Consider the following 71,268-nt stretch of genomic DNA (forward strand, 5'->3'; position numbering starts at 1 on the left):
CAAAGGGCGTGTATTTACTGTACTGTACTGTCAGTGTGTGTTGCTGTAGTCAGTCGTTGTGCCTTCTTTCCCATGGTGTGTGTGTGGGTGTGGGTGTGTGTGTGTCCAATATGTGTTTCATTTTGTGTCTTGGTACATTCAATTCACAAGTGTCTGTATTTTTGAGTTTCTGGGTCTCTCTTGTTTATGTCAGTTTGCCTTATTGGCAGGTGTCTACTTCCTTTATTGTCTGCTTGCTATTCTTCCCCTCCACATCCACTTCTCATAATGTTTTTAAATTGCTTTCTGTTTTCTGTCTCTAGCTGACTGACAAGGATATTTCTCCTCTTGTCTGGGTCTCCCTCCTCTCCTCTTTGTCCTCCTGGCTTCATTTGTTTTGTCCTCAGTCCGTCTCGTTCTCTCCTCCCTCTCTCTCTCTCTCTCTCTCTCTCTCTCTCTCTCTCTCTCTCTCTCTCTCTCTCTTTGTCACACGGGCCCAGCTGTGCATCATCTGCCTCTCTCTTCCCTCTCTTCCTGTCCCCCTCGTGCTGTTTCTCTTTGTTTGTGTTGGCTTTCCACTTCCCCTCTCTCTTTCACTCCCCATGCTCCCTCTCTTGCTCGTCCTGGCTCCCTCTCTTTCTCTTGCATTCTGTGTTCCCTCTGTCTCCCCTGCCTATCCTAGAATCTTTTATCTTCCTACTCTCGCTCTCCCACTGTCTCTACTAGTCCGGCCGCCTTTCTCTCTATTTATCTGTCTCTCCCTTCATCTCTCTCTCTCTCTCTCTCTCTCTCTCTCTCTCTCTCTCATTACTGCAGGGCTGGAGCCACTGAGAGACATACGGGCAGTAAAGCTGCAGGTGTGCGCTCTCGTTCTCTTTTTCGCTCCCGCGCCCTGCCTCCCTCTCTCTCCCGCTCTCTCTCCAAGCCCTGGGGATGACATGCTCTTTCTACTTGTTTTCTCTGTCTCTCATCATCTCCTCCGTCTGCCTTCTCGTCCAGTTTATATGTGGTAACTGGTTATTCCCTGCTGTTGCAAGTAGGCGAACTGAGAAATGTGACCATGTTCCACTTGATGAGAGGGAACGTTGATTAGGCCAACTAAGTTAGTACAGAAAACCTATTTCAAAAAGCAGCCATTGTACCTGCACGCGCACACACATTTTGTGTGTGTGTGTGTGTGTGTGTGTGTGTGTGTGTGTGTGTGTGTGTGTGTTCACCAGCCATGGCCACATACATAGTGTGTGTGGGAGATGGTGTGTGTGTGTTTATACGCTGTGTAGACTGCCAAGAAGTGGGAGCACAGAGAGAGAAACCGTCTGTTTACCTCATGAGGGGCCCTGTGCTCTAACTGTGTACTGACTGTACTGTCTCCCTCATCAAGACACAGAACACACTCCCTCTGGATGTAACACACACACACACACAGTCGCACACACACTCCTGTCAGAGAGACTCTGGGTACCGTAAAGACCGGCGTAATAAATATCTGCTCTTTATTTGGGACCGGCAACCAGGACACACACACACACTCTGTCAGTGCCTCTGCTTTTGCGTATTGATCAAGATTTTCACCAAAGTTTGTGTATGTCTGGTGACCCTAGACGACTTCCCAAGATGGACGACCTGTGAGCTCCGTAACGTCACAATTGAATGGAGTCGCGGCGGAGTGTCAATGGTTCACGGCGGTGTATCTGAGTTCTCTTACCGCCACTGGCCTCACACACACACACACACACACACACACACACACACACACACACAGAAAGCTGACTCACTCACACCAAAATCCCCTCCCTTGGCCTGACTTAAACTCTCCACATCACTGCAGGTCTCCGGAGTGTGTCCACACGCATGACCCATTGCCAGGGTATTGTTATTATAGAGGGTGTGATCGGTGTACTGACTGGACTCATGCTTCATCCCCTGTCGTGTGTGTGTGTGCGTGTGTGTGTGTGTGTGTGTGTGTGTGAAGCCAGTGGCTGTAAGAGAACCCAGATAGACCACAGTGGGCGAGCGTGGGCGACAGTATCTCGTGCCAGTAGTGTGTGTGTGTGTGACTGTATCTCTGTTCAAATCGTTATCTTGGAGCAGGAAACTCCGGCAGACTGTTTTCCATCGTGAGCTCATGACATTCTAATGCAATCTGACCATGTTCTCTCCTTCTCTTCAGTTCCCTCTCTTCTCTCTCTCCTCCGCTGGTCTTATTGAATTAGCCTCTGTTAGCGTATAGCTAATGGCACCACGATCTATTGAATTAGCCTCTGTTAGCGTATAGCTAATGGCACCACTATCTATTGAATTAGCCTCTGTTAGTGTATAGCTAATGGCACCACGATCTATTGAATTAGCCTCTGTTAGCGTATAGCTAATGGCACCACTATCTATTGAATTAGCCTCTGTTAGCGTATAGCTAATGGCACCACGATCTATTGAATTAGCCTCTGTTAGCGTATAGCTAATGGCACCACTATCTATTGAATTAGCCTCTGCTAGCGTATAGCTAATGGCACCACTATCTATTGAATTAGCCTCTGCTAGCGTATAGCTAATGGCACCACTATCTATTGAATTAGCCTCTGTTAGCGTATAGCTAATGGCACCACTATCTATTGAATTAGCCTCTGTTAGCATATAGCTAATGGCACCACTATCTATTGAATTAGCCAGCCATTATCTCTATGCACTTATCGGTACTTACTGCGTTGGGGATTCCAACCAGACGGCTATGTATTACACATTGGTGCAGTTGTGTGAAAGTCCTAGTGGGTCTAGGAGCAGCTGGACAACTTGCCGTGTTGACAGTGATATAGGCCTAATTCAATTGCCATTTAATTGGAGCTCTGGTGGTGCAGACACTGATCTAAGGTCAGTTTTGTGTTTTCCCCGCTAATGGTCAAGGCCAGGATTTGGACCTAGCTGATCCTAGATCTGTGGCGAAGGGCCACTTTTACCCGCAGTAGCCTCACACACTGACACTTCCTCTTATCGGGGATACTATCTTTTCTGTTCATCTTCAACCCCCACACTCTCTATCAAATCATACTTTATTTGTCGCATGCACCGAATACAACAAGTGTAGACCTTACCGTGAAATTACTTACAAGCCCTTAACCAACAGTGTGAGTTAAGAAAATATTTACCAAATAATCAACCTTGGCCTTCCTGAGCGAAGGGCCAGCTCAGCTAACCTGGGTACCGGACTCTTTCTACATTCAACAACACTAGTTGCATCACTGCCTTGCCAGTTGCCACACTGATATGGCTAGACAACAACAAGCTAAAGCAGAAACAGACTGTCAGCACGGCTCCAGTTCAGACATCCTGTGTACCAGACTCTTTCTGCGTTCAACAACATCGCCTTGCCAGCACACAAGGCGACACCAAGCTCCTGAAGCAGAAACAGACGGGTTCAGTTCAGGCGTCCTCTAGGCCTATGATGTGGTAGAAGTAGAACACAACAAAGCAGCACAGTCAGGCTCAAACCCCCAGTCAACTCAACACCCACGGCCTTCTACACTACAGTACAGTGTATCCCTAACCAGGCTAACAGTACAGTGCAGGGAGTGCACCAGCCAGTCTGCAGAGCGAGAGTTTCTCTTGCCTCCTCCATGCTTTACAGACACAGCAGCAAACTTTGTCATCTTTAATTCAGGTCGCGGCGGGCCTGAAGACCTTGCAAGCCTCCCACCCACTCAGTCTGGGCCTGGAGCACCTCCCCAGGGTCCTAGAGTCGCGCTAACTGCTAGCATTAGCCTCTCCTATCATATTAGATGGATGTTGGGACTAGCTAGCCATTAGCCCCATGGTTCTGGAGTGAGTTCACTAGGAACCACAGGCAGGGAGTGCTAAAGGCTAACTTTATGTTAGCCGCTCCTATCATATCAGATGGATGTTGGCGCTAGCTAGACGTTAGCCTCTTCCTGTAATACCAGTTGGATGAGGCGCTAGCTAAACATTGGTCTCTTCCTGTCATATGATCTGAATGAGGCGCTTGCTAACCGTTAACCTCTATTTCTCCTCCTTTCCTGTAATGTGAGCTGACAGCCTGGGCAAGGATGCTCTCTACTCTGCTCTGTTTCTCCTCCCTCTTGTTAAAGAGTAGCGGTTAGCTTTTAGTGGCCACGGCACTCAGCCCTGTGCACATTATGAGCTCAGAGGAAGTCAAAGGTCAAAATGGCTCATCCTCCCATACTTATTTGACTGGCCCCATTCCAGTAGTTTTGAAGTGTGTCCTTCCATCCTTCCTTGAGGTAATCACTAATCAGGGCTGTAACACGTTTTGATTGGTGAAAGCAAAGGGTTCACAGCTTCCCCACTCTCAGCCATGTCTACTAGTAGCTAGGTTTCTATCCAAATTGAAACATTTTTTTAATGAGAATATTGTAAAATCTGCATAAAGAAAATATTTTTCCCACCAGTTGTGTTTCCAGCAAACTGACATGTGGCAGATACTAATCAGTGCGTGATGAAGTAGTGCACACGCAATTTACTTTTTCGCTTAAGTTTTCGTGTCCCGGATAAATATTGAATTATCAAATCAAACTGTAGTTGTGACATGCACCAAATGCAACAGGTACAGATAGACCTTACAGTGAAATGCTTACTTTATAAGCCCTTAACCAACAAAGCAGTTTTAAGAAAAATACCTAAAATAAATAAGAAATAAAGTCACAAATAATTAAAGAACAGCAGTAAAATAATAATAGCGAGGCTATATACAGGGGGTACCGGTACAGAGTCAATGTGCGGGGGCACCGGTTAGTCGAGGTAATTGAGGTTATGTATACATGTGGGTAGAGTTATTAAAGTGGTTTATGCATAGATAATAACAGAGAGTAGCAGCAGCGTAAGGGGGGGGGGGCAATGCAAGTAGTCTGGGTAGCCATTTGATTAGATGTTCAGTAGTCTTATGGCTGGGGGATTGAAGCAGTTTAGAAGCCTCTCCACAATCATCTCCTTTGTCGAGCAGTTGTCATACCAGGCAGTGATGCAACCAGTCAGGTTGCCTGGTATGACAACTGCTCGGCCTCCGACCGCAAGGCACTACAGAGGGTAGTGTAACGGCCCAGTACATCACTGGGGCCAAGCTTCCTGCCATCCAGGACCTCTATACCAGGCGGTGTCAGAGGAAGGCCCAAAAAATTGTCAAAGACTTCAGCCACCCTAGTCATAGACTGTTCTCTCTGCTACCGCACGGCAAGCGGTACCAGAGCGCCACGTCTCGGATGCTCTCTATGGTGCAGCTGTAGAACCTTTTGAGGATCTGAGGACCCATGCCACATCTTTTCAGTCTCCTGAGGGGAATAGGCTTTGTCGTGCCCTCTTCACGACTGTCTTGGTGTGTTTGGACCATGTTAGTTTGTTGGTGATGTGGACGCCAAGGAACTTGAAGCGCTCAACCTGCTCCATTACAGCCCCGCCGATGAGAATGGGGGCGTGCTCGGTCCTCCTTTTCCAGGAGTCCACAATCATCTCGTCTTGATCATGTTGAGGGAGAGGTTGTTGTCCTGGCACCACACGGCCAGGTCTCTGACCTCCTCCCTATAGGCTGTCTCGGCGTTGTCGGTGATCAGGCCTACCACTGTTGTGTCATGGGCAAACTTAATGATGGTGTTGGAGTCGTGCCTGGCCGTGCAGTCAGTGTGTTTGCATTGCATTTTCAACTGTAGTTTTGCTGTTGCGTTAAATAGAGAACGTGCCTACTCTGGTCTTGGTACGTGTGATCTAGCCAACAGCTGGCAGATACCGTGCAGTAGGCTACACAATGAGATTAATGGATAAGCGCAATAATGTTTTTATTTGTCAAAACGGCAGTCAAACATCGATCATCACCAGAATAAGACCCTCTGCATTTATTGGAAAGGAGCATCAAGCTCGTACCGTGCACTTTCACCCCCCTGTGGAGTTCACAACATATTTCATCTGTAGCCTAATTTAAACTGCATGGTTTCTCGAGTCGTAGTGGGAGGACCACACAACATGTGTGACTCCAAGTTCACTTCGATATGATGGTTATTTGTCAGTATAAAGGCTTTTCCACCACCATTCCTCGCATAATACATTTTACCGACACAAAACGACCCCACCATGTCGAACGGACAGATTATCCGTCGGCCTTTATAAAATTGTACCGACACTTCCTGTTTCCATCACAGCTGTCAGGGTTTATTTTTTATATTTTTTATACGCTATTACTTTACTCACAGAAAAGCAGTGGATGGAAACGTGGTTAGTCATTTACTTCAAAGACAGGAGGGAAGGATGCTTTTTTAGTATGTTTGGAACGCGGCCCCCTCTCGTTCTCTCCCTGATAGCAGAGCGACACAGGCAGGAAACAGGAAGGGCCTGAGCTGGTGTGGGACAGATATCCTGTCCCCCTCTAACGTTACTCCTCTACAACCCCAACTATCTTTTCCTTTCTGTTTCTCTAGTCCAACTCAATGAGCCTCGGTGTGGTTTTAGCCAGCGGTGTTGTCAGAGGTTCTCTGTCGCTGTGGTCTGGCGGTTGTAATTTAAAGGTGAAAGGGGACTATGTGTTGGCATGGCGATGGGCTGTTTGAGGACGACGACAGCCAGGAGGTGATGTGCTGTTTTTTGTATTGTTTACGGTTTTGGGGGGGGGGGCTGCGATTTCCTATAGCAGTGATTCATTCAGTCTCCCGCTGGTCCCCTGACAGTCAAGCTCCAATTTAGAGCTCAGAACATTGGCAATTTCAGGGGGGACTGTGGACCGGAGAGATGTGACGTCTTGAACGTTGTCGCTAGCTATCGTCCTCCTGAAATATGTATTTAGCCTGCATTTGAGTTTTCTACAAACACATGCTAACATTTGTTCTATCCTCTCTTTCCCTCTTCCTTCCTCTCCCTCCTTCTGTCTTCTGTTGCTCCCTTTCCTCTCTCTCCCTTCCCCCCCTGTTTCACCCCTCATCCTTCCCCCTCTTCCCCCTGTCCAGAGTGACCCAGGTGGGCTGTCCGTCTTAGAGCAGCTGGGTCTGGACCAGAGCTCGGACTTCTCAGACACCGCGGTGCAGCATCGTCTTGATGAGCAGAGGGAGAGGATCCGCAGGGAGATCAGGAAGGAGCTGAAGATCAAGGAGGGGGCTGACAACCTCCGCAGGGCCACCACCGATAAGAGGAATGCCTCCCAGGTAGGCTAGGTTTCCTCCCCTTACACTCGTACTATAAGTCTCCCCCTTCTTACAATGTAATTGAATCGTTTTATAATAGTTTCATTGTGTTTATTGGGTCTCATCAAATAAAGCGTAGGGCGTTACATGTAAGTTAACATAGTGACACAGCACAACGCGAGGCATTACACATTCACTGACACGCATTGATGTAATGGGCTACGAGCATTGGAAAGTTGCAATGTAAATGTCATTTGTTGTTGTGTGTTATTCACTAGGTGGATTCCCAACTACGCAGCTCCAACCGCAAGCTGGAAGACCTGCATGCTCAGCTGCAGGAGCTGGACGCTCACATCATGGTCAAGGGAGGAGACGACAACAAGGGTATGTTTTTAAACGATTCCATTCATACTTTTATGTGTCGCCCCCTTGCGTAGTCATAGCCGTGCAAGTATGAAAAGGGAGATTTTTTTGGCTGTCGTGATAGATTGAACCTCAAGGTATTGCGTTGGTATTGCGATGACAACATGTATCTGACCTATGACACCCCCCCAGATGACCCACCCCAGTCCCCGGGGCGGAGAGCCGCTCGTCAGCAAGCCAGGACCGCATTGCCGCCCTGGAGAGACAGCTCAACATCGAGCTCAAGGTCAAACAGGGAGCCGAGAACATGATTCCAATCTACGCCAACGGATCCACCAAGGTACTGTCCTCTCTAACCAGCCATCTGCTGATTCATCCCCTCTGTACTTGCGACACCTCTTTCCTCCCTCCCCCATCTGCTGATTGTCCTTGTCTCCTGTCACCTCAGGTCTTTTTTCTATGTCCTCCCCGCTTAAATGCATGCTTCTCCTTAATCTACAGCGATCTGAAAACACAGGAACCGGGAAAAGCAACATGGTGGATTCATACCAGGATTTAGCATATATATACCACATCAGTGCAGATGCAGAAAAGAAAAGAAAGCAGTTGAGACTTGAGGTGATTCATCACATCTTCTACTTCCTGACATGTGACCCGGGTCTTCCTGTGTCTTTCTCCTCCTCCTCCAATCAGGACAAGAAGATGCTGCAGACGGCACAGCAGATGCTGCAGGACAGCAAGACCAAGATCGACATCATCCGCATGCAGATCCGCAAGAACGTGCAGGCCACAGAGCACACCGAGGACACACAGGGTAGGACAGTGTATACTTACCTGTCTGTGTGTCCGTCTGTCTGGGCGGCCCTCTCTCTGTGTGTCCGTCTGTCTGGGCGGCCCTCTCTCTGTGTCTCCGTCTGTCTGGGCGGCCCTCTCTCTGTGTGTCCGTCCATTTATTTGTCTGATTTGCAGGTCAATACTTTGCCAGTGTCCAACTGTCTGCCTGCAAAATGTAACTGTCTATTTTGGACTGTGGCGATATAATCTGTCTCGGAGGTACAGGTTTTGTCTGTGAGGCTGGAAGGTTGCCAGCACATTTCACCTTACCTCAATCCGTCAAATAGCAGCTCAGTCAAAAGGCCATCAATACTGCCCAGCTCTAACCTCTCCCCATGTACAGTATAGTCATCTACCTCCCCCTGAGAGTCCGTCCAGACTGAGACGAGGCTAACAGTAAACAGATCAATACTCTACAGCCTCAGGGACTGTCTGGATGCTTCTCTCCTGGAGTGAGGAGGGCAGCCAGACTCATTGACATCCCGCGTGTGTGTCTGTCTCTCGCCCTCTCAAAGCTGTGGGCCCAGTAGAAACTCGAGAGGACACGCATACAAACACTGACTCTCAAAGTACATGCACACGCACGCACACATGCGCACGCACACACACATGCACTCATCGTGCGTTACGAGTTAGCAGGCGATCGATGAATCTCAATTGCAGAAGGGCACGTGAATGGGCCTTTATGTGCCCTCCATCCTCAGGAAACAGCTAATGGGGTCATCTGGAGAAGAGAGGGATTGATGGAGGTCAAGAGAGGTAGATTGAGGGAAAGGAGTAAGGAGGGGAGAGGAACTGAAAGCTATTTGGAGGGACTTTAAGGATCATGTGTTCCTATGGGCAGGCGTTTTCTGGTGTACCCATCTGTACCCAACAGAACTCTGGCTAGTGAGGATAGTGTATTCCCTATGGAATATGTCTTCCAGGCTTTTTCCTCGTCGCTGGTCAGAAGCACTTCTTCAACTTTCAAATGTAGACATATGTGACGAGGGATCCTTGTTAAAATGTAGCAGGGTGAATGTGGGGTCGAGGATGGGATTTTCACCCTAAGTGGCTTTAGTGGTTACTTAGCCAACAACTTCCACTTCCACACACGCACTTGCAGAAACAGACCCCCATCACACACTCACCTAAAGGTAAACACATACTCACGTAAAGGTAAATACACACTCCCTCTGTATTTACACAAATGCGCACGCGCGCGCACACACACACATACACACACACACCCCTTTACGGTCAGACAGAAGGGTCTCTGGCACCCAGCCGAAGACCGTATTAGGAGATAAAGGAATTCAACCACATACCCACCCACCTTTCTCTTCTGTGTCTGTCTGTCTCTCTCTTTCTTCTCTCTCTCTCTCTCTCTCTCTCTCTCTCACACTTTCTCTCTCTCTCACACTTTCTCTCACACTTTCTCTCTCTCTCTCTCACTTTCTCTCTCTCTCTCACACTTTCTCTCTCTCTCTCACACTTTCTCTCTCTCTCTCACACTTTCTCTCTCTCTCTCTCTCTCTCTCTCTCTCTCTCTCATTCAACCACACACCCACTTCTCTCTTGTCTGCCCCTCTCTACATGATTCTCTCTTTTCCTTTCCCCTCTCTCACCCCATCCACCTCTGTCACTCTCTCCTTCACTCTCTACCTCTGTCCTTCCACTCTCGCTCTCTCGGTTTCTCTCTCTTCCTTCCCCCCTCTCTCTCTTCCCACCCACCTCTCACGCTCTCCTTCGCTCTCTATCTCCATCGCACCCTTCTCTCTCTCTCTCTCTCTGTCTGTCTCTTTCTCTCTGTTTCTCTCTCCCCCTCTCCTCCCTCTCACATAAGCACAGTGTACACTCTAAACCTATCCAGAACACCAAAAAAGGTTTTGTCCTCGACAATATTCCAACACACATTGATGAAATGTCTCAACCCCTCTGCTATTCCGCAGTCTGAATAAAAAGGAAGTGTCATCTTGAGTTTATGTCCCAGCACTCCTGGAGAGGAGACATATTTTCCCTGTCTCTTTTAACACATCACCAGTGACGGGTGAAAGCAGAATGGTAGAAGGACCACTCCAGTCTAGTCCATTCACCTGTCAAGTCCGGTCAGATTTGGGGTTGTGACAGAAAGCATAAAGGAGAGTGCCCTAAACTACACTGACCATCTTCCTCTCAGAGATAGAGTTTTCCTGATAAATACAACATTCCAGATCATTTCTAGACTATTATTGAAGTTAACCTATGTTAACATTATGCATTAAACGCATACGTCTAGGTCTACTCACTCCTTATATGCGCTTTTCACTCATCCCTTCTCTCTCGCTCTCTCTCTCTCTCTCTCTCTCCCCCCTCCTCCAGGTAACCAGGACGTGTGTGGTGTGGAGCTGCGTATTGAGGAGCTGAGGCACCACTACAGGGTAGAACACGCTGTGGCAGAGGGAGCTAAGAATGTCCTCCGACTACTGGGGGCCAGCAAGGTCCAGGATAAGAAGACCCTGTCAGAGGTACACACCACATGCATGTGTAGACACACACAGAACATGAACACACACCACATGCATGTGTAGACACACACAGAACACAAATACACACCACAGAACTCATTGCGTGCAAACTCACTCTACATGGATGCATATGAATCCATATGTAACCGATGTGAAATGGCTAGGTAGTTAGCGGTGGTGCGCGCTAATAGCGTTTCAATCGGGTGACGTCACTCACTCTGAGACCTTGAAGTAGTTGTTCCCCTTGCCCTGCAAGGGCCGCGGCTTTTGTGGAGTGATGGGTAATGATGCTTCGTGGGAGGCAGTTGTTGATGTGTGCAGAGGGTCCCTGGTTTGCGCCCGGGTATGGGCGAGGGGACAGACGAAAGTTATACTGTTACATTGATGCTGTTGACCCGGATCACTGGTTTCTGCAGAAAAGGAGGAGGTCAAAAGGGGGGTGAGTGTAACTGATGTGAAATGGCTAGCTAGTTAGCGGTGGTGCGCACTAATAGCGTTTCAATCGGGTGATGTCACTCGCTCTGAGACCTTGAAGTAGTTGTTGGCTTTTGTGGAGCGATGGGTAACGATGCTTCCTGAGTGGCAGTTGTTGATGTGTGCAGAGGGTCCCTGGTTCGAGCCCAGGTAGGGGTGAGGAGAGGAATGGAAGCTATACTGTTACACATGCATGCAGTACATAATTAGTGTCTGAACACTGAACACACTTGCAACCCCATTCTTAGGAAGACCACCAAAAATTCTGAAATGTTCATCCCTAACTACAACATTTTCAGACAAGATAGAACGGCAAAAGGGGGCGGTGTTGCAATCTACTGCAAAGATAGCCTGCAGAGTTCTGTCCTACTACTATCCAGGTCTGTACCCAAACAATTTGAACTTCTACTTTTAGAAGTGTCTAAAAACAAGTCTCTCACCGTTGCTGCCTGCTATAGACCACCCTCTGCTCCCAGCTGTTCCCTGGGCACCATATGTGAACTGATTGCCCCCCATCTATCTTCAGAGCTTGTGCTGCTAGGTGACCTAAACTGGAACATGCTTAACACCCCAGCCATCCTACAATCTAAGCTTGATGCCCTCAATCTCACACAAATGATCAATGAACCTACCAGGTACAACCCCAAAGCCGTAAACACTGGCACCCTCATAGATATCATCCTAACCAACTTGCCCTCTAAATACACCTTTGCTGTTTTCAACCAAGAGCTCAGCGATCACTGCCTCATTGCCTGCATCCGTAATGGGTCAGCGGTCAAACGACCTCCACTCATCACTGTCAAACGCTCCTTGAAATACTTCAGCAAGCAGGCCTTTCTAATCAACCTGGCCGAGGTATCCTGGAAGGATATTGATCTCATCCCGTCAGTAGAGGATACCTGGATTCTTTTTTTTAAATGCCTTCCTCGCCATCTTAATTAAGCATGCCCCATTCAAGAAATTTAGAACCAGGAACAGATATAGCCCTTGGTTCTCTCCAGACCTGACCGCCCTTAACCAACACAAAAACATCCTATGGCGTTCTGCATTAGCATCGAACAGCCCCCATGATATGCAGCTGTTCAGGTAAGCTAGAAACCAATATACACAGGCAGTTAGAAAAGCCAAGGCTAGCTTTTTCAAGCAGAAATTTGCTTCCTGCAACACAAACTCAAAAAAGTTCTGGGACACTGTAAAGTCCTTGGAGAATAAGAACACCTCCTCCCAGCTGCCCACTGCACTGAAGATAGGAAACACTGTCACCACCGATAAATCCACTATAATTGAGAATTTCAATAAGCATTTTTCTACGGCTGGCCATGCTTTCCACCTGGCTACCCCTACCCCGGTCAACAGCACTGCACCTCCCACAGCAACTCGCCCAAGCCTTCCCCATTTCTCCTTCTCCCAAATCCAGTCAGCTGATGTTCTGAAAGAGCGGCAAAATCTGTACCCCTACAAATCAGCCGGGCTAGATAATCTGGACCCTTTCTTTCTGAAGTTATGTGCCGAAATTGTTGCCACCCCTATTACTAGCCTGTTCAACCTCTCTTTCGTGTCGTCTGAGATTCCCAAAGATCAAATCAAATCAAATTTTATTTGTCACATACACATGGTTAGCAGATGTTAATGCGAAAAATGCTTGTGGTAGGTAGTTGGAAAGCAGCTGCGGTCATCCCCCTCTTCAAAGGGGGAGACTCTTGACCCAAACTGCTACAGACCTATATCTATCCTACCCTGCCTTTCTAAGGTCTTTGAAAGCCAAGTCAACAAACAGATTACCGACCATTTCGAATCACACCATACCTTCTCCGCTATGCAATCTGGTTTGAGAGCTGGTCATGGGTGCACCTCAGCCACGCTCAAGGTCCTAAACGATATCTTAACCGCCATCGATAAGAAACAATACTGTGCAGCCGTATTCATTGACCTGGCCAAGGCTTTCGACACTGTCAATCACAGGATTCAATTATTGGACCGACTCTCTTCTCTGTATACATCAATGATGTTGCTCTTGCTGCTGGTGAGTCTGATCCACCTCTACGCAGACGACACCATTCTGTATACTTCTGGCCCTTCTTTGGACACTGTGTCAACAACCCTCCCGGCGAGCTTCAATGCCATACAACTCTCCTTCCGTGGCCTCCAATTGCTCTTAAATGCTAGTAAAACTAAATGCATGCTCTTCAACAGATCGCTGCCTCCACCTGCCCGCCTGTCCAACATCACTACTCTGGACGGCTCTGACTTAGAATATGTGGACAACTACAAATACCTAGGTGTCTGGTTAGACTGTAAACTCTCCTTCCAGACTCAATTCAAACATATCCAATCCAAAGTTAAATCTAGAATTGGCTTCCTATTTCGCAACAAAGCATCCTTCACTCATGCTGCCAAACATACCCTTGTAAAACTGATTATCCTACCAATCCTCGACTTCGGCGATGTCATTTACAAAATAGCCTCCAATACCCTATTCAATAAATTGGATGCAGTCTATCACAGTGCCATCCATTTTGTCACCAAAGCCCCATATACTACCCACCACTGCGACCTGTACGCTGTCGTTGGCTGGCCCTCGCTTAATACTCGTCGCCAAACCCACTGGCTCCATGTCATCTACAAGACCCTGCTAGGTAAAGTCCCCTCTTATCTCAGCTCTCTGGTCACCATAGCAGCACCCATCTGTAGCACGCGCTCCAGCAGGTATATCTCTCTGGTCACCCCCAAAACCAATTCTTCCTTTGGCCGCCTCTCCTTCCAATTCTCTGCTGCCAATGACTGGAACGAACTACAAAAATCTCTGAAACTGGAAACACTTATCTCCCTCACTAGCTTTAAGCACCAACTGTCAGAGCAGCTCACAGATTACTGCACCTGTACAGAGCCCATCTATAATTTAGCCCAAACAACTACCTCTTTCCCTACTTTATTTATTTTGCTCCTTTGCACCCCATTATTTATATCTCTACTTTGCACATTCTTCTACTGCAAATCAACCAGTCCAGTGTTTTACTTGCTATATTGTATTTACTTTGCCACCATGGCCTTTTTTTGCCTTTACCTCCCTTATCTCACCTCACTTGCTCACATTGTATATAGACTTATTTTTCTACTGTATTATTGACTGTATGTTTGTTTTACTCCATGTGTAACTCTGTGTCGTTGTATGTGTCGAACTGCTTTGCTTTATCTTGGCCAGGTCGCAATTGTAAATGTGAACTTGTTCTCAACTTGCCTACCTGGTTAAATAAAGGTGAAATAAAATAAATGAATAAATTATCCAGGGTTGTGTTCATTGGGTACAAACAGGTGGAAATGTGTCTGTACAAAATCTGAAAATACACTTTCTTTTGAAGTTTGAAACGTTTTCATGCCGACCGAGCTCGACCCTGGTTTGGTCTTTAGGGTCTCAGCCCTATCCTTCCAAATCCCTGAATCTCTCTACCTTATTTGTAAACCCACACTTCTATACAGTACACACACTTCCTGGTCTCTCATCTCCTCCAGGCCCAGTGTCGTCTGAGCGAGGCGTCCCAGCGGTTGGACCTCCTGAGGGACTCTCTGGACCAGCGTCTGGCCGACCTGCCGGAGGACCACCCCAAGGCCTGCCTCATCAGGGAGGAACTAGTCCTGGCCTCCTCCCCGGCCTTCAGCTCCCGCCACAGTGCCCCATACCTTCACAACCAGTACAGCACCCTCAGCAAGCCCTCCCCGCTCACTGGTGAGAGACACTGGTCTAAACGTGTCAATAGGATAGGACTGCACACAACACTCTGTAGTATACGTCACATTCAACCGTCTATGAATATAATATACCATTTAGCAGACGCTTTTGTCCAAAGTGACTTACAGTCATGCGTGCATGCATTTGACATACTGTACATTCAAACTCGTTCTATTTCGCTGGCATCATGCCCTGGCTTATGGATTCTTCTTGATGGTGGACTATTGACAGTGGTTTCATAGCGGTTAGCTTCACCATGCCATTTCAAACTAAACATGGACAGGGGCATCTTTACGTCACGCGGTGAAGCACTTGCTTTAGGTCCAGATAGTGGCGTCTCGGGAGCATGCTTACTCTCTTTCTCTGCCCCCCGGTGTCTTCAGGTACTCTCCAGGTGCAGCTGCTGGGCTGTGTGGGGGTGTTGGAGGTGGTCCCGGGGCGCAGTAAGGGCACGGCGGTCATGCTGCCCTGCTACAGCCCCGGGGAGGGACGCTCCTTCATGAACCGCAGCAGCAAGAGCAACCTGTACGGACGCAGCGGGAGCGTCAGCGGCAAGACTCCCAGCAAGACCGACGAACTCTCCTGTGAGTGGCTCGGGTAGAGTGTGTGTGTGTGTGTGTCAAATGAACCATACCGTTACCATGAATTGGGCTGTTAAATGGATATTTGTGTAAAGGTGTGTTTGTGTAGTGTGTGTAATAAATGTGTGTGTGTTTGTAGCGGAGGTGAGTGCGGTGCTGAAGATGGATAACTCAGTGGTGGGTCAGACAGCCTGGAAGAGTGTAGGGGAGCAGGCCTGGGATCAGACCTTCACTGTGGAGCTGGAGAGGGTGAGTGGTCTCACACACACACATACACACACGTACACACACACACAGACAATATTATGCATTCAAATATGCTTACACAAGTACAAATGTCCTCTCTCTCTCACACACACACACACGCACGCACGTACTCACTCATACACTCACAAAAGAAACAAGTCTTCACACACTCTCTCTCTCACACACACACACACACAAAGGGACCAAACCTCTTCACACAGTCTTGCTCCTACACTAGTCAGCTCTTTGAAGAGGTATCATGTGTCTGTGTGTATCTTAGTTGGAACTTGTTACGTGTGTGTGTGTTCCAGTCCAGGGAGATGGAGATAGCAGTGTACTGGAGGGACTACCGCTCACTGTGCGCTCTCAAGTACCTGAAGCTTGAGGACTTCCTGGACAACCAGAAACACAGAGTTCAGCTGGAGCTGGAGCCTCAGGGGCTGCTTCTGGCTGAGGTAGGTTTCAACACACACACACACGCTGTAAACTTGACACCATTAAAGAAGTGTCAAAACTGTGTTTGGTAAATGAGTTGATCGATCCATTATATAGAGGGCAGTTGTGACGTGTGTGATTTGTTCAGGTGATATTCTTCAACCCGGTGATTGAGAGAGTCCCACGCCTTCAGAGACAGAAGAAGGTCTTCTCCAAACAGCACGGTGAGAGAGGGCAGGGAGAAATCCAGAACCTACTGGTACAGTGGATATCTTACGACAGTATTTCCCACAGAGCTAGAATGAGATTGTATTTCTATGGCGTTTTTATTATGATGATGACGGAAGGGTTGACCTCACCACAGCACCTCCTTGTCGTCATAACAGATTGAACCGCATGGTGTCTTTTGAAAATGGGTGCGTTTGCTGCTGTGTCCAGCTGGATTTATATATTGTGTGTGTGTGTGTGTGTGTGTGTGTGTGTGTGTGTGTGTGTGTGTGTGTGTGTGTGTGTGTGTGTGTGTGTGTGTGTGTGTGTGTGTGTGTGTGTGTGTGTGTGTGTGTGTGTGTGTGTTTGAACTGTTCCGGTGTGTGTTTGCAGGCAAGGCTTTCCTGAGAGCTCGTCAGATGAATGTTGACATCGGGACCTGGGTCCGACTCTTGAGGAACGCTATCCCCACCGTCAACAACACCGGAACCTACAGCCCCAATGCACACAACCTCAACTCTGGGTATTACACACACACACACACACACACACACACACACGACTTGGTGCGTGGCCCACGCAAGCAACTTATACCCAAGTATCTACTCCTCAAATTCATCCCTGTAAGTTGTTGAATGAACTCCACGTAGCATGCTGTGCACTCTGGACCCTGTCGCTAACCACCCTTGTCTGTATGTGTGTGTGTTTGCGTATACATGTGTGTGTGTGTGTTTGCACGTGTTTACAGGGAGATCTCAGTGGAGAAACTAAATCTGGACAGTGACTCTCCAGTCAGACATGATTACAGGAGAGACTCTGATAATAACACCCCGGTGAGAGAGGGACAGGAAGACACCAAACCCAATAAGAGAATAGCAAAATACAACATGAGAGGAACCTCACACACTCACCCACTTCATTTACCTCTCTCTCTCACTCCTGGCTTTGCTTCCTCCCTCCATCTCTCTGTCCTCTTCCTCCCCCTGTGTCTCTGTCCTCTTCCTCCCCCCCGTCTCTCTGTCCTCTTCCTCCCTCCGTCGCTCTGTCCTCTTCCTCCCTCCGTCGCTCTGTCCTCTTCCTCCCTCCGTCGCTCTGTCCTCTTCTTCTCCCTCTGCTCTCTTTTTCTCAGGAGCGGTTGCCAGTGATTGAGCCCTTCTCTCCCCCAGACCTCACCCCTGATCGCCCTGCCCAAACCCCCCCTCTGAGCAGGTGTGCACCCACACTCGTTCCCGCGGACGCGGTCACTATGCGGACACACGAATGGTCATATACGTACACCTACGCACACGAGGGTTTCACACACACAACAATGTAATATTGGCGGCCACCAGTGACCAAGTGCTTCCAGGAACCTCCGTTAACGTATGAACTGTTGAAATGCAGTACACACCTCTGGCCATGCTGGACCAGTCACTGTGTTTACTGTGGAGATATGATTTATTGTGGTAATGTGTCTCTCTCTCTACAGTGAACATAAGAAGCTCCTGTGCCTCCAGGACTTCAGGCTGATCGCCGTGCTGGGCCGGGGACACTTTGGAAAGGTACGCGTTTCTAACCTCCCTTTGGCCTTCCAAGTCCAAATAAACACTTTGATTTAGTCTGAAATGTGACTCTTGAACCCTGTCTGTTTTACCTGTGTTCTCTCTTAGGTGCTGCTGTCAGAGTATAAGAAGACAGGAAGTATATACGCCATCAAGGCCCTGAAGAAAGGAGATATTGTTGCACGGGACGAGGTGGAGAGGTGTGTGTGTGTGTGTGTGTGTGTGTGTGTGTGTGTGTGTCTGTGTGTGCGGACCTTTCGTTAATACATTTACAAACTTGACTTGTTTTTACATGACTGCAACAATTTGTCATCACACAAGGCTTGAAGTTGAACTCTGAATGCACAGATCTCATTTTCACCACCTCCGCTGTTGTTTTTCTCCTCTCCCTGCAGTCTGATGTGTGAGAAGCGTATCTTTGAGACGGTGAACGTCTCCCACCACCCCTTCCTGGTCAACCTGTTTGCGTGTTTCCAGACCCCGGAACACGTGTGCTTCGTCATGGAGTACACGGCTGGCGGTGACCTCATGATGCACATCCACGCTGATGTCTTCACTGAACCACGGGCTGTGTACGTAGTCCCAGTGTGTGTGTGTGTGTGTGTGTACCTAGTCCCAGAGAGTGTGTATGTGTGTGTATGTGTGTGTGTGTGTGTGTGTGCGCAGTCCCAGTGTGTGTGTGTACGTAGTCCGAGTGTGTGTGTGTGTATGTAGTCCATGTGTGTGTACGTAGTCCCAAAGTGTGTGTGTGTGTGTGCGTAGTCCCAGAGTGTGTGTGTGTATGTATGTATGTGTGTACGTAGTCCCAGAGTGTGTGTGTGTGCGTAGTCCCAGAGTGTGTGTGTGTATGTATGTGTGTGCGTAGTCCCAGTGTGTGTGTGTATACGTAGTCCCAGAGTGTGTGTGTGTGCATAGTCCCAGAGTGTGTGTGTGTGTGTGTATGTATGTGTGTGCGTAGTCCCAGTGTGTGTGTGTGAATTCCCAGATTGTGTGTGTGCGTAGTCCCAGAGTGTGTGTGTGCGTAGTCCCAGTGTGTGTGTGTGCATAGTCCCAGAGTGTGTGTGTATGTATGTGTGTGCGTAGTCCCAGTGTGTGTGTGTGTGTGTGTGTGTGTGTGTGTATGTATGTGTGTGCGTAGTCCCAGTGTGTGTGTGTGTACATAGTCCCAGAGTGTGTGTGTGTGCGTAGTCCCAGAGTGTGTGTGTGTGTGTGTGTGTGTGTGTGTGTGTGTGTGTGTGTGTGTGTGTATGTATGTGTGTGCGTAGTCCCAGTGTGTGTGTGCGTATTCCCAGATTGTGTGTGTGCATATTCCCAGAGTGTGTGTGTGCGTAGTCCCAGAGTGTGTGTGTGCATAGTCCCAGTGTGTGTGTGCGTAGTCCCAGTGTGTGTGTGTGCATAGTCCCAGTGTGTGTGTGTGTGTACGTAGTCCCAGAGTGTGTGTGTGTACATAGTCCCAGAGTGTGTGTGTGTACCTAGTCCGAGTGTGTGTGTGTGTGTGTGTGTACGTAGTCCCAGAGTGTGTGTGTGTGTACGTAGTCCCAGAGTGTGTGTGTGTGCGTAGTCCCAGAGTCTGTGTGTGTGTGCGCGTAGTCCTGGTGTGTGTACGTAGTCCCAGAGTCTGTGTGTGTGTGTACGTAGTCCCAGAGTCTGTGTGTACGTAGTCCCAGAGTGTGTGTGTACGTAGTCCCAGAATGTGTGTGTACGTAGTCCCAGAGTGTGTGTGTGTGCACATAGTCTCAGAGTGTGTTTGTGTGTACGTAGTCCCAGAGTGTGTGTGTGTGTGTACTCCACTTTTTTGAATGTGTCTTACATGTTTCTGTCTCTGTTGACAGGTTCTATTCAGCCTGTGTGGTTCTGGGGCTGCAGTTTCTCCATGACCACAAGATTGTGTACCGGTGAGTCAACGACACACATCTACTCTCTTAGCGTTCCATCCAAGTCCATGACCGGTCTGTAACATTTCCTATGTCCTCCCTCCTCCAGAGACCTTAAACTAGACAACTTACTGCTGGATACAGACGGATATGTAAAGATTGCCGACTTTGGACTCTGTAAGGAAGGTGGGTGGTCAGAAGTTTGTCGAATCTTTACACTTCTATGACGCGTACGTCTGGATACCTAGTGTGTGTGAACACTCATGTGAGTGCGAGTTTTGTGTGTGCCCGACCTGCGTGCGTCTCTTCCTGCCTGCGTCTCTTCCTGCCTGCATGCTTAACACTGTGTAATAACATCTCCCCCTCTATAGGGATGGGCTATGGGGACAGGACCAGTACGTTCTGTGGTACTCCAGAGTTCCTGGCCCCTGAGGTCCTGACCGACACCTCTTACACCAGAGCAGTGGACTGGTGGGGCCTGGGGGTCCTCATCTATGAGATGCTGGTGGGAGAGGTGAGACGTCATTGAAGAGTTGGACAAAATATAGATATGGGAGGACAGAAGATATCTGTCCACTCTTTATTTGAGTAGACATATTCAATGTACATCACTTGGTAGCAGTATCCCGTGAACAGAAATGTGTCGATTCACATCAAAAAAAATCTCCTTGGGTTTGGTTTGTGTCTATATTGTGAGGTCTGGTATTTATAAATGGGTTTCCCACTCAATTGTCGGAGTGTATTTCTCTGCTAGTCGCCTTTCCCTGGTGACGATGAGGAGGAGGTGTTTGACAGCATCGTGAATGACGAGGTCCGCTACCCACGATTCCTCTCCACAGAGGCCATCGCCATCATGAGGAGGGTATGTGACCACACACATAGGTCCATGGTCTGTGGCACCTCACAGATTTGTCAGTTTAATGATGGTAATGTTGTAATCCTTGTCTCTTTAATTCATGATTTTGTTTACCTGGGAACAGCAGTTCTGATAAGACTCTCCCTCCCAATAACCCCCATAATTCTCTCATTAGCAAGTTTATTATAACAGCTGGTAATTTGACTTCTATAACGGCTATCAATATTCATGTGATTTGTGTGTGTGTGTGTGTGTGTGTGTGTGTGTGTGTCATGAACAGCTGTTGAGGAGGAACCCAGAGAGAAGACTAGGCTCTGGTGAGAAAGATGCTGATGAGATAAAGAAACAGCCTTTCTTCCGGGTGAGTCAGAAATCCATGACACCATATTCATCTTTTTCCATTTCTCTTCATCCCGCACTTGTTGTTTTTGCAGGAACATATTTTTCCACCGTGATGTTGCTTTTTGTTAACCCTGTTTTCTCTCTCTCTCTCTCTCCTCCAGGGTCTGGATTGGGAGGCCCTGTTACAGAGGAAGCTGCCCCCTCCCTTCGTTCCCTCCATCAAGGGCCGAGAGGACGTCAGCAACTTTGACGAGGAGTTCACCGCCGAGCCTCCCGCCCTGACACCGCCGCGCGAGCCCCGCACGCTCTCCCGCAAGGACCAGGACAGCTTCTGCGACTTCGACTACATCTCCGACCTCTGCTAGGGGTCGAGAGGTTGTGACCTCTATCACATCATCATTATATGAGGGTCATGGGGTCACGGCAGTCTGCAAGGGTGGTCTGCATCCACCACACTGTGAATGTGATATGAGAAACGGAGAAGGGTCGGTCTGTAGTGTAGTCTACGTCTGTGTGGGAGGTATGAACTAGAGGAGATTAATGCAGACCCAGGCCAAGACTCTGTGACTGTGTTTTTTTTTTTTACACTGCAGCAGCATCTCACACAACTGTGAGAAGGGGCCCATCAAGAGGACTGGTGGTTGATGGGAAATGAAGTTCTGTTACAATGAGACTCTGTTTTCCAAAGGAAAAGAAGACAGAAAAAAAGAAACTGTGACGCCCGCTAAGCTTGTGCCACCTCCTCCCTATCTAGAACACTCCAATGGCTGTGTCCTTACAAGAACTTGTCATAACATGTGTAACTTCTACTACACAGTCAACCCCTTTTAACTTTGCCTTCCAGTTCCATCCTCCTTTGTGCCAGTGTTGTAGTCTGCTCTGAGATCTGAGGATCTCCATGTAACGTTCAGGGTTGGGATCCATACCATTTCAATTCAGTCAATTCAGGAAGTCAATTGGAATTTCAGTTTATTTCCTGAATTGAATTGAAATGGAATGGACCCCAAGCCTGGTTCCTTCATACTGTGACAAAACACAAATAATATTTGGGAGAGGGTTTGGTGGGGTGGGTGCATGGCTTGAAATGATGCCTTAAATTTCTACTGGGATCTATAGAAATGCATTTCATTTTGTTATGTTGTGGTCCTTGGTAACTAACTGTGGTCCTCGGTATGCAATGAGGGTGATAATGTTTTACATTAATGCGAAGAGGAGACAAGGAAGTACCTCCATCTGCCTATCAAAATGATTGCTTGGAGGAAGTTGAATCAACAGTGTGTCGAATCATCTATATATATGTACTCTGCATTGTTACAACGTTGTGAACAATCACCCATCAAGTTACCCATTGCTAGTCTTGTGTCAACAGAAGGGGTAAAGAACCACTGCTTGGAGGAACGGTCAATTGTGATCCAACCAGATCACTAGTGCATTCACAATGGGCAATTGTTGCCCTTTTAACATTCTTTAAAATGTTCTGATTTTAGTTATTATGGGGGGGGGACTGCCTTTTAATTGGTCCAGTCTGTGAATTTTATATAAGGGTGTGTCATGTGGCAGTCTACACCTGTGCCATTTGGTCATATCTGAACACACAAAAGAAAGGCTGAAGGATGCATGTCTCGTTCCAAACATGTAAATATTCACACAAACGAACACACACTTTAATGCTCAAGACACTCAAATTCAATCAGTGGCATGAAGCGGAAACACATCCAAGCAATGAATCATGCTCAGGCTTCTCCAGGTTGAAGTGACCATTAAGAACAGGTCTAGGATCAGTTTATTCCAACCTCCAACCACTAGGAAAAGAAAACTGACCTTAGATCAGAACTTAGAGGCAGCTTCATCCTCCAACTACAGTACCTGCTCGTCTGCAGAAGTCAACAGAAAACAAACTTTACCTCCCTTGTCTCTGTGTATGGGTGTGTTGTGAATCATGTTTGTCTGGCTGCAGACTCTACTTATCTTGTGTACGACTATACAAAAGGAAGTGAAAGTATGAGATTAGTTATTTATAAAGAAAATCTGTTGGAAAAACTTGTGTATACGGTTTACTGTGTTTGATTGGGTGTCTCATCATCAGATCATTCTTTGTCACCTCCCTGCTATTAAAGCAATGCTCTATCTTCACAAGTAAGATGGTCATAAAAAAAAGGTCATTTTTAGACAAGCTTTTACCATGTGAACTTGTGAAGAATGTCCTGAAAGTATCAACTCATGTCCTCTCAAATTCATGTAGAAAACGATGCAAAGAATCATAAAAAAGATGCAAACATCAACATCCACCTTGTAATAAATCACAAAAATGCAGTTTTATTTGTGTTTTGAATGGGACTGTGTGATGAGCGAGTACATTGTAGGACTGCTAATTTGGGAAAATAGTATTTTTTATTTGCATGATAAATTGACATGCATACTTTAGTTGATTACATTGTGTCAATGAGTTCTATGGCCCCAAAGCTTGACAGCAAATTTTACAACATGCTATACCAAACATGCAAGCAAGCCAATTTTCTATGGAAATGAGAATGTTTCAAACAGGGAGGGCATTGGGACATCAGCCGTCCCTGCCTGTATAGTCCACAAGAGAGGGAGGGAGCCTTGGGCTAGCTGATTTCGCTCGATGATGCCAGAGAGGAAGAGGCGAAGCGAGAGGATTTACTCCGCCCAAAATCTGTCGGAGTGATATTAAGCCCTTCTTCTGTACGGAGGTATATGAGAGTGTCCGAAGTTGAATTACATTAGGCTTATTTGATCGAATAGAAGTTTCGTAATGTTTAGGATTTACAAATATATTGATGTAAGTGGATGAACGTGGCATTCTGGCAATTTGAGAAAAACGACTTAGTTGTGCATGTTCACGCTCGCCTATGACCTCTCATTGGTTAGAATGGTCCCACATGATCGCGCCTGCCTTCAATCATTGAGGGCATGTATTTCCATCGTTAGAACGGTCACTCTGCTATCTACTCATTATAATAGATCATCTTTGATAGTGTTCAATTTTTCAAGATGTCGTCGCTGGAACAGAGACTCTCTCGAATCGAGGAGAAACTAAAGCAAGAAAATAAAGAAGCTCGTAGAAGAATTGACCTCAATATCGACATGAGTCCACAACGTTCACGTCCGAGGCCAAGTGAGTATCCGTGGGGGAGTCGGTAACCGGAGAGAGGAAAGGGGAAATAGGCGAAAGGAGAGGCAGAGTGAGGGGGTGTAATAGGGATATGCTGCTGCTGTTAGCTAACAGGCTAAATGGATAAACAAATAGCCCAACTCGGGACGTTGCCCTGCCCAGAGGTGTCATGCCTTTTCCATGTATATAACATATCACGTAAACATTTTGAAACTATGTAAACCAGAATTGTATATCAGTGCAACGTTGTAACCGAAACTCAATTTAAATCCCGAACTGTGTTTTGGTTTTGTCCTGGCAACTGCTGGCTAGCAACTAGCTAAGTTAGCTCTAGTAGGCCCCATCATCCATCCGTCAGTCAATTTGTTGTTAATTTCTCAACACGGAAAATTAGCTGTTTATCAGTATTTTACATTTATATCTGGTCTAATATGCTTCATTAACCAGACATGGCTTGTGTGTGTATACATTTCTAGCGATACTTCAAATAGGATTTTGACCTAGTCAATGTTGTTAGTAGCCAGCTAAGCTAACGTTAGCTTTTCGAGCTAACGCAGTTTACCAGTTAGTTGCGTGAACAAACTTGCCAGCTATAACGTTCAAGATAGCTAGCAAACTACCCCTGAAAGTGGCTCTTGTCACGTCACAAATTGCACGAATATGGTGTCAGTAACTACAAAACTAAACAACAGCTGTTATCTTTTCGGTGTTTTCATTTTCTAAACCAATTCCATGTCTTGTGATTTGTTTTGCATTAATGCTCTTCTCATATTTTGGGCATGATGGATATTTCCTTATTTCGTCAGTCTTGAACATATTTGGCAGGTAATGTTTTGGTCATAATGTAGACGAACACATCTGGCAGAGTGTGTGGGTATAATGTAGCTGGCCAGCTAGAGTCTTTGCCAGTCAAGCCACCAAAATGCACCATGCAGGATTTATCCCAACAGCCCCGATTTAGGATCAGCTTACAGCGATATGAAGGTCAAACATTTCAAACAGGCTTGGCTCCTGCCCAATGCTTATGGGTGAATTTCGTCTTGCACCCTTCAATGCCAGCCACATTCAGTGCAATATGGTGACATGGATACTTAACTCTATGCTGATAGTGGTGGTGTCGCCCTGAGGTAAATTTTTACACTTTCATATCAAGGTATTTGATGCGTTTTCTTCTCACTGCGTTTCTTCTTGATGCGTTTTCTCTCCCAGCCTCATTGGAAAGCTAAAGGCATGGGAAAGCAAAGATGGTGTGGTAATGCAACTCTCTTATCTTTGACGAGCTCAACATTTGAGGTGCTATTTTTTTAAATTTTCACACACACAGCATATCAACTGGTCTGAGGTGCTCTTGTTTGATTGAACCTTCCGTCATTTTGTTTTGTGTGTGTTAGTGTGGGGTTGTAGGTCATTGGTGTGTGTGTATGGTAGTTTATTGGTGAGTCTCTGTGGGTGTTAGACAGGGTATGTGTGAGTGAGTACCTGGCATTTTACAGTGCAGTAATATGCACATGTGTATTTTCTCTCCTCTGTCCAGTCATCGTGATCCAGCTCAGTCCTGCTCCAGCTCCTTCCCAACGTGCAGGTATCATTCAATCATCGCTCTCTCTGTCTGCCACTGCACCGTCCATTCATCCTTCCCTCTCTTTCTCACAATCCATTCTTTATCCCTCTCTTTTCTCTCCCCATCTCCATGTCACTCGTCCTATTCAACAGAAAGGGAACATTTCACCCTCAGTAGCTCAGAACAGAACGTATAGATGCTAGTAACTTCACACATTCTTCAGATGGTTTCACCAAACCTGAATGACTGGCCTGACTGATACCTAACAGTGCTTGTACATTATCCTTAGATTTGAATGTAGGCCTAAATGAATTGCAGTACATAACACAACACACAGCCTATGAATTCTTCTCTCACAAAATATGTGTAATAGGCTAAAGCTATTGTTGTATAAAATTGATAATTTCAGATATTTAGCCCACAATTGTACACAGCACACCTAAAATATTCTAAGACTATTCTGACAGTATGGAAGCCAAGAGGCATCTTTTATTTTCAAGTGGCCATTTGCACTGTATCCCCAGTTGGTCTCACCTCCACTCTAATCTCATTCTCCCTCCATCTTTCCATCTCTTCTTCTCCATATGTGAGTGCCAGTGGCAAGGCAGTGAGTGTGTATGCCTGGGTTTGCGCGTGTGTGAGGATATTATTAACCTGTTTTGCTGGTTGCAGAGAAAAGGTGCATGTGGCTTCCTGCACGGTTTTTATTACACAGTCTAATCCAGCATCCCACCACCGGTTGGTCTGCAGGAGTGCTGCTGTGACCAAATCTGACCACCTCTTCTCTTCCTCCTTTCACGTCTGAAGACTTGTCCTTCAGCCTGTCTGTCATGTCTTCATCCAGGCTGGGCCCAAGCTGGCATTCTCTTTGCTCTGCAGTTCAGGCTGTGACAGGTTAATTTCTGTCTTGTTGTGTGTCCGTCTGTTTCTTCCATGCTCTTTCTCAGGGTCAGATAGTGTTCTTTGTGCGCTAACTAAGCATTCTCTCCTGGCATCCCCCTTGCAGTGGCACTGTCAATTGCCAGTCGTGGCTGATGTGTGTGTCTGTCTGGATCCAGCTGTGTGGAGGACTGTCTGGTCTTTGCCAAACCAAAAATTGCCCGAGTCCTTTACTAACACCCACTAACCGATTCTCTACAGTGAGCAGGTCCTGGCTGCATGTGATTGAACCAGGGATAAAAGCTACTGCCTGGCGTTGGTGCATTTATCTCTTGAAAAGACGTTTTAAAGAACTGCTCAACACTACCTCGTTGCTTTGAAAACTTCAAACAAACCAAAGGCTCCGAAGGTGCCCTTTGCAAAACGACCCCATTCACAGATTAGGAATGGGGCGCTTTTCACAAAGTGTATAAAACATATCATATGAACGGTCTGAACTGCGGGTTGGTTGGGGGGGGGTCTCAGAGGTCACTGAGAGAGCTCCAATGTTCTGCAGCAGAGGGTCCACTCCTTTTGGTGGTGCTGCTAGCTAGCTACTGACTGAGCAGCAGTCTGGACGCATGGTCTGTTTGTGTGGTTGCATGGTGGGTCAAAGCTAACACTGCTCTCGTAGCTGGTCTTCCACTGCTCAGTGCTCACCCTGTCTATATGCCTGTGGAGTGTTGTCTCCTTGAACAATAACACTTTTAGCCTTTGTGTCAAATTATGTAGTAAAAATGAATCGGCTAAACTACCCTTCAAGTTCAATTGAAGTTTTTTACCTATGCTTTGCTAATATACAGGCTACGGGTTGTGTTGCTATTGCTAATACTTGTGGAATGTCTTGTCAAAGTGTTCGTATTGTGGTCTATAGACATTCACAGCCGACCTCTTGGAGACTAAACTGATATCGTTCTACTTACACTGGCCTGCTCTGTCTGTCCGTCATGGTCAAATTAAGCATGGACTGCTTTCATTCACTCCTTTCGAAGTCTGAATAGAAACATGGGGGAGCCCCAGATGGTACAATTTCCCCTTATAGTGCACTACTTTTGATCTGGGCCCATAGGGCTCTCATAGGGCTCTGATCAAAAGTAGTGCACTAGGGGGCTGTTTGGGATGCACCCTAAATGTGTATAAACTGAGAGGCAATGGGTGAGACCTTGAAGTAGAATGGCCCCAAATTTTATAAGCCAACCTATACAGTGCGTTTGGAAAGTATTCAGACCCCTTCACTTCTCCCACATTTTGTTACGTTAGCCTTATTCTAAAATGTATGACATTGATGAAGAAAAACAATCTACACAATACTGGGGCGGCAGCCTAGTGGTTAGAGCGTTGGGCCAGTAACCGAAAGGTCGCCAGATCGAATCCCCGAGCTGACAAGGTAAAAATCTGTCGTTCTGCCCTGTAAATAAGATTTTGTTCTTAACTGACTTGAATAAATAAAAAAAATAGCCCATAGTTTAACATTTTTGGCTTTAAAAAATAAATAAATAAATAGCTATCACATTTCACAAGTATTCAGACCGTTTACTCAGGACTTTGTTGAAACACCTTTGGCAGCATCAAGTCTTCTTGGGCATGACACTACAAGCTTGGCACAACTGTATTTGGAGAGTTTCTTCCATTCTCTGCAGATCCTCTCAAGCGCTGTCAGGTTGGATGGGGGAATCGCTGCACAGCTATTTTCAGGTCTCCAGATGTTCAATCGGGTTCAAATCCGGGCTCTGGCTGGGCCACTCAAAGACATTCAGAGACTTGTCCCAAAGCCACTCCTGCATTTTCTTGGCTGTGTGCTTAGGGTCATTGTCCTGTTGGAAGGTGAACCTTCGCCCCAGTCTGAGGTCCTGAGTGCTCTGGAGCAGGTTTTCATCAAGGATCTCTCTGTGCTTTGCTCCATTCATCTTTCCCTCGATCCTGACTAGTCTCCCAGTCCCTGCCACTGAAAAACATCCCCACAGCATGATGCTGCCTCCACCATGCTTCCCCGTATGGATGGTGCCAGGTTTTCTCCTGAAGTGACGCTTGGGAATTCAGGCCAAAGAGTCCAATCTTGGTTTCTTCAGACCAGATAATCTTGTTTCTCATGGTTGGAGAATCCTTTAAGTGCCTTTGGCAAACTCCAAGCAGGCTGTCGTGTGCCTTTTTACTGAGGATTGGCCTCTGTCTGGTCACGCTACCATAAAGGCCTGATTGGTGGAGTGCTGCAGAGATGGTTGTCTTTCTGGAAGGTTCTCCGATCCCCACAGAGGAACTCTGGAGCTCTGTCAAAGTTGATTGCTCAACTTTGGCTGGGCGGCCAACTCTAGGAAGAGTCTTGGTGGTTCCAAACTTCTTCCATTTAAGCATGATAACCACTGTGTTCTTTGGGACCTTCAATGTTGCAGACATTTTTTGGTACCCTTCCCCAGATCTGTGCCTCGACACAATCCTGTCTCGAAGCTCTAAGGACAATTCCTTCGACCTCATGGCTTAGCTTTTGCTCTGACATGCACTGTCTGCTGTGGGACCTTATATAGACAGGTGTGTGCCTTTCCAAATCATGTCCAATCAATTGAATTTACCATAGGTGGACTCCAATCAAGTTGTAGAAACATCTCAAGGATGATCAATGGAACAGGATGCACCTGATCTCATTTTCCAGTCTCATAGCAAAGGGTCTGAATACTTATGTAAATAAGGTATTACTGTTTTTTATTTTTTTACGAGTAAAAATGTCTAAACCTGTTTTCGCTTTGTCATTATGGGGTGTGGTGTGTAGGTTAAGGAAAAGTGTTCACTTAATCCATTTTAGAATAAGGCTGTAACAAAGTGGGAAAAAGTCAAGTGGTCTGAATACTTTCTGAAGGCACTGTAGACCTGTAACTGGGTGTTTTCAATAGCCCGTCAGTGACAGGGATTTAGAATCCCGATGCTCCAATGCTATTTAGCTTCCTTTCCTTAGGTCTCTCTCTCTCTCTGTCACTGTTTGGTCAAAGAGCTAGATAGATTCCACTACAACGTTGCCCTCTTCAATGCTGTAAGCTCAATGATCATTAAGAAGAGAGATGAGGTAAGGAGAGTGGAATTGATTACAGTAACACTAGCCTGGGTTCCAGTATCTTTCTGACAACGACAAGTTTCCTAAAGCAGAAACGGGCTAAAACATACTGGCACCCAGGCTAATAAAGGACAGCCCCAGTCTTCCTCTTTTACCTTCCCTTCTTTATATTCCTCCTCCCCCCCAGCTCTTCAGCTTCCCCTGGCTAACGACGGAGGGGGGAGTCGCTCCTCGTCCTCTGAGAGCTCACCCCAACACCATTCCTACCCCAGCCGCCCGCGACACATGCTCAACCTGCCCACGCCACAGTACAGCCTGGTGAAGAGCGTGGAGAAGTAAGACATGCACGGAGCACGCACACATGTATACACATGCACACGGAGCATTCGTGTTCTGGAAAGTGATACAGAAAGTTAAAAAAATATTTTTTTAAATGCTTCCATTCACACACATGCGTCAAATGACACACCTAACATTTTTTGTGTGTCTGCCGTGTCCCCTTAGTGCGGAGATAGACCAGAAGCTGCAGGAGATCATGAAGCAGACGGGCTATCTGAAGATTGACGGCCAGGTAAGAGACCATAGCATTGCCTAAAGTGATTATTGTTTTTTTGTAGTTCTCTCTACTCATTAAAAATAATGTGCTGTATTGACAAGCATTCGGGATGCCATTTACAACCCTAATATCATACCCTGAGCTTTATGCTACATGTGCCATCTATGTTTGTCATTTGACATGTTGTGACTCGTCACCTGTTCCCCTCCTCAGCGGTACCCGGCCGAAGTCAGTGACCTGATCAGCGAGGGGGAGATTGGCAGCGGCACGTGCGGTCAGGTGTTCAAAGTGCGCTTCAAGAAGACTGGCCACGTCATCGCCGTCAAAGTAAGCGTTGTCTACCTCCAACCACAGCTTGTTGGCATTAAGACCATATATAATAGCACTGGATTGCGTTTTAAACAGGCAGTTTATAAGCGTGTTACATTGTCTGGCAGGGGGTCACTACACTTTCATGTCTTGAGGATGAAAAGTCTGTCCTTCCGGCCTCCGCGCTGATTCTGTTGTCCTGGATGCGTTGTCTTGTTGCAGTTTGACACTTATGATACAATATACTTTATTGTCCATTTAGATGGAAATTCATTACATGGTGTCAGCATTAGGGATGCACTGATATGACATTTTTGTCCGATTCTGATATTTTCCTTCCCCCCCAAAAAAACTATATCGATACTTAACATTTTAGCAGCCTTTTAAGCGTTCTAGTACATTTTAAATAGTTGAAACACACACACATACTGACCAAAAAGTTATTTTGTTGGCATTAACATAGTCAAAACCTGTTTCTTTCACTTACGTGCTGTTTCGTTGTTCATTTGTTCAGTCTTAACCAGGATTTCATCATACATGTGTGACGTACAAGCAGTGACGTTTCAGCTGTCGGTCCGTGACGTCTCTTCCTTGGTGCCCACTGTCACTGTGTCCGTTTCCATCTTGTCCAGCTGTGTCTGTAACATTTCACCTAAACCCTGTTTCTTGTCTGCATCGAAGTAGCGGTCCTTGTACCTAGCATAGAGCATGGTGGTGACACAGAGAGAATACCACGGAATCTCTTGTTCACAGCCTCTTGTAGAGTACCTTTACAAGTTTTAACCCCAACGGTCTGTCGGTTTTGTTGAGCAGCGTTTCAATGCCATGACAGAGGGTATCACGTCTTCTGCAGACACGGTTGATGAGCTTATTTCTCCAGTCAGTTGTTCGAATGGCGCTAGGAGTGTGTTCATGTTTCAAACATGTTCTCAAATGCCATTGAAATGGCAGCAGCGGTATAAGAACCAGCATATTCTTGAGCATGCAATACGACTTTCCTCAGTACGAAATCCTCATCGACCCACTGTGCTGTCAGACTCAGCATGCTCATGGGGTTGAAGTCGCTGGTCCAAATGTCAGTCGTGAAGCTAATAGCAGTGACGCCCAGAGCAAGTTGCTCAGGGATGTGCGTTTCCACAGTACTGTGTATCTCCGGTAGGTCAACATCTGAAAAATAGCCCTTACTTGGTACTGTGTACCGGAGCTCTAGGTGATTGACCAGTCAGCGAAAGCCAACATCCATGACAGAGAACGGTTGATTGTCAAAGGTTATGAATTCCATTTTCTTGGCGTTAATGGATTTCGCCTTTGTTGTCTCCCTGAAATGTTCTTACTCTTTCAAATGACTGCTCGACTTGAACTTGTTTAGTTGTTGGAAGTGTGCGATTTAGTATTTTTCTGCTTTTGTTCTGTGTAGCGCTGTATTTTCCGTGGCGTCACTACGTCATCTACCTACGTTATGTAGTTATGCACGTCAGCTGAGACATCGGTATTGAGCATCGACGTTAAACTAGACATCGGGCCAATGTTGCCATTTTTAGCGAATGTCGTCCGATTCCGATATGCTTAACGATATATTGTGCATCCCTAGTCAGCATACAAACACAACATATTACATGCAGTACGGAAAACTGCAAAGTTAGTCCACAAGTACACACTTACATTTCAACATATTCAAAGTCTCTACGGCCTACTGTCTGACCGTGTATTGGGCCTGCATCTGTCCTATGTCCCACTGTTCAACAGCCTAATGGCATGAAACTAGCCTTGCTCCTATTCTTGCTGAACAGTGGGAACCTTAATCGCCTTCCAGCAGCTCGAAACATTAGGCCTATTCCGTTATGCAAGTGTTGTGTGGATGTTCTACTGCCGCTATTTGGGTTAAGGCCATAGCATTGGTTTTTCCTACTGTGGCAGAACACATAATTCCATAGCAGCCGATTTGTCCAGAGGATATAACTGTTGGAGGCAGCCCTGGGCTGTTTGTCAGTTCAGTATCGCTGTTCTCTATCGGTTTCTCTCTGGGCTTTGCCTTCCATTGTTTATCCTCACACAATGATAGTAATTATACTGTATCGTCACTGCTACAATTAAGCATTGTTAACCCCCCCCCAATTTAACTGTTTAACTATTAGACTAGTAGTGACTGACTTCCTATGCGGGGGTTGCATACAATGCTTATTCTTGGTGTACACAGTCATGGTTACAAGCACAAACAACATGGCCTACAGGGATAATGGCTGGAGCTGTAAATGATTATACACTGCTCAAAAAAATAAAGGGAACACTAAAATAACACATCCTAGATCTGAATGAAATATTCTTATTAAATACTTTTTTCTTTACATTGTTGAATGTGCTGACAACAAAATCACACAAATTATCAATGGAAATCAAATTTATCAACCCATGGAGGTCTGGATTTGGAGTCGCACTCAAAATTAAAGTGGAAAACCACACTACAGGCTGATCCAACTTTGATGTAATGTCCTTGAAACAAGTCAAAATGAGGCTCAGTAGTGTGTGTGGCCTCCACGTGCCTGTATGACCTCCCTACAACGTCTGGGCATGTTCCTGATGAGGTGGCGGATGGTCTCCTGAGGGATCTCCTCCCAGACCTGGACTAAAGCATCCGCCAACTCCTGGACAGTCTGTGGTGCAACGTGGCGTTGGTGGGTGGATGGAGCGAGACATGATGTCCCAGATGTGCTCAATTGAATTCAGGTCTGGGGAACGTGCGGGCTTGTCCATAGCATCAATGCCTTCCTCTTGCAGGAACTGCTGACACACTCCAGCCACATGAGGTCTAGCATTGTCTTGCATTAGGAGGAACCCAGGGCCAACCGCACCAGCATATGGTCTCACAAGGTGTCGGAGGATAATCTCATCTCTGTACCTAATGGCAGTCAGGCTACCTCTGGCGAGCACATGGAGGGCTGTGCGGCCCCCCAAAGAAATGCCACCCCACACCATGACTGACCCACCAACAAATCGGTCATGCTGGAGGATGTTGCAGGCAGCAGAACGTTCTCCACGGCGTCTCCAGACTCTCATGTCTGTCACGTGCTCAGTGTGAACCTGCTTTCATCTGTGAAGAGCACAGGGCGCCAGTGGCGAATTTGCCAATCTTGTTGTTCTCTGGCAAATGCCAAACGTCCTGCACGGTGTTGGGCTGTAAGCACAACCCCCACCTGTGGACGCCGGGCCCTCATACCAACCTCATGGAGTCTGTTTCTGACCGTTTGAGCAGACACATGCCCATTTGTGGCCTGCTGGAGGTCATTTTGCAGGGCTCTGGCAGTGCTCCTCCTGCTCCTCCTTGCACAAAGGCGGAGGTAACGGTCCTGCTGCTGGGTTGTTGCCCTCCTACGGCCTCCTCCACGTCTCCTGATGTACTGGCCTGTCTCCTGGTAGCGCCTCCATGCTCTGGACACTACGCTGACAGACACAGCAAACCTTCTTGCCACAGCTCGCATTGATATGCCATCCTGGATGAGCTGCACTACCTGAGCCACTTGTGTGGGTTGTAGACTCCGTCTCATGCTACCACTAGAGTGAAAGCACCGCCAGCATTCAAAAGTGACCAAAACATCAGCCAGGAAGCATAGGAACTGAGAAGTGGTCTGTGGTCACCACCTGCAGAACCACTCCTTTATTGGGGGTGTCTTGCTAAATGCCTATAATTTCCACCTGTTGTCTATTCCATTTGCACAACAGCATGTGACATTTATTGTCAATCAGTGTTGCTTCCTAAGTGGACAGTTTGATTTCACAGAAGTGTGATTGACTTGGAGTTACATTGTGTTTAAGTGTTCCCTTTATTTTTTTGACCAGTGTATTATAGCTATGCAATTTAACATGTAGAATGCTATGTTTTGTTCAGCCTTAACTGGCAGGTGCAAACTTTATAATCCGTGTGTTCTGTTCTTAAAATGCATAGGCCTACCTCTATCGTTCAGTCATATACAGTTTCACTTTTCACCATCTGGTGACCTACTGTATATAGATGAGAGGGAATAGATTTGAATGAGGGGGCGGGGGATAGGTTTGGATGAGGAGGGGGCAGGGGATGTAGGTTGCTGGAAACATCTGATCCTCTGGAGTGAGGTAGGTTACTATGGTTACCCAGAGACAGATTGGACTATAAAGCACTTTCAGTGGATAATCTCCTTTTAAATCTCCTTTTTAGTGTAGGATTAGTCCTAATCTGTGTCCGGGAAACCGGCAGTATGTGATTGGCTAATGGTTAAGTGCTAGACAGGTTTGTGGGGTGGGCGGAGTTGTAAATTAGTGGTGCCATCTAGTTGGTTGAAGTTCTCCTCCCTCAACTAAAATATCAACGTTGAATAATGATTACTGATTTATTGTGTGTGTGTGTGTCACTAGCAAATGCGCCGGACAGGAAACAAGGACGAGAACAAGAGGATTCTGATGGATCTGGATGTGGTGCTGAAGAGCCACGACTGCCCTTACATCATCCAGTGCTACGGCGCCATAGTTACCAATGTGAGTCACACGCACAGATAATTTAGTGATAATTTAGTCACATCATTTAAACCATATTTATTCAGATTGACAGAAATAGCTTCTTTCTTGTAGCAGTTTCACTGTTCTGTTTAAAATGCCAATGTTCTGTGACTGACTGTGATTGGTCCTCAGACGGATGTGTTCATCGCAATGGAGCTGATGGGGACGTGTGCTGAGAAACTCAAGAAGAGGATCCAGGGGCCCATCCCTGAACGCATCCTGGGCAAGATGACTGTGGCAGTGAGTCTCTCCATCTCGCGTCTTATCTCTTGCGCTCTCATACCCTCAATTCAGGCTTTGAACTGAAACTCAAATTCAGAATAAAAAAATTGCCCTTCATTTTCAATTAGGTTTCTTTATGTTCAGTTCATCTCCTGAATTTAGTTCCAGTGGAATTGACCCCATCCCATAAAAAGTTTGTTCAACTTCTCTTCAATGTAGTAGTGGGTTACCCTTTGTGTGTCGACAGATAGTGTCGGCTCTGCTGTACCTGAAGGAGAAGCACGGTGTGATACACCGGGACGTGAAGCCCTCCAACATCCTGCTGGACAACAAGGGCCAGATCAAGCTGTGTGACTTTGGCATCAGCGGACGACTCGTCGACTCCAAGGCCAAGACCCGCAGCGCCGGCTGTGCTGCCTACATGGCTGTGAGTCACCTTGGTGGACACACGTACCCTACCACGTTTAACCTACCGAAGTGAAGGCTGCCATTTTGATGCTAAAGCGCCAGCCACTATTTTTCCACCTGGGGTTGCACATAACTCTGTAAAAATTCTGAATGCTGCTGTCCTCTGTCAAATGTTTTTAATTTCCCTGTGTATTGGTACAATAATTGCAGTTTCCCCCTAACCCAAGCCTGTTTCTGTGTGTCCCCAGCCTGAGAGAATAGACCCCCCAGATCCCAGCAAGCCTGACTATGACATCCGAGCAGACGTCTGGAGCCTGGGCATCTCTCTGGTAAAACACCCACACTACTTCATCACACCCTATTCCCTATGTAGTGCACTTCTTTTGGTCAGTCCTGTGCCTTTGTATTTGGCCCTGGCCAAAAGTTGAGAGCCTTTACCTACCTTCTACGCTTTGACACTTCTCAATGTCCTGTCATCCATCTGAAAGGATCAAATGGGTGTAAGTATTATGATAATTGCTTCATCAAGCCTTTTGGTAGGCTAGGTGGACTTTTCACCGTATTGTTTACAGCCATCCAGCTATTCACATCTACAAGGGAGCATGAAATGGTGTCTTGGTTAGGGGCTATGGGTTGATTTCTAACTAGTGAAGAGGTTTGATAACTAGACAATTTACGTAACGCACAACGACGTCCGCAAAGTGACTTCAGTAAATGTCAACCTAGCAAGCCAGGCAACTAAAAGCAATTTTCTAAACAATGTTTTTGTTCATTAGCCAGTTCAAATAATGACCAGAGAATAACTGACGTCTCAACTTTGGCTACTTTTTATTCATTATTATAGTAAAATAACAATTACTGGCGAGTTTACAGAAAATAGCTTACTGCCACAGTGCGACTAAATAAAAGTTTGTCATTGGTGTCTGAGAAGTTTAGAACTCTGGTTGCTGTGGCAGTCTGGTAACCACAACAACGGACATAGCGACAGTCGCAACAAGAAAGCTGACAGTCACAGCGATGGTCTACAGACCATAAATTGAAATGTAGTTTTGACCAGCGATGCTTGTCGCATTGTAATTGCCTACAGACATGTCGTTAGACCAAGTATAAACTGGCCTTAAAGCTGTAATGTGTTGTCTCGGCCTGCAGGTGGAGCTGGCCACAGGACAGTTCCCCTATAAGAACTGCAAGACCGACTTTGAGGTCCTGACCAAAGTGCTGCAGGAAGACCCTCCCTCGCTCCCCCTCAGCATGGACTTCTCCCTCGACTTCCAGTCCTTCGTCAAAGACTGGTGAGACAAAACACACACGCACTGTGTGACTCATTGAGAGAGTTTATTATTAATTTATGCAGTCTCTGCTGACAGTACAGTTGCTAAGTAATATAAGTGTTTTTTGTCTGTTCATTTTTACATCACTGACTGCCTCTTTCTACAGCCTCACAAAGGATCACAGAAAAAGGCCAAAATACCACAAGCTGCTCGTAAGTCTCTCCCCTCCAGCTGTTCACACACTGATTCTTCACCACCTCCACTCTAAACCATGATTTGGGATTACAAGAAAGGGAAGAATGTCTGAATTAAATGTTTATTTAAAGACAAAATCTGTACATTAGAGAGAAAGGGAATGGATGCAGTGTTCTAACTCCTCTCTTCTGCCCTTCCTCTCTCTGATTACACCCCCCCCAGGAGCACAGTTTCATTCGGCGTTATGAGGTGCTGGTGGTGGACGTGGCAGGCTGGTTCCAGGCGGTGATGGAGCGCACTGAGTCGCCGCGCAGCAGCCAATGTTACAGCCAGCACCAGCTCCACTCGCTCTTCAGCAGGTAGCCACTGGCCCCGCCCCAGCCTGCAGCCGGGAGACCCCAAAGAGGGACGGAGACACGGAGTAGGCCTTTATCCCTAGACAGACAGACTGGCTCGGTGGATTGATTGATTGAGTCTGGTTGATCAATTTTGATTGAGTCTGGATCAGGACAGACAGACACGAGGGAGAGTAGCGCTTCACCCTGTAGTTAGGCGTCATCAGAAATCATATCAGCACATGTACATTATCATCGTGAACACTTCAGCACATACTGTAGGTTACTCTGTATCCACAATGCATGCCGGTTTTCCATCTGTTCGATACTGACGTACAGTAGTTATACTGTAAATGCATTTACGTGGTTAAACGCATACATAAATACTACTCACTCACTAGTCATATCTCACACGCCTGTATAATCTTGTTCAGCTCCAGCCCTAGTCATAGCTATGGGGTCTGACAACAGAGTAGTCGATACACACTGGAGCTAATTTCTGCTACATCATGTAGTGTTAAGACAATGTAAGAGTCCCTACGGCAAGCCCAGAGGCCCAGTGTCATCCGCAGTGATGGCTAGGCTCAGAAGTGGAAGGTTCAGTGCAATATTCAGCCGGGTGTTATTGTTTCTATACTTACTCTTCAACAGGTTGTGTATGAGTGTGTGTACTAAGACACAAGTGTACGCTCACTATTATGGATGGCAAATAGCTGTCCCACTGTAGCTCTAACAGACCAACTAGACCCGTTGTATTTGTTTCAGTCTGGTTTTTAACCATCGCTTTGAAAATACAATAGATGACAGAAACATTAACTTTGATTCAAATGCTTAGTGAGGATATCAAGTACATGTTCTAGCAGCTTTGAATTGGAAAACTGCGCAAAATACAAAAAAAAAGTAGGGTTATGCGTAGCTCTGTAGAAAGGGTGTTTTGTATGTATTTATTTATGTTGAGTTCAGGATGGTTTGAGTGGGACTGGATAACCGGTGGATGAGTGGGAGGGATACAGAGGAGGACAGAAGTCTTGCCTATTATCGGACTTGGTTTACTGCATTTACCCCCAGCTGCTGTGTTTAAACTCAGTCAGGGAAACTGTACTGCCAGGTAGATGAGGTTTAAAGCAGTGTTGCTTGTTGTTGAAGAGGAGTGTTAGAAAAGAAAACAGTTTGGAGGAGAACGGAGGGGAGGCGTGAGTTGTTTGTGTCAAGAAACAGGCAAGAGACAGCAGCTTGCCCTTTACAAATAATACAATTAGATATTTTTGGCTGTGGAGCATTTCAACCCTCCCTCTTTCCGCTCTTTCTAAATGGCACCAGGCCACTCACCCTCTTCTTTATTTCATTCTTTCTGCTGTTCCATCTTCTAGCGGCTCCACAGTTTTGTCAAACCAAAGGTGGTAGGTGTTGGTGGAGGGTGTCACACAAGGCCCTCTCGTTGCTCCTGACTGCTGCCTCCCCTCCTGCAGAGTCAAAGCCAGGTAGAGAAGACTACCTCCCCCTTTCCTAGCCTGAGCATTAGGAGTTTGCAAGACGGCACTGACAGATCTGGGATCAGGCTAGACTTCCCCAACACACAACCAAGCCAAATCACTGCTAGAAACAGACACGATAGGAGAGGGAGATCAACGGTATGTCAGAGAAATGGAGCGAGGGAACCGGAAACGTCGACTATGAATATGTGCAGAAGAAGAGCTAGGGAGAAGCAAGAGTTGGATTAAAAAAATAAAAGAAATTAGGGATGACAGGATGAGGTGAAAAGGAGCGGAGGAAGAGAAGGATAAGAAAGTGAGAAAGAAGGTCAAGAGAGGTACGTGACAGAAAGGTAAGGGCCATCTAGAGCTAGTGAGGGAGGAGTAAGTGATAGCAGAGCGGTGAGTGTTTTGATAAAGGAGAGATGTTGAGGAGGAAGCGAGAGTTTGGGGCCCTGAATTCAGCCATAGGCAGCCAGGCTATGGATCAGATGTTGGACATTGTAAAGCTATCTGGACATTGTAAAAGCTTTCAAATGGGGTTGCACCAATATACCAATTATGATTTTATTTTTTAGGGTGAATTAGGATTTGTGTTTTGATTGTTTGCTGTTATATTCATTATTGTATCTTTTCAAAAAATATTTAATTATTTATTACGTTGCTACTACTGCTGCTAAATTGCTGTCGATAATTGTCCCCCAAAGGACAAATACTTTAGATATTTTTAAACCAAATAAGTGAAGTAATGCAATGTCTTTACAGTTACCAAATACAGAAGAGCAAGTCTGATGGTGAAGGGTGTGAGAGAACAGTGACCGAGAGCTAAACCCATAGATGAGTAGCATAGGTTAACGTCACTAAACTAATCCACGCAAACGATGTACACCTCACATGTATCTAACGGTGTAATAGCATGTTGTAGTCACATCGCACTACAGCACCGCAAAGTCTAGTTGTTATTAGTGAAGGAGTGTCCGTCTGTCCGTCCTGACCTGTGAACCTTGACCTTTTGCTCCCTGACCTTGGGCATTGTAGTCCAGGGTCACCCTGATTTTAGAATGGTCTGTCTACCTGTCCGTCTGTCTGTCCGTCCGTGGGCCTCCTGCAAGCTCGACCTTGACATTACACACCAAAGGTGTCATCAACGAAAACAAGTTATTATTGATATTCTAATTGATTACTATGACTACGATATATTCAGAGTTTCTCTGTAGCTAGTGTGGCATAGGGGGGTGCTTTAGGGGTAGCAATGCCCGTGTGTGTAGAATACAGGGAGAGACTTGTACTCTGACAAAGCCTGGGCACAGCAATCACACCCACTCAGCCAGACAGACCTTTTTACTGTGTAAACTGGTACTGTAATAAGCCACTGCTCACCATCACCAAGTCTTGGGAGAGTTCAGGAGATTGGCTGTGTTGCAGGTAGAATTTACATGGTTCTCTTATTGTTGTGGAATAGAGAACAGTGTTGGTTCTTTGTGTTATGTTTCAGTCTGCAACGTTCTGTTTGTTGCCCCTCCGCAAATCATCATGTACCAACATTGAACCATGGCTCTTTGGTTTTGGTTCTACTATAGGCAATCAGGTAGTAATGACAGACACATTATTATACAATCTAGGCTGCCTGGCCCACTTGCTAAAACAAAGTTTTAAAATACTGTCTTTATATGTACTTTATTAGTACTATCCCTTGTAATTTACATGTTCTTTACCCCTTGGGTTGTCCAAAATCACTACAAAGTGCACTCTACTCAAAGTGCACCCTATTCCCCCAGTCTTGGCTGTCCAGTGCTGTGTCAGACCCAGTCTCCCACTGTCAACTTTCTCTTTTGTTTTGCTGATGTCTTTTTACAAGCACACACACACGTGGTTGGAAAACACCTGACCGGTGACTGTGCCACTTCACCTTTCTAAAAACGGCAAGAACTTTTTTGGGCCCCTGGTGCAAAACCTGAATGACTTGGGTGTTTTGGTGTGTGTTCGTAAAATGTATAGTAATTTATTTTTTAAAAGTTTGAATACTAATCCTAACCCATTGCCAAGGACCGGTGTCGCGCCACACACACTCCAAATGTAGGCTATAAACAATATGTCCACAGTGGTGCTGGTTGGTGGCTTTGTGTGTTCTTAGCAGGCAGTGGCAAAGCCAGCGCTGTTAAAGATGTACTCTGGTAGGGTGCCTCTGAAGTCACACCCTATGTAGTGCACTACTTTATCACCAGGGCTCATAAGACCCCGGTTGAGAGTAGTGCACAATGTAGTGAATAGGGATGCATAGAATAGGGATGCCATTTTGGATGCACATAGTCTGCTGCTGCGCTGTACCTTGGGGGTGCGGTGGGAGGGTGTGTCATCGCCCCATCTGTAAGTAAAACCAAATATCATTTTCACTATGCAGTCATTCAAATCAGTCAGCTTGCTGTACGTTAGGAAGTCCTCCTGTATATAAACATATGGTGATGAAACTGGAGTTGGTGACAATGAGATCTTCTCCCTAGTACGGGTTGAATTCATGTCTTCAGCTAATCCAGAGCGAAATTGAGTTAAGCGAGAGACGTGTTTTTGAATGAGCTGACTATTTAAGGATTGTGCTGGGGTGGGGCTGTTGGGTTGTAGTTTTTGGGGTGGGTTAAATGGAGTTTGGGGGTTGCTAGTCCAATGCTGTAAGTATATCAATTGCATGTTATTGTCACTGATGTAACTGCTATTGATTTTAGATTATGTTTGGGGGGGGCACAACTATTTATAATTTTTACATATTATATATTCTTTTGCAAAAAAATGTAATTGTATACTTAGGAAAATACACACTTGCCTTTATGTTCTCTTGACTTGTTTTCAATCTGCTATTTGCAATATACATTTTTACTTTTGTTTTTTAGTTGGTTTCATGGCGAGAATGAGTTGTCATTTGTGTAGATCTTTTTTTGTCTGTTTCTTTTCCTGAATGTGCTGTGTGTCTTGTTCAATTAGCTGTGTGAGTGAGGATGGAGGGCACGGTCTGTGTCTTGGAAGGGTTTTGTCTGATTATTTACCTTTTTTTTGTCTTTTAAAAAAAAGTTTTTTTATTTGTATTATATTCAGGGAAAAGATGACACCAAATTGAATAAAGAAATTTCCGGATGATCCTAGAGAGCGGTTGAGATGGAGAGTGTGTGACAGTGTAGTTAGAGAAGAAGTCTTCTTACTGTCCTTCCGGAACGCCTGGGTCAAATGTGTCGTTTTCTCTCGAAGCGGAGCGATCACTTTCACTGCTCCGTTTAGCCGCTTCTTCTTCACCCTGTGTCGCTGTAAAACTTTGGTCCTCCCATATCCTCTTAACTGAATTGTTTGTTTTTTTTCTTTCCATGATCAAAATATCATGATTGATTGTTTCTCAGTTTAAATCTTTTGTGTGCCATTTTATTTTATCTCTGCCCAGAAGCCCCACTTTGTTTTTGTGGTTCTCTGATACTGTATGGTCAAACTAATTTGACTGCATCTGAAATGGCACCCTATTCCCTAAACGGTGCACCAAAAGTAGTGCACTACATCAGGAGTGGGGTGCCATTTGAGACAGCGCCAATGAGAGAGCGTCTTATTAATGCTGAAATTGTCATGAGTGGCGTTCGCACTTGGGCAGCTTTTTGAGTCGCGTGGGAAGGAGCTCTTTTGGGTTGCAGACGTCCCGTTTGACCAATCACAGACCTGAGACTGGCAGAAGAAAAAACAACTGATTTCAACAATGTATATGTATTATCACTATTTATTTATTGGTTGTGTTTTTTTCTAAAGCCAAACAAGACACACATGGTAAAGAGAATTGTCTGTCATTGGTGTTGCCGTTGATACAAAAGCCAAATATCAAACCACACTAACCCACAGGAAACATTGCTATTGTAGTGGAGTGGTTTAAACTAGATGGTGTATGTGCTTCTAGTACTAGCTTGGCTGAGCTGTAGGATGTCTCATGTTTGTATACTTTAGTGTGTGCACTCATTTCATTGAAATCCTGCTCAGTCAAGCAAAACAGAGGTTATGGTCTAAACCTTAACATTTACAGCATGGGTAGTATTAGAGAGAGTGCTAAGCTAATACCCATTTTAAGTTAGCTCCTATTGTTTGAAACTTGGATTGGTTTTACACAAGTAATGAATAATCCTCCTGAAACAGACTAGCAGTCAACGTTTTACGCATACTCTGACTGAAATAATAGTTTTCTATTCCGAAGTGGACTGATTGGCGCGTATTTAATCTGTACTCTAGCGAGGTGGAAGCCCTGTTTTAAAATGTTGGTAAAGAATAATTTGCTTGTTCCCTAGGGTTTCTAAATGCAGTATTGCATGACTTGCTCGATTTGAAAGGGGGGAAATTGTATACTTTTTCCATCGCCATTGCAATTCCATGGCTGTTATGTATGACTCAGCGTTTGTTCTGACAGTTGTATCAATCTACACAGCTACTGTCTCCCTCTGCTTTTCGCTGTCTCTCATTTTCCGTTAAATTTCCTCTTTCAAACTGAATAAATGCCATTATATTGTGAATACCTCAGGATTTTTTTGGAGACAAATCAAATAAAGAAAAAACTTCCAAAATGTTGTGGAGACATGTTACATGAGTCTTTATTGCCTGAAGTCTACATGCCTCTGACTCAAACAATGTTTTTTTTAAATTAAATGTGTTTAAGCATATTGATGTTGTAGGACTCCTACCGAAAATACCAATAGATTTGAAAAGGGTGTACTTTTTGTAAAGCAGAAAACATTCCTTGTTGCATGCAATTGAAAGCAACTAGAATGTTAGACAAATGCATTAAATTAAACCTTCCTATTACATTATGTATACCATTTTGTGAATTTAACATTGATCATGAGGTTGGGCTACTGAGAACCACAATGTTGATTTACTGTTTAACGGATGCCCCTGTTAATGCTATTCCACTTTTGACACATGGGGTCTTGACAGAGATCCTATAAAATGTCTGTCGTTATGGTAATAAGGTTGAACTAAGGTTGCTATAGTATTTTTTACAAAGTTAACTTTTTGATTTGCTCGCCTGGTCTCAAAAAAAATTAGATGTTAACTTTTGTTAATCAAGTCTGTATGGCCTAACTTCCAGATACATTTAGACTACACAGACAGCAGAGGACATGTCGTTAAAATGGTCTGGCTGAAAAGGATGGTAGGTCCCACAGTTTACTTTGATTGATATATTAAGGCAACATCATGGAATTCCTTTCTTCTAGTGTAGGTGTCTATTTTCTCGTGAGATTTGGCAGTACAATAATAATAGTCAAAATAACATGTCATCTGAGGGTATAAACAAGGTGGGTTTTAGCAATGCTTTCCATAAGAGGCTAAAATGTTCTTGACAAGGGCCACACATTTGGTTAGTCCAGGACGTATCAAACGTCGTACCTTTCAGCAGCTGCTCCCTGATCTAGTCAGGAAACTTTCTCTGGATCTTTTTGATGAAATTTCTGAGAATCTCAAGTGCCTTGTTTAAGATGGTCCTGGCTGTCCTATTCTCCCTTTTGAGTGTGGTTGCCACTATTTGGGGTAACATCAACCTAGGAAATATGATGGAAATCAATGGACAACACTTCACTTACATTGTAATCAGAAGAGGATGGTGGGAGGACCTATAGGAGGACTGGCTCATTGTAATGGCTGGAATGGAGTTTTTGGAACGGTGTCAAATGTATGGAAACCACGTTTGACTCTGTTCCATTAACTCCATTCTAGCCATTACAATCAACCCGTCCTACGACCAGCCCCCACTGTAATCTCATTCAAACATGGCACTCAGCATCAAAAAATGCTAATGGAAACAGAAATAGGATGAACAACTTTTAACCTATAAATTCCATTCGAAGCTCTCAAATCTGGGCTTCGAGGGCCTGATTCATACCTTGGACACCAGGGATGTATTCATTAGGACACCAAGAGGCCTCTTCCATAGTCCCCCTAGCCTTGTTTTGGGACGATTGGTGGGGACGGTTTACGTATTGCTCTCCCACCGCTGGTCTCTCTTGAGATGATGCCACAGATGAGAGCCGGGGCTATTTCATTCTCTTTCCCCACCTTTCTGATGATGTCAATGTATTTCTTTATGTCATCTTTGTCATACTCTTCCATTCTCTCAGATGCAGTCACCCCGCTATAACCTGTTGTAAAGTAAATGTGTTTTCAGTCTATTTGTGAATGAAATGGATGTATGGATTAATATTGATTATGTAGGTTCTGTTAGTTTCATAGACCACATACCTCTAGCATGGCCGTCAGCATCTGCTGTCTCCTTAGAGGCACCAGTAGTTTTAACCTCCATAATGTCTCCATACTTTGACTTGACCTTCATAAAGTCTCTAAGCCATGCCCACAGGAATGCTATCTCAACAAGACAAACACAAGCTGAGGTTAACTGTCCTGTTGTAGGGTAATAGGCCTATGCCAAAATACAACATATTTTATTTACTAAATCTTTTCCAATGACTAAACACAAGTATGTTCCAATATGGCATAGCAGTTTAGACGTCTTTTGTCCTCGTCTTGTCGTGTCCCGTGTATATATGTATATATATATATATATATATATATATATATATATATATATATATATACACCCTTTTTCACACACATTTTTTTAAATTTTCCATCAACTCATCTTCAAAACACTCTCCTGCAACCCGCCTCACCAATTTATATTTATAAAAAAGTATTATTTACCTCAAATCTGTAATCCTCCAAGAAGCTAGCCAGAAACTCCAAGAAGCTAGCCAGAAACTAATTCAGAAACTAGTTCAGAAGCTAGTCCAGAAGCTAGTTCAGAAGCTAGTCCAGAAGCTAGTCCAGAAACTAATCCAGAAACTAGTTCAGAAGCTAGTCCAGAAGCTAGTTCAGAAGCTAGTCCAGAAGCTAGTCCAGAAACTAATCCAGAAGCTAGTTCAGAAGCTAGTTAGCTTCTTTACTGGCAAATCGTTAGTATTCAGCTAACCACGGTTTGTGGTCATCAGCTATCCTTTAGCTCGAAAATCTATCGCCAGTTTTGTACGGCGCAGCGCGGCTCGGAACGGAACATACCGGACCAATTTTTCTCTCCATGTCCCTGGATTTCAACCGCTCTCTGGACATTCATACCTGGATCTCACAGCTAGCTAGCTGCTATCCGTGTGACAAACATAAATTATTCCGGAGCTAGCCAGCTCCGTCAATCACTCCTGAGTTCCATCAATCACTCCAGGGCTGCAGTCACCTATCCGGACCCGTTTTGCTGCCTACGCGGAGCCCCACCGGGCCTTCACAACTGACTGCCGACGTTATCTACCCGAAGGAGATCCGGCTGGCTCCTCCGTCGCGACGTTACCTGAACGCCCATCTGCGGCCTGCTAATCGTTAGCTGTCTTACCGGCTGCTATCGGACAATTTATTTATTTATTTTTATTATTATTATTATTATGTTTTCTTCTTGGGCCTCTATAACTATCTATTGTTTTTACTTTTTGTTGTTGTTGTGTGATTTGGATTAATCCGCTCTACCACACGGAACCCCACTAATCTACTGACGGAACGCAAGAGGTGGCTAATAACAGACCTCCATCCTATGCTAGCTTGCTACGGATGGCCTGGCTAGCTGTCTAAATCGCCTTGACCCCCAACCAACCTCTCCACTCACCGGACCCTTTTGATCACTCGACTAAGCATGCCTCTCCTTAATGTCAATATGCCTTGTCCATTCCTGTTCTGGTTAGTATTTATTGGCTTATTTCACTGTAGAGCCTCTAGTCCTGCTCACTATACCACCAAAAAGTCTGAAATTGTAATTCCAAACTACAACATTTTCAGACAAGATAGAACTGCCAAAGGGGGCGGTGTTGCAATCTACTGCAAAGATAGCCTGCAGAGTTCTGTCCTCCTATCCAGGTCTGTACCCAAACAATTTGAACTTCTACTTTTAAAAATCCACCTCTCTAAAAACAAGTCTCTCACCGTTGCCGCCTGCTATAGACCACCCTCTGCCCCCAGCTGTGCTCTGGACACCATATGTGAACTGATTGCCCCCCATCTATCTTCAGAGCTCGTGCTGCTAGGCGACCTAAACTGGAACATGCTTAACACCCCAGCCATCCTACAATCTAAACTTGATGCCCTCAATCTCACACAAATTATCAATGAACCTACCAGGTACCTCCCCAAAGCCTTAAACACGGGCACCCTCATAGATATCATCCTAACCAACTTGCCCTCTAAATACACCTCTGCTGTCTTCAACCAAGATCTCAGCGATCACTGCCTCATTGCCTGCATCCGTAATGGGTCAGCGGTCAAACGACCTCCACTCATCACTGTAAAACGCTCCATGAAACACTTCAGCGAGCAGGCCTTTCTAATCGACCTGGCCGGGGTATCCTGGAAGGATATTGATCTCATCCCTTCAGTAGAGGATGCCTGGATATTTTTTTTAAATGCCTTCCTAACCATCTTAAATAAACATGCCCCATTCAACAAATTTAGAACCAGGAACAGATATAGCCCTTGGTTCTCCCCAGACCTGACTGCCCTTAACCAACACAAAAACATCCTATGGCGTTCTGCATTAGCATCGAACAGCCCCCGTGATATGCAGCTGTTCAGGGAAGCTAGAAACCATTATACACAGGCAGTTAGAAAAGCCAAGGCTAGCTTTTTCAAGCAGAAATTTGCTTCCTGCAACACTAACTCAAAAAAGTTCTGGGACACTGTAAAGTCCATGGAGAATAAGAACACCTCCTCCCAGCTGCCCACTGCACTGAAGATAGGAAACACTGTCACCACTGATAAATCCACCATAATTGAGAATTTCAATAAGCATTTTTCTACGGCTGGCCATGCTTTCCACCTGGCTAATCCTACCCCGGTCAACAGCACTGCACCCCCCACAGCAACTCGCCCAAGCCTTCCCCATTTCTCCTTCTCCCAAATCCGTTCAGCTGATGTTCTGAAAGAGCTGCAAAATCTGGACCCCTACAAATCAGCCGGGCTAGACAATCTGGACCCTTTCTTTCTAAAAATTATCTGCCGAAATTGTTGCCACCCCTATTACTAGCCTGTTCAACCTCTCTTTCGTGTCGTCTGAGATTCCCAAAGATTGGAAAGCAGCTGCGGTCATCCCCCTCTTCAAAGGGGGGGACACTCTTGACCCAAACTGTTACAGACCTATATCTATCCTACCATGCCTTTCTAAGGTCTTCGAAAGCCAAGTCAACAAACAGATTACCGACCATTTCGAATCTCACCATACCTTCTCTGCTATGCAATCTGGTTTCAGAGCTGGTCATGGGTGCACCTCAGCCACGCTCAAGGTCCTAAACGATATCTTAACCGCCATCGATAAGAAACATTACTGTGCAGCCGTATTCATTGATCTGGCCAAGGCTTTCGACTCTGTCAATCACCACATCATCATCGGCTGACTCGACAGCCTTGGTTTCTCAAATGATTGCCTCGCCTAGTTCACCAATTACTTCTCTGATAGAGTTCAGTGTGTCAAATCGAAGGGTCTGCTGTTCGGACCTCTGGCAGTCTCTATGGGGGTGCCACAGGGTTCAATTCTTGGACCGACTCTCTTCTCTGTATACATCAATGAGGTCGCTCTTGCTGCTGGTGAGTCTCTGATCCACCTCTACGCAGACGACACCATTCTGTATACTTCTGGCCCTTCTTTGGACACTGTGTTAACAACCCTTCAGGCAAGCTTCAATGCCATACAACTCTCCTTCCGTGGCCTCCAATTGCTCTTAAATACAAGTAAAACTAAATGCATGCTCTTCAACCGATCTCTACCTGCACCTACCCGCATGTCCAACATCACTACTCTGGACGGCTCTGACTTAGAATACGTGGACAACTACAAATACTTAGTTGTCTGGTTAGACTGTAAACTCTCCTTCCAGACCCATATCAAACATCTCCAATCCAAAGTTAAATCTAGAATTGGCTTCCTATTTCGCAACAAAGCATCCTTCACTCATGCTGCCAAACATACCCTTGTAAAACTGACCATCCTACCAATCCTCGACTTTGGCGATGTCATTTACAAAATAGCCTCCAATACCCTACTCAACAAATTGGATGCAGTCTATCACAGTGCAATCTGTTTTGTCACCAAAGCCCCATATACTACCCCCCATTGCGGCCTGTACGCTCTCGTTGGCTGGCCCTCGCTTCATACTCGTCGCCAAACCCACTGGCTCCATGTCATCTACAAGACCCTGCTAGGTAAAGTCCCCCCTTATCTCAGCTCGCTGGTCACCATAGCATCTCCCACCTGTAGCACACGCTCCAGCAGGTATATCTCTCTAGTCACCCCCAAAACCAATTCTTTCTTTGGCCGCCTCTCCTTCCAGTTCTCTGCTGCCAATGACTGGAACGAACTACAAAAATCTCTGAAACTGGAAACACTTATCTCCCTCACTAGCTTTAAGCACCAACTGTCAGAGCAGCTCACAGATTACTGCACCTGTACATAGCCCACCTATAATTTAGCCCAAACAACTACCTCTTTCCTTACTGTATTTAATTTATTTATTTATTTTGCTCCTTTGCACCCCATTATTTTTATTTCTACTTTGCACATTCTTCCATTGCAAATCTACCATTCCAGTGTTTTACTTGCTATATTGTATTTACTTTGCCACCATGGCCTTTTTTTGCCTTTACCTCCCTTCTCACCTCATTTGCTCACATCGTATATAGACTTGTTTATACTGTATTATTGACTGTATGTTTGTTTTACTCCATGTGTAACTCTGTGTTGTTGTATCTGTCAAACTGCTTTGCTTTATCTTGGCCAGGTCGCAATTGTAAATGAGAACTTGTTCTCAACTTGCCTACCTGGTTAAATAAAGGTGAAATAAATAAAAAATAAATAAAAAGTACACTATTTGAAAAAACATCAAGCTCGCCCATGTTGTTGTTTTCTCTTAAAATTCTTGAAATTGGAGGATCCTCAAAATGTTAAACCCGAGCCGAGCCGGGAGCTTTTGTAAAAACCTGCTGCACAAATGTGACCATTTGTTAACTGAACTGACACTCGCAAAATGGTCAAACCAGTATCCGCCTGAATTGTTATGCACGAATACACAACACTTTACGGTATTACGTGTTTCTTGGTAGGGCACCTGAGTCAACTGCACTCTCACACACAGATAGAGACGATAGCTACAAATCATTTCAAGTAAACAATTTGAAGGGAGGGGAAGGAGGGGAGGACAAACAGAGAAGGGGTGTTGCTCAGCGGTTAAAGACACGGTACCAGACCAGACCCCTGCACTCATGAAGATACACATGTGTTAGAGCCATCTATACCCTTCCTCTGATGTTTTATGCTTGCTTACTATCCAAATACACAATCATGTAAGGAAGAAGATACACGTGTATACTGTGCGTGAATATGCTATATTTTTTTAATTTCAGTATTTTTAAAGAATGTTACTTAATTGAATGAAATGTTAGATGTTATAGTTTGAAAACAAACTTGAACCCTGTGGTGATGTACAGTAGGAATGGTGAAGGTGAAAATTAAATGTCTATTTTTCAACCAGACATTAGTATAGGTGATTTCAATAGGCTCTTATGCCGATATATGTATAGGTAAGTGTATTATTGCATAGAAAATATATTTGAACTTTATACTTGGAGAAGGACAGGGAGGGAGGAGTGGTTGGGATGTGTGCGTATAACCATGACTCTTGCTGTATTCCAAATGGACACCTACTCCCTGGGCACTTAAAGTACATCTTCTCTAGTCCACTCATGTGTTCAAGTCTGAAATGATTTGCATCCTTGATAAAGCAAGGATTAATTCTCCACAAAATCTACATTCTCAGTCGCCTGACTTTATTTCAAACCAGTGGTTTTAATTGAAGAGGGCAGTCCATAAGAGCAGACAAAGGATATCAAGGATGTGGAAAGATCCTGTATGGAGGAATAGTCTTAAGATAGGGAACAATGTGTTCTCCAACCTCATAAAACATTTTATAAAAGGCTGTGCTGTTATCCTCACAAGTGCAGTGTGCCGGAGTATTGAAAACGAGTGGCAATCATTTTGCTCCATATCTTTTTGATAGATAAAATAAGAATTGATTAAACAAAATCTCTTTCTCTGTTAAATTGTATTAGTATAAAATAATATAATACAATATAGCACATCCATCCAATATAGCATGATTTTATTGTCTTCTTTGCTCTTCTTTGTCAAGGGTGGGTAATAGGCCTAAAGAAAAGAGTCACTGACAACAAATAAAAGGAAATAGGTTTTAGGAGGGGTTCTGAAAGACACTCATGGTGTTGTCCACTGAAAGATGACTAGCAACAACAACTGGGACCTAAAAGACACCCACCATGAGTGCCCACTAAATTTGCCAAATAAGAGGCAAACAAAAGAAAAACCCACACCAAACGTAAAGACAGGAAGCAAACCAAAAAAAAGTTAAGTAAAACAAAAACAGGTTAGATCAGACAAAGGAATGTTTTCCTAGAAATCAAATCGGGGGAGCCAACTAAAGGTGTTGACCTTCCACATCTCTGAAGCCACTGAAGCACTGGGCCAGACACTCATAAATATCACTTGGGCCAGCACAGGTGAAACACCTTCCGACTAATGAGATGGATAAGCCAGCACAAGTGTAACACATACTGACTAACAAGGTGACACCAATCGGTGCGCCCTAAGTGCTAGCGTGCTATACCTGCTAAAAGTCCACCCTCAAAACATAAATGGAAAAAACAAAACCTGTAACACTCACTTAGAGCTTGCTGTGAATCTGTGTGTGTGTGTGTGTGTGTGTGTGTGTGTGTGTGTGTGTGTGTGTGTGTGTGTGTGTGTGTGTGTGTGTGTGTGTGTGTGTGTGTGTGTGTGTGTGTGTGTGTGTGTGTGTGTGTGTGTGTGTGTGTGTGTGTGTGTGTGTGTGTGTGTGTGTGTGTGCACTGTATGTCATGACTGTAAACACATCTTGCTTTTAAAATGTAACGTTTTCTTAACAGAGCCACCATTAGGCTACTTCAGCCTCTGCAGCCTCACTCTACCCGTGATATCAAAGACATTTCTGATAAGGCGCGAAAATGAAATAAACTATTTGGTTTAATTTTGATTAAGGAAGATTTAATTCATGTGCTTCAAATTGTTTACTTGAAATGATTGGTAGCTAATCGTCTCTATCTGTGCGTAAGGGTGCATCAGAATCCGTTTCTCTACCAGAAACCAGCAATACAGTAAAATGTTGTGTATTTGCACCAAAAATCCAGTCAGAAACAATCCTTCTGACAGGCACTAGTGGGCCTGATTTCCAGGAAATCACAGCTCTGCCCAGAAACAATCCTTCTGACAGGCACTAGTGGGCCTGATTTCCAGGAAATCACAGCTCTGCCCAGAAACAATCCTTCTGACAGGCACTAGTGGGCCTGATTTCCAGGAAATCACAGCTTCAGCTTTACAGACTGAATAGAGCCCTTGGTCCTGGGAGCCCTAGCAATACAGCTGATTCAAATAATGATGCATCAAGCTTTGATTAGTTGTGTATTGCTGAAGCTTTACGAGACATATTTAAAGATAAATGGCGATTGAGCCGTTTATTGTGAATGCAGTCTCCACTAAAGCGGGAACATTTCCTTTAAATTTCTATCAGGCTGTAAAGCTGAACTTCCGCAATGCGGACTGGATAGAGCACCAAGCAAAGATATTCCTAATTAACCCAATATAGTTCATCTATGTCATTTGCAGTGCGTACAAATGAAGCATAGTGTGCAGAAAAAGCAAGGAGGTGGGCAAAGTCAATCAAGAGCTAGCGAGATCCTGTTGGCACATTGTCACATGCATTTGCATATTTCCTTTAGGGAACGCCTCCTCTGTGAAGTGCATGTGTGCACAAACTCCGTTCGACCTTGCACTCCTTCTGAACAATGGCATTTAAAAAAACTTTGGCAAAGCATTAAGTCTATAAAACTTTGTGTGCTGTGTTCGCAACAGATTGTAGTTTTGGGAACAGAAAAATTGATTGAGATCGGATGTTTACTCTGAGATAATTAGCAGAACGTCGGCCCAGTTTCACCTAGTTCCATCCTCTCCCATTAACCCGCGAGTGGACTTCCGGCCACTACCATATTTGGTGGTGTGAGAACTTTCTGAAACAGATGCTTCTGCTTTATAGCCCCGGTGACCACAAGTTTGGGAAACGCTGCTATACACAGCCACCATATTTCATTTTGATGAACTTTCACATTGTCAGGTCTAAGTACTCTACTAAATGAATCATGCAACATGTGAATTAGCTTTTGATTTTGTTAATGGGCGTAATTATGAACATTGCCATATCGGCTCGTGACCGGGAAAAGTGGTGTAGAGTACTTAAGTAAAAATACTTTAAAGTAATTAAGTCATTTTTTTGAGTATCTGTACTTTGTTTAATATTTTTTATTTTTGACAACTTTTACTTTTACTTCAATACTGGTTGGCTTAAAATAAGGAATAAGAAATTATTTATACTTTCACTTGTACTTTTGAAGTATATTTTAGCAATTACATTTACTTTTGATACTTAAGTGTATTTAAAACCAAATACTTTTAGACTTTTACTCAAGTAATACTTTACTGGGTGACTTTCACTTTTACTTGAGTAATTGTCTATTTCGGTATCTTTACATTTACTCAAGTATGACAATAGAGTACTTTTTCCACCACTGCTGGGGAGGAGCTTGGCCATGCAGTGCAATTTGCTTGCAATTGGTACGTCAGCCCCTAATCTTTTCATGTCCGTTATAAAAACAGTGTTGCCTAAAGGAAGTCAGTTGTGCATGGGCAGAGGCATATTTGTCAAATTTGCAACAGCAGCAGCAATTTGCAACAGCAGCAGCAGCAGCAGCACCAGCAGCAGCAGCAGCAGCAGCAGCACTACTACTACTACTACTACTACTACTTGAGTTTTAGTTTATACATTTTGAGGAATCTCCAGTTTCAAGAATCAAAACATCAACATGGGTAAGCTTTTATCTTTTGAAAACAGAGGCAAAATGGTGTGATTCGGTTCCATCTACTAACCACGTTTCCATCCACAGTTTTTATGAGAGTAAAGTCGTACTGTATATATTTTTTTAATATCACGACAGCTGTGATGGAAACAGGAAGCTCCATTAAAACGTTTACAAACGCAGACAGATAATTTGTTTGTTCGACATGGTGGGATCTTTTTGTGTTGGTGAAATAAATAATGCAAGAAATGGTGGTGGAAATGCCTTAATGTGCACATAGTGATATCATAACCATCAAAGGGAGTCACTACGACGCAGGAAACCATGCAGTGCAGTTTACTGTATTTGGCTACAAATGAAATCAATGATGATGAAAAGAACCAGTAGCTGGGCTTGTGGAGTCTACTGAGTGCACAGTGATGAGCTTGATGCTCCTTTACAATAAATATCAATGGTTTTATTCTAGTGACATGATGATCAATGCTTGACTGCGTTTGACAAATAAAAGCATTCTTGCTCTTCTCCGTAATAATCTCATGTAGCATACCTGCAGTCTATCCGTATATCCGCATTGTATCTGTGAGACGTTGGCAAGAGCGCACGAGCCAAAAACAGTGTAGGCAGGCACATTTGCTATTTAGCGCAACAGTTGTTGTGACAACTATCGGTGGATTTGAAAATGCGATAGAAATATTGAAGTTTTGATTTTTATTAGGTACATGAAAACTAAAGGCACAATATGCATGAATTGCTCCGCCATTTCCTGGTTGCAGAATTTCTCATATTTCGCCTAATTTCAGTTTATGTGACAAAACAAGCAGTTATTATGTAGAGAACTATTGTACCATCTAAACCCTGTGACATATATTTTCCCATTACCAAAAATATTGTACTTTCAGCTGTTTAATGATGGTGCACAAAACTGAAAGTAAAAGAGGCAAAAACAAAACTTTTAAATGGGAAGCATAGAAATAGTGCACATGGAACAGACCGCTTCTTAGACTTGCTTTCAATGAGAATGACAGATCTATAACTAACATTTCTATGTGAATTTTTCACAAGACGCAGGCCTCCTTACTGTCCCTAGAATTTGGTCAGGCCACCCAAAAAGTTATATATTGCAGCAACAAGTCCATTGGGAGGAGACACACAACTTGTGGGAAAATGTGATTTTTTTGGGGGGGTTGCAGATTTTAGAATATTTGCATGAAAATCTAGCTAGAGTCAATAAAATGTATTTATAAAGCCCTTTTTACATCAGCCAATGTCACAAAGTGCTGTACAGAAACCCAGCCTAAAACCCCGAACAGCAAGCAATGCAGATGTAGAAGCACAGTGGCAAGGAAAAACTTCCTAGAAAGGCCAGAACCTAGGAGGAAACCTAGAGAAGTACCATGCTCTGAGGGGTGGCCAGTCCTTCTGGTTGTGCTGGGTAGAGATTATAACAGAACGTGGCCAAGATGTTCAAACATTCATAGATGGCCAGCAGGGTCAGATAGTAATCAGTGGTTGTAGAGGGTGCAACAGGTCACCACCTCAGGAGTAGATGTCAGTTGGCTTTTCATAGCCGATCATTCAGAGTTAGACAGCAGGTGTGGTAGAGAGAGAGTCCAAAACAGCAGGTCCAGGACAAGGAAGCACGTCCAGTGAACAGGTCAGGGTTCCATAGCAGAACCGTTGGAACTGGAGCAGCAGCATGATCAGGTGGACTGGGGACAGCAAGAAGTCATCAGGCCAGGTAGTCCTGAGGCATGGTCCTAGGGCTCAGGTCCTCAGAGAGGGAGCATACTTAAATTCACAAAGGACACCGGATGAGACAGGAGAAATACTCCAGATATAACAGACTGACCCTAATACTGGAGGCTGAGACAGGAGGGGTCGGGAGACACTGTGGCCCTGTCCGACGAAACCCCCGGACTGGGCCAAACAGGCAGGATATAACCCCACTTTGCCAAAGCACAGCCCCTACACCACTAGAGCGATATCTTCAACCAGCAACCTACTTCCCTGCAACAAGGCACAATAGCCCAAGAAGATCTCCGCCACGGCACGAACCCGAGGGGGGCGCAACCTGGACAGAAAGATCACATCAGTGACTCAACCTACTCAAGTGACGCACCCCTCCTAGGGACGGCATGGAAGAGCACCAGTAAGCCAGTGACTCAGCCCCCATCATAGGGTTAGAGGCGGAGAATCCCAGTGGAGAGAGGGGAACTGGCAAGGCAGAGAGGGCAAAGGCAGTTCGTTGCTCCAGTGCCTTTCCGTTCACCTTCACACCCCTGGGCCAGACTACACTCAATCGTAGGACCTACTGAAGAGAGGAGTCTTCAATAAAGACTTAAAGTTTGAGACCGAGTCTGCGTCTCTCACATGGATAGGCAGACCATTGCATAAAAATGAAGCTCAATAGGAGAAAGCCCGTCTACAGCTGTTTGCTTAGAAATTCTAGGGACAGTAAGGAGGCCTGCGTCTTGTGACCGTAGCGTACGTGTAGGTATGTACGGCAGGACCAATCTTTGGGATGGGTAGGAGCAAGCTCATGTAATGTTTTTTTTTTGTGTGTGTTTAAAAAAAAAAATGTTTTACCCCTTTTTCTCTCCAATTTCGTGGTATCCAATTGTTTTAGTAGCTAGTATCTTGTCTCATCGCTACAACTCCCGTACGGGCTCGGGAGAGACGAAGGTTGAAAGTCATAGGTCCTCCGGTACACAACCAACCAAGCCGCACTGCTTCTTAACACAGTGTGCATCCAACCCGGAAGCCAGCCGCACCAATGTGTTGGAGGAAACACCGTGCACCTGGTAACCTTGGTTAGCACGCACTGCGCCCGGCCCGCCACGGGAGTCGCTGGTGCGCGATGAGACAAGGATATCCCTACCGGCCAAGCCCTCCCTAACCCGGACGACGCTAGGCCAATTGTGCGTCGCCCCACGGACCAGAAGCTCATGTAATGCTTGTTGGTTAGCAGTAAAAATCTTGAAATCAGCCCTAGCCTTAACAAGAAGCCAGTGTAGAGAGGCTAGAACTGGAGTAATATGATTCATTTTTGGGGTTCTAGAGCATTGCAGTAGTCTAATCTAGAAGTGACAAAAGCATGGATACAATTTTCTGCATCATTTTTTGACAAAAAGTTCCTGATTTTTGCAATGTTACGAAGATGGGGAAAAAAAGCTGTCCTTGAAATATTCTTGATATGTTCGTCAAAAGAGAGATCAGGGTCCAGAGTAACGTCGAGGTCCTTCATAGTTTTATTTGAGATGACTGTACAACCATCAATATTAATTGTCAGATCCAACAGAAGATCTCTTCGTTTCTTGGGACCAAGAACTAACATCTCTGTGTTGTCCGAGTTTAAAAGTAAAAAATAATGTACGCCATCCACTTCCTTGTGACATGTCGGTCGCACATGGGTGTCCTTTTAGTATACAACTCTGAAGTCTGACTAATAGTTAAAGCTATTTCACAAAATCTGCTGCACCAGTTAAAATATCCTGTCATATATTTATATTAGCTTTGTCATATTATGTGTTATATTTGATTTGAAATGTATATGTAGGGGAGAGTGGGGTAATTTGAGCCACTCTTGTTTCTAGAAAACCATACACACAATTATTCATTTGACCAAATATTTAGGAAAATGTAATAATTTCATGGAGTCTGTGAAGGAAGAAACCACATGAAAAAAGTGGTAAGCAAGTTGTGCACCCCCAAATTATTTTATTGTGTCAGAGGTTTCATGATGTTTGTATCTAAACTAAACCTTTCATGAAAGTGCATCCTTGTAGTTTTGTGGGCTAATATAGTCAAAATGTTTGCCTTGGGGTAAGTTGAACCAATGGCCATGTTGTATGTTGAACAAATTGAAATGTTTCCTTCCCAGGCGTGATGCAAGGCATTATCGCTGGGATATGAGGCAACAACGGGGCCTGGCCTGTGTAAAAACAAAAGCACATAGTGTTTGTTAGGTGATAGTCCTTTGTTAAAAGGTGCTTAAAATGATTAAAAGACAACAAATAACTATTGTGATTGTTTTTGAATTGTGTTCTGGAAATAAGAGTTTTTTAAAAAGGCAGTGGTAATATTTAATTCAGTACAGAAATGTTTAAATGGCACACTTTACCCTGTCCCTCAGCTCAATTTACCCCATACCTGGGATACACAACATCCGGAAATATATGTGGATATGTTTAATAGAAAGATTGCTATATTTTCCTTGACGGAGTGATGCTGAATGTAAAAAATGGCTTAACTTACCCCACTCACCCCTACCAGAAATCTATATACATTTTGTGTTTTTGGAATGTCACTGCTACCTTACAAAAGGGCTTGTACTAATATACACTTCAGTTTGGGTTTGTCTTATGTAGTCTGTGCACTTTGAATTTAATCTCACGTGAATTGTCTTGATTATAGCCTATGATATGAAGGTTGGTACTACTTGTACCTCATACAGCTAGCTGTAAGTGGTCTCTGGCAACTCTTACAAGTTCTGACAAATACTCAAATATAATAAGTTCATTTACAAACAGGATCTCATGAAATGGCAAGAGAACTGCCATACATGAACAACTATAAGTCCATCATAAAGCGAGTGGGGCATAACCATGGAGTGGAGCCATCCATCATAGCTGGGATCATCTCACGAGAGACCAGGGCTGGGACAGGAGCAGGACTGGTCAATGGTTGGGGGGACAATGGAAATGCATTTGGACTCATGCAGGTAGGTACTCAGATTTGCAGGTACCTTTGTTATACTGTTGTTGGCAGACAAGAGAGCTTGTTTCCTATTTCACAATACAATACAAAGTGGTGTCCATAGATTTCTATTGCATATTTTTTTATAGGTTGACAAAAACTGGCACGTTCCACTGGGGGGATGGGACAGTGAGGAACATCTGAGTCAAGCAACTGGGATACTCGTTGGTATAATTGGATCGGTTCAGAGAAAATTCCCTTCATGGACCAAAGAGCAGCAGCTGAGAGGTATTGCCTACCAATTGACCCGCCCTTCTTGCCAATAGTTTTTTTAGATTGATGGAAGCTACAATGTAATTGTCTGCATCATTTCCAATCCCCCATATTTTTGGGGTAAAAATATATATATCACTATCCTTTCTAAATAATTTCCTTTATTATTTTCTCCTAACCCTGCCACTCCTCCCCTAGTTGGAGTAAACAAATGGGTAACAACACCTAGGCTTCTACTTCCAGTTTATGCATACTATATAGATTTTACGAACAATTCATTTTACAATAGTTATCTTTTGTTTGTTTTTAATCCCATCCTTCAGCTACTGTCAACCCCTCCCATCTATCTCTGAAGACCATCCAGTTTTCTATTCTCATAGTCTACAGATTGCAAACCAAAGATAAAAACCTTTGCTAAAAGTATTATTATTTTATTGATCGATTGACTATGACTTTTCAAATCACCCAGCAGTGCTATTTGCCAAGTTAGCTCCTGGCAAATGTTGAAAATCTCCAGACATTCCTGAACCAGCGACCAAAAACAAGCTACATACCCTGTATAGAAAATACCAAAACAAATGATCTAATGATTCTGTCTCTTCGCAGCAATATCTGGAGACGTGGGATCGTTGTATCCCCCTTATATAACATAACGATTTTTGGGTCCTTAAAGGAAACTGCCCAGAGTTTGATAGAGATGATCAGTCATAGGTTTAATACAAACTTTATTATGCATTATACAACTACATAGATTACATGACTACATTACAGCCTGTGTGTTTGTTTTTTCAGGAGGGTTAGCAGCCTACAATGTGGGGTTGGATAATGTCCACTGTTTCAGTAGAGTGGATGAGATGACCACTGGGGGGGACTACTCCATGGATGTTCTTGCCAGAGCTCAATTTTACAGACGTAATGGTTATTAAAGTCAACTCCGTGATTGCCTAGCAGTTTTCGATTCAGTTTTCGATTAAGACCATTGTGAAGTAAATGACATATCCTCTGCTATCTCATCAAAATTTAGACTGATGTTTAATTGTTAATTAATAATGATTCATTAATCCAGATCCTTGTCCTATGGTGCACATTTTTCTTTTGGCCTAGCAGTAATACACTTGAGTCAACTCATCAAACTTTTAGTTCGGAAGCACAGATTTATAACATTCTAGTTCATATAATTTTCCAATCCAACGTAATGAGAGAAATGTTTCTGACCTATTTGTGCTTAATCTGTGATTGTCTTGCACCGTCACTATGTATTGAAATAACACGACTAGCTACAATCTTAAAAATAAAATGTATGATTGCAGTCTTTCTTTTGTTGAAATCAGTATGGTGGAAATCTGGTAGCAACCCCAGTCATGTCTTGGAATGACTCATTGACTTCTCGAAATACAATTTTACAGAATACACACTCACTTTTTTTCTTAGTTTGGTAACATTTATGAATTGTCAAGGTAGAGTGATTACATTGCTGATTTCCAATTTATATGTAGTTTAATCTGTGATTAATGAACAGTATTTTTTTTATACATATATATATTTTTTTATTTTATTCAAATGAATGAAATATAGACTACCCATTGATTCTGTTGTGCACTTGAGTGAGGACCCAAAAGCGGTTTAACAAAAACAGAGTCCTTTAATGTAAAAACACAGGGAAGACATAGATCCTCTTCAGATGTAGAAAATGGCAAAATAGACAACCCTCAGAGAGGGCGACAAATGAAACAGAAAGTCCTTCTGATATTTACAAAAGAGTCCCCTTCTTAGCAGCAGAGGAGAATAGCTGGGTTGCGGCGACAGACTGCTGGTCTCTCTGTGTAGGCGCGGGTCGTAGCGGACAGAGGTACCTGATCACACGTAGCATCAGAAGAACAGGCAGATTCCGACAGGATGGGACAAGGGTGAAGCAAACAAGACGATAGTTTGGTTCTGGCATGAGAAACTCAAACGAGAATCTGACAAAGAAAGAAGCAGGAACAGAGAGAGAAATAGAGACCTAATCAGAGGGAAAAAGGGAACAGGTGGGAAAAGGGTGAACGAGGTAGTTAGAGAAGATGAGGAACAGCTGGGGGAAGGAGAGGAAGAGAAGGTAACCTAATATGACCAGCAGAGGGAAACGGAGTGAAGAGAAAGAACAGGAACAAGACATAATATGACAATACATGACAGATTCTTGCAGAATATCACTTACATGAATACACTGTCTTCCACTCAATAAAGAAATACAACCTTACATAGACAATTACATCATTACACCTAAAGATACACTGAGTGAACAAAACATTAGGACCACTTTCATAATATTGAGTTGCACCCCCTTTTGCTCTCAGAGCAGCCTCAATTTCTCAGGGCATGGACTACAAGGTGTCGAAAGTGCTCAACAAGGATGTCTAGCTGCCCTGGTTTTTTATGTAGGCCCATGTTGACTCCAATGCTTCCCACAGTCGTGTCAAGTTGGCTAGATGTCCTTTGGATTGTGGACCATTCTTGATACACATGGGAAGCTGTTGAGTGTGAAAAACCCAGTGTTGCAGTTCTTGACACAAACCAGTGCACCTGGCACCTATTACCATACCCTGTTCAAAGGCACTTACATCTTTTGTCTTGCCCATTCCCCCTCTGAATGGCACACAAACACAATCCATGTCTCAATTGTCTCAAGGCTTATAAATCCTTCTTTAACTTAAGGATCGGACCATTTCCCCCCCCCCCCATTTTTGCCTAAAATGACGCTGTGAGCAATTTGTGTTATTCTTCAATAACACAAACTCCAAAGCAAATCAAGGGGAGAAAAATAGATTTATTCAGACAGGACAAATCAAGATGTTATGCTGGGAGGTCAGATGTTCAGATGTCAGTCTCTCTCAACTTTTCCCCACCGAACAAAGGAACAGGATGCCATTTATAACCCCCACCCTAGCCAGGGGTTGACCAATCAGAAGTCCTTGCAGTACAACTTGGCCAATGGCCAAATAACAAGTATCCTGCCCCAGACTCAATGTACAGAACGTAGCACATGTCACTCTGAGTTCAGGAGTGACATTCCACAGATCCCAAACAGATGTTGAACTGAAACCAAACTCCTATTTACAATTCGCTATTGACCATTAGTACTCTCGTCCACTCATCTTCTGTGTTGTGTCTCATCTTCAAAATATTCTTATATTCCTCCCTAGACCATAAAAAAAATATATATAGTTCAAATGTATTTTTTAGAAAACATAAAAGAATAGACAGAATAAAAAACTTAAGCAGTAAGCATAAAATCCTTCACATGAAACACCTTGCAATTCTATAGAACACAAGGGCATATTCTACTTGCTGTTGCAATAAGAAATAGATTTCACACAAAGTTATAGAGAAGAGGTATCAACAAGTGTGATGCCACATCGGAGAGAGCATGGTTCGTTACAGCACAGAGGACAGTTACCACGGGCACATTGACCACAATCATGAGGCTTGGTGTGCCGATGAATACCCTTATGACCCCCACCACATTCTGGTCAACACCACTGACACCCATCTCCAAAAAGGACACGGTTGATGAATCTTATGATGTACTCTCACATAATCGTAGGATTTTAGCAGACAAACATCGGGCAATACCAAACTTAACCTGGATGAGGATAAGAAAAATAAACGCAACTCCCAACTATTGGAAGTATCATGCTCACCAAATATACTTCCACATGTACCGAATGTTGAAGACAACCACATGACTAAGCCTAAATCACCTGGATTGTAATCATGGTACTTAGCGCCCTCAGTCCTGATCTTTTGGATCAGGTCAGTTATTTCCTCAGAATTATCAGGAATGAAAGTACAGCGTTCAGCACCAATAACAGCACATGTACCCCATTGTGCTGACAGAAGATAATCAAGTGCCAATCGATTTTGCATCGCCACAGTCTGAAGGGCAACCATCTCAGCTGTAATTAACTCAAGACTCTCAACTATACAATTATCTACGAGTTCCAAAGGGTTAGCCATTATTAATAACTATTTTAGAAATACCATAAGATGGAAAAGCAATCACAAAGAATCTCTCCGTTTATGACGGTGTGATAAAGGAGAATTCATGAATGCCTTACGTATCCCAAGGTTTTCCAGAAAGCACATTTTCAGAGTGTCCCACTTTGCCAATACTCAACCTACTTAAAAGCAAAAAATATCCTTCACATATTTTGTGGATGTAGATTCTCGTGTTATACATAGACTAATAGGTGGTCCTTTGGAAAGGTGGAATAATACTGAACAACAAATATACTACCCAGCATGCAACAAATTCAAATACTTTACTGAGTTACAGTTCATTTAAGGAAACCAGTCAATTGAAATAAATTCATTAGGCCCTAATCTATTGATTTCATATTACTGGGAATACAGATATGCATCTGTTGGTCAGATATAGCTTCTTTTTTTTTAAAGGTAGGTGCATGGATAAAAAAACAGTCAGTATGTGGTGTGACCACCATTTGCCTCATACAGCACAACACATTTCTTTCGCATAGATTTGTTCATACTTTTGATTGTGGCCTTTGGAATGGTGTCCCACTCCTCTTCAATGGCTGTTACTGTATATTGGCAGAACTGGAACCCGCTGTCGTACACATCGATCCAGAGCATCCCAAACATGCTCAATGGGTGACATGTCTGGTGAGTACGCAGGCCATGAAAGAACGTGGACATTTTCAACTTCCAAGAATTATGTACAGATCCTTGCAACGTGCATTATCATGCTGAAACATGAGGTGATGGCGGCAGATGGACACCACGATAAAATGCAATTGTGTTCATTGTCTGTAGCTTATGTCTGCTCATACCATAACCCTACCAAGCAAACCTATCAGCAAACCACTCGCCCACACAAACACGCAGGTGAGCTTTCCCTGAGATGTTTTTTTTTTTTACAATTTGTGCAAAAATTATTCAGTTGTGCAAACTCACAGTTTCATCAGCTGTCTGGGTGGCTGGTCTCAGACGATCCTGCAGGTAAAAAAGCCGGATGTGGAGGTCCTGGGTTGTCATGGTTACGCGTGATCTGCGGTTGTGAGGCCGGTTGGAGGTACTGCCAAATTCTCTAAAACAATGTTGGAGGTGGCTTATGGTAGAGATTATCTGGCAACAGCTCTGGTGGACATTCCTGCAGTCAGTATGCCAATTGCACGCTCCCTCAACTTCAGACATCTGTGGCATTGTGATGTGACACTGCACATTTTAGAGTGGCCTTTAATTGTCCCCATGATGATACTGTTTAGACAGCTTCTTGATATGCCACAGCTGTCAGGTGGATGGATTATTTTGGCGAAGGAGAAATGCTCACTAACAGGGATGTAAACAGATTTCTGCCCAAAATGTTATTTTAGATAAATAATATTTTTGTGGATATGGAACATTTCTGGGATCTTTTATTTCAGCTCATGAAACATGGGACCAACACTTTACATAATGCATTTCTATTTTTGTTCAGTCTATATATCTTTTAAAATGTTAATTTAAAAAAAATTATAGTGTAAGACATCTGAAATCTATGATCATAGTGCCCTCTACTTGTGACAGGCAAAATTGAATCTGATATATTCTATAGCGTTAATCTAGTTTTGTCTTCTGACATTTGAATTCAACATTGATCTTTCATGTTCAGTGATATGCTGCAATGTGAAAAGCCAATCTCCAATTTCTCTAATTAGTAAGTATGGTAAAAAGTATTAAATAAGCAGAGAATCACTGGGATTTCTTGACATTTCAGAATTGACAGAATTTCCTATTGGTAAGGAAAAATAAAATAAACAGTGATAATTGTATAAAAAGTTTTAATTTCAATTATTTCATTAACCAAAAAATAGAAACAGCCATGATGAACAAGGAAAAGAAAAGTAAAACTGCAACCCCGGGAGGATAGGATAAAATCAAATAAAAGGTGAGGCATAATGAAGTGGGAGATCAGGGAGAGACATTTAAAATAAAAAACGGTCAGATCATTTTTTTATTCTCCCTCTCTGAAAGACACAGGGACAGATGGGCACGGCCACGTAGTCTTCACTGGTCAGGGGGCGATTTTCATCTGGAGTGTTCAACTGAAACGAGAAAAGGTGAAAGACGAGGGAGAGGTTAGTTTACAGCGTCTAACTTTGTGTACCCACATAAAATGACTTCCAGTTGTTGGGTCCAAAAAAATAACCTAATAACCAGCATTACAGCTGCACAGACCACATACTTGGAATGACTAGGTAATAATCCAATGCTCTAAAGTGCTCGTCAACATTTTGTTTGAAGATACAATTGCAAGCAGCACTGGCATTGCAAGCAGCACTGGCATTGCAAGCAGCACTGGCATTGCAAGCAGCACTATAACAATGAAGGATATTCCAAAACCAAAATGAATAAATATAAAGTCCAAACATGGCTGTGTCTGAAATGGCATCCAATTTCTTATATAGGGCACTACTTCTTCTGGTCAAAAGTAGTGCCCTATATCGGGAATAGGATGACATTTCGGACACAAACCATGAAAAGTACTGTGGCATTACATGAAATCCAAATGAGTGCTAGACTAGTTTGTTGGATATAGCTTACTGTAGGTGGAGATGTCAATCTCCTCTGGGAGTTCTGCCACGTTGACCTTGAAGTGGTCCTGCATATCGTTCAGGGTCTTGGCATTGGTCTCGTCGGACACAAAGGTCACGGACAGATCTTTCATCCCAAACCTGCCGGCACGGGCCACTATGCAGGTAGGTGTCGGAATCCTAGGGCATGTCGTTGTTGAAGACGATGTTGACGCGCTCAATGACCATCCCTCGGCCAAACAGGTTGGTGGCCACCAGGATCCGCGTCTGGAAGTCCTTGAACTGATGGTACCAGGAAAGCCTGGGGGAAAAAGGGGGGCACCCATAGATTTAGAATAACCCAGTGATGTACTGGGCCGTTCGCACTACCCTCTGTAGCGCCTTACGGTCAGATGACGATCAGATGCCGAGCAGCTGCCATACCAAGCGGTGATGCAACCGGTCAGGATGCTCTCGATGGTGCAGCTGTAGAACCTTTTGAGGATCTGGGGACCCATGCCAAATCTTTTCAGTCTCCTGAGGGGGAAAAGGTTTTGCCATGCCCTCTTCACGACTGTCTTGGTATATTTGGACCATGATAGTTAGTTGGTGATGTGGACACCAAGGAACTTGAAACTGTCTACCCGCTCCACTACAGCCCCGTCAATGTTAATGGGGGCCTGTTCGGCCCGCCTTTTCCTGTAGTCCACGATCAGCTCCTTTGTCTTGCTCACATTGAGGGAGAGGTTGTTGTCCTGGCACCACACTACCAGTTCTCTGACCTCCTCCCTATAGGCCGTCTCATCATTGTCGGTGATCAGACCTACCACTGTTGTGTCGTCAGCAAACTTAATGATGGTGTTGGAGTCGTGTTTGGCCACGCAGTCGTGTGTGAACAGGGAGTACAGGAGGGGACTAAGTATACACCCCTGAGGGGCCCCAGTGTTAAGGATCAGCGTTGCAGATGTGTTGTTGCCTACTCTTCCCACCTGGGGGTGGCCCATCAGGAAGTCCAGGATCCAGTTGCAGAGGGAGGTGTTTAGTCCCAGAGTCCTTAGCTTAGTGATGAAAATCGTGGGCACTATGGTGTTGAACGCTGAGCTGTAGTCGATGAACAGCATTTTCACATAGGTGTTCCTTTTGTCCAGGTGAGAAAGGGCAGTGTGGAGTGTGATTGCATCATCTGTGGATCTGTTGGGGCGGTATGCGAATTGGAGTGGGTCTAGAGTGTCTGGGAGGATGCTGTTGATGTGAGTCATGACCAGCCTTTCAAAGCACTTCATGGCTACTGACGTGAGTGCCACGGGCGGTAATCATTTAGGCAGGTTACCTTCTCTTCATGGGCACAGGGACTATGGTGGTCTGCTTGAAACATGTCAGTATTACAGACTTGGTCAGGGAGAGGTTGAAAATGTCAGTGAAGACACTTGACAGTTGGTCCACACATGCTTTGAGTACACGTCCTGGTAATCCGTCTGGCCCTGCGGCTTTGTGAATGTTGACCTGTTTAAAGGTTTTGTTCACATCGGCTACCGAGAACGTTATCACACAGTCATCCAGAACAGCTGGTGCTCTCGTGCATGCTTCAGTGTTGCTTGCCTCAAAGCGAGTATAAAAGGCACTTAGCTCGTCTGGTAGGCTTGCGCCACTGGGCAGCTCAAGACATGGTTTCCCTTTGTAGCACGTAATAGTTTTCAAGCCCTGCCACATCCAATGAGCGCCAGAGCCGGTGTAGTAGGATTCAATTTTAATCCTGTATTTACGCTTTGCTTGTTTGATGGTTCATCTGTGGGCATAGCGGGATGTCTTATAAGCGTCCGGATTAGTCTCCCGCTCCTTGAAAGCGGCAGCTCTAGCCTTTAGCTCGATGTGGATGTTGCCTGTAATCCATGGCTTCTGGTTGGGATATGTACGTATTGTCACTATGCGGACGACGTCATCGTCGCACTTATTGATGAAGCTGATGACTGAGGTGGTGTACTCCTTAGACTCCTTCCTTCACGCATCATCATGCAAATAACTTTTACAGGGGTGGAATCCCATATTAAAATGTGTGAAGTAGTAAGAAGACATTTAGCTAGATGTTTTATAGATAACATTAAAAAATATATATTTAACCTTTATTTAACAAGGCAAGTCAGTTAAGAACAAATTCTTATTTACAATGACGGTCTACCCCGGCCAAACCCGGACTACGCTGGGCCAATTGTGCGCCACTCTATGGGACTCCCAATCATGGCCGGATGTGATGCAGCCTGGATTAGAACCAGGTACTGCAGTGACGCCTCTTGCACTGAGATGCAGTGTGTCTCAGACCAGTAGCATATCGTACCATATCGTTTTTAAATATGTGCATGCTTTTCTCCTCAGAGTAAACAGCTGATTCAAAGGGGGAGTGATAGATCTCAAAACTCTTCAGCGAAGGACACTTGTGCTTCCACAGCAGGAGGAGGTGAGGACACTCCTCTGTTTGCCCACTAACTAACTCTCCTCAACCACTTCGGTTTACGGATGAGCGAGGACGGAGGAGTCGAGGAGAGGACAGTCTTCTACACAAATCAGAATTTCCCAATGAAAGCAAAGACCCAATCCCAAATCTATCCCTAAACCCTATGCACTTGTTAGTAAGCAATATCCTAAGATTTGATATCCTAATATTGCTAATACCAATCAAAACCTCTCAAATTTCAACAAGTGCATAGCCTGTAGTGTTTAGCCAGTGTTTTTCCTCTCCGTCAGAGCCCACCTCTCCTCCTGGGCCATGCCCCTGTGATGGCAATGGCAGGGAAGTTTTGCTCCACCAGCAGCTTATGGTTCTTCTCGCTATCCTTTAGCTTGCTGTATTGCTGCAGGCCAAGCAGCCGGACTTGACTGGAACTTTTTACATGAAGCTTAAACACAGGAATATTAGACCATATTTAAATATACAAAATCGCTTAACTATCAATTTAGGGAGACTCATTAAGTCTGTGAAACTGCTACTTTGGATTTCAGGTCACACCATTAATGTGCTCTATCTTGGAACTTTACTGCTGACTTGCACACTTTTTGGGGCCATACAGTGGACTAATGAACAAAATACTAAAATATGGCCCACTGTCATATCTCTAGTTGTTGTTTGATCATTTAAATTAGTGAAATATAGGCTACCCATTGATTCTTGAAGAATATCACATAAATGCGTTCACTGGTCTAGGCCTACTACATTGTTGTGTGAAGAAAAACAACCATATGAAATAGGCTATAACATGATTAGACTAAAACATATATGCTTGGACAGTTTATTATGAAGGATATGATCAAATATAATAATAAGAATCAAACAAATGATCAATAATAACAACTGTAGATACTGGGGTCATAGTAGTCGGTATCATAGTGTTGCATATTGATCCAAGACTTACAGTATAACCTTGAAATCACCATCCCAGTATCAAAGTCCAACACATATGCCTCTTTCATTGTCCAAATGTGAAGACAGCATAGAAAAAGTTTGAATGTTCAGCTGGTAGCCAAACAGGGCAGCAGTGACATAATCCTTGAACTATTGACAAACACCATCAGGTCTCTTACCTCCTCCCTATAGGATCAGGCCTACCACTGTTGCCTGTAATCCATGGCTTCTGGTTGGGATATGCACGTACGGTCACTGTGGGGACGACGTCGTCAATGCACTCACTGATGAAGCCAATGACTGAGGTGGTATACTCCTCAATGCCATTTGATGAATCCCAGAACATATTCCAGTCTGTGCTAGCAATTTTTTGAATGACAGACAGCAAAGCTTATCTTATCTCAATTTTTTCCGCAGTATAATCAGTGCCGTAAGAAGCAAATAAGGTGTGACAATGCAATAACAGCAGTAATCAACAAGGAACATCAGGCAGTATCATCTACATCCTTGCATCCAAGATGGCGTAGCAGTCAGACGTCTTTGTCTTTGTCCTGTCATGTCCCTTGTATATATCTTTTTACATCCATTATTCACATATCTTTTAAAAATATTTTCCTAAACCTCAACTTCTAAATACTCTCCTGCAACCCACCTCACCCAATGTGGCGTGGATCTGTTTTTTTCTAAAGTATTTCTATTTATTTCGGATCTGGAATCCCTCAACTGAAGCTAGCCTGCTAACTACCTACCAGCTACCTGCCAGTTCGCAAACCATTGCTAGCTACCTAGAGCTACTTGGAACCCTACTAATCTTACCTCCATCGCGACGTCCCCCAAAGGCCCTTCTGCTAACTTGCTAGCCCCATTCTGCTAACTGCTAGCTTGCTTGCCCCGGTCTGCTAACTGCTTGCTTGCTAACCCGGTCTGCTAACTACTAGCTTGCTAGCCACGGTCTGCTAACTCCTAGCTTGTTTAGCCCCGGCCTACTAACTGTTAGCTTGTTAGCATCGGCCTGCTAACGGTCTGAATCGCTGTGTCCCTAGTCAGCCCAACCACTCACTGGACAAATATATTCACTTGGCTACGCATGCCTCTCTCTAATATCAATATGCCTCGTACATTACTGTCCTGGTTAGTGATTACTGTCTTATTTCACTGTAGAGCCTCTAGCCCTGCTCAATATGCCTTAACCAACCATGTTGTTCCACCTCCTACATATGCGATGACATCACCTGGTTTAAACGTCTCTAGAGACTATATCTCTCTCATCATTACTCAATGCCTAGGTTTACCTCCAATGTACTCACATCCTACCTTACCTTTGTCTGTACACTATGCCTTGAATCTATGCTATCGTTCCCAGAAACCTGCTCCTTTTACTCTCTGTTCCGAACGTGCTAGACGGCCAGTTCGTATAGCCTTTAGCCGTACCCTTATCCTACTTCTCCTCTGTTCCTCTGGTGATGTAGAGGTTAATCCAGGTCCTGCAGTGCCTAGCTCCACTCGCACTCCCCAGGTGCTCTCATTTGTTGACTTCTGTAAGTGTAAAAGCCTTGGTTTCATGCATGTTAACATTAGAAGCCTACTCCCTAAGTTTGTTTTACTCACTGCTTTAGCACACTCTGCCAACCCGGATGTCTTAGCCGTGTCTGAATCCTGGGTTAGGAAAACCACCAAAAACCCTGAAATCTCCATCTCTAACTACAACATTTTCCGCCAAGATAGAACTGCCAAAGGGGCGGTGTTGCAATCTACTGCAAAGATAGCCTGCAGAGTTCTGTATTACGGCAGGGTAGCCTGGTGGTTAGAGCGTTGGACTAGTAACCGGAAGGTTGCAAGTTCAAACCCCCGAGCTAACAAGGTACAAATCTGTCGTTCTGCCCCTGAACAGGCAGTTAACCCACTGTTCCTAGGCCGTCATTGAAAATAAGAATTTGTTCTTAACTGACTTGCCTAGTTAAATAAAGGTTAAAAAAAAATTACTATCCAAGTCTCTACCCAAACAATTCAAGCTTCTACTTCTAAAAATTCACGTTTCCAGAAACAAGTCTCTCACTGTTGCCGCTTGCTATAGACCTCCCTCTGCCCCCAGATGTGCCCTCGATACCATATGTGAATTGATTGTCCCCCATCTATCTTCTGAGCTTGTGCTACTAGGTGACCTAAACTGGGACATGCTTTTAACACCCCGGCCATCCTACAATCTAAACTTGATGCCCTCAATCTCACACAAATTATCAATGAACCTACCAGGTACAACTCCAAATCCGTAAACACGGGCACCCTCGTAGATATCATCCTAACTAACTCGCCCTCCAAATACACCTCTGCTGTTATCAATCAAGATC

General features: G+C 44.5%; 3 protein-coding genes and 2 pseudogenes across 5 annotated transcripts; 3 read left to right on the forward strand and 2 right to left on the reverse strand.

Moving 5' to 3' along the window:
• Positions 1-7,661: 7,661 nt before the first annotated feature.
• On the forward strand, positions 7,662-23,391 carry LOC112245712 (serine/threonine-protein kinase N1). Its single transcript, XM_042310661.1, has 20 exons — positions 7,662-7,809; positions 8,163-8,283; positions 10,644-10,789; positions 14,774-14,987; positions 15,374-15,574; positions 15,711-15,820; positions 16,129-16,272; positions 16,401-16,476; positions 16,853-16,982; positions 17,208-17,292; positions 17,589-17,668; positions 17,928-18,000; positions 18,109-18,200; positions 18,396-18,572; positions 19,833-19,895; positions 19,984-20,060; positions 20,246-20,388; positions 20,629-20,736; positions 21,011-21,091; positions 21,234-23,391. The coding sequence occupies exons 1-20, from the start codon at positions 7,777-7,779 to the stop codon at positions 21,435-21,437; spliced, it is 2,358 nt and encodes a 785-aa protein (XP_042166595.1). The 5' UTR covers positions 7,662-7,776; the 3' UTR covers positions 21,438-23,391.
• A 367-nt stretch (positions 23,392-23,758) lies between these two features.
• LOC112245836 (dual specificity mitogen-activated protein kinase kinase 7-like) lies at positions 23,759-43,607 on the forward strand. 3 transcript variants are annotated; one of them, XM_024414008.2, is made up of 12 exons: positions 23,759-24,211; positions 25,743-25,790; positions 29,918-30,065; positions 30,235-30,301; positions 30,500-30,613; positions 34,982-35,101; positions 35,255-35,362; positions 35,592-35,771; positions 36,001-36,081; positions 36,902-37,044; positions 37,190-37,235; positions 37,441-43,607. In XM_024414008.2, the coding sequence occupies exons 1-12, from the start codon at positions 24,088-24,090 to the stop codon at positions 37,579-37,581; spliced, it is 1,320 nt and encodes a 439-aa protein (XP_024269776.1). In that variant the 5' UTR covers positions 23,759-24,087; the 3' UTR covers positions 37,582-43,607. The 3 variants fall into 3 exon arrangements, with proteins under 3 accessions (XP_024269776.1, XP_024269777.1, XP_024269778.1); XM_024414010.2 differs by lacking the exon at positions 23,759-24,211 and adding an exon at positions 24,233-25,460; XM_024414009.2 differs by lacking the exon at positions 25,743-25,790 and having other exon boundaries at positions 23,760-24,211.
• On the reverse strand, positions 42,756-51,566 carry LOC112245534 (annotated as a pseudogene).
• Positions 51,567-53,213: 1,647 nt separating this feature from the next.
• Positions 53,214-60,284, forward strand: LOC112245489 (lysozyme G-like). The gene is made up of 4 exons (XM_024413611.2): positions 53,214-54,017; positions 58,537-58,727; positions 58,852-58,990; positions 59,768-60,284. Exons 1-4 carry the CDS (start codon positions 54,014-54,016, stop codon positions 59,899-59,901), a joined length of 468 nt encoding a protein of 155 aa, XP_024269379.1. The 5' UTR covers positions 53,214-54,013; the 3' UTR covers positions 59,902-60,284.
• Positions 60,285-65,534: 5,250 nt separating this feature from the next.
• Positions 65,535-71,268, reverse strand: part of LOC121841566 — a 12,615-nt pseudogene continuing 6,881 nt past the window's right edge.

Source organism: Oncorhynchus tshawytscha, linkage group LG32, assembly GCF_018296145.1.
Source record: "Oncorhynchus tshawytscha isolate Ot180627B linkage group LG32, Otsh_v2.0, whole genome shotgun sequence".
NCBI lineage: Eukaryota > Metazoa > Chordata > Actinopteri > Salmoniformes > Salmonidae > Oncorhynchus > Oncorhynchus tshawytscha.

What these genes read in the sequence shown, in the direction of transcription:
- LOC112245489 (XM_024413611.2), top strand. An exon ending in ATGCATTTGGACTCATGCAG is followed by an intron (nt 58,728 to 58,851) that starts GTAGGTACTCAG and finishes ATTTTTTTATAG; the next exon opens with GTTGACAAAAACTGGCACGT. An exon ending in CAAAGAGCAGCAGCTGAGAG is followed by an intron (nt 58,991 to 59,767) that starts GTATTGCCTACC and finishes TTGTTTTTTCAG; the next exon opens with GAGGGTTAGCAGCCTACAAT.
- LOC112245712 (XM_042310661.1), top strand. Translation starts at nt 7,777, where the DNA reads ATGATTCCAATCTACGCCAACGGATCCACCAAG. An exon ending in GCACGGGACGAGGTGGAGAG is followed by an intron (nt 18,201 to 18,395) that starts GTGTGTGTGTGT and finishes CTCTCCCTGCAG; the next exon opens with TCTGATGTGTGAGAAGCGTA. An exon ending in CCATCGCCATCATGAGGAGG is followed by an intron (nt 20,737 to 21,010) that starts GTATGTGACCAC and finishes TGTCATGAACAG; the next exon opens with CTGTTGAGGAGGAACCCAGA.
- LOC112245836 (XM_024414008.2), top strand. Translation starts at nt 24,088, where the DNA reads ATGTCGTCGCTGGAACAGAGACTCTCTCGAATCGAGGAGAAACTAAAG. An exon ending in CTGGTGAAGAGCGTGGAGAA is followed by an intron (nt 30,066 to 30,234) that starts GTAAGACATGCA and finishes GTGTCCCCTTAG; the next exon opens with TGCGGAGATAGACCAGAAGC. An exon ending in CAGTCCTTCGTCAAAGACTG is followed by an intron (nt 37,045 to 37,189) that starts GTGAGACAAAAC and finishes CTCTTTCTACAG; the next exon opens with CCTCACAAAGGATCACAGAA.